This window comes from Panicum virgatum, chromosome 2K, assembly GCF_016808335.1.
Source record: "Panicum virgatum strain AP13 chromosome 2K, P.virgatum_v5, whole genome shotgun sequence".
Taxonomy (NCBI): Eukaryota; Viridiplantae; Streptophyta; class Magnoliopsida; order Poales; family Poaceae; genus Panicum; species Panicum virgatum.
The window spans coordinates 15,171,700-15,243,788 of NC_053137.1; the positions used below are offsets into that span (position 1 = coordinate 15,171,700).

The 72,089-nt window shown below is 48.2% G+C and overlaps 1 protein-coding gene and 2 long non-coding RNA genes across 6 annotated transcripts; 2 read left to right on the forward strand and 1 right to left on the reverse strand.

The window, feature by feature from the left end:
- The first annotated feature begins 15,420 nt into the window (after nt 1–15,420).
- Nucleotides 15,421–33,095, forward strand: LOC120668531. Of its 4 annotated transcripts, none has more exons than XR_005672478.1 (6): nt 15,421–15,711; nt 24,521–24,704; nt 25,600–25,684; nt 26,109–26,163; nt 31,687–31,799; nt 32,609–33,095. It is a non-coding gene; the product is annotated as an uncharacterized LOC120668531 (long non-coding RNA). The 4 variants fall into 4 exon arrangements; XR_005672475.1 differs by having other exon boundaries at nt 24,521–24,641; XR_005672476.1 differs by lacking the exon at nt 15,421–15,711 and having other exon boundaries at nt 24,395–24,704.
- A 1,038-nt stretch (nt 33,096–34,133) lies between these two features.
- Nucleotides 34,134–34,954, reverse strand: LOC120668546. Its single transcript, XR_005672479.1, has 2 exons — nt 34,523–34,954; nt 34,134–34,427 (listed from the first exon to the last, which is right to left on the reverse strand). It is a non-coding gene; the product is annotated as an uncharacterized LOC120668546 (long non-coding RNA).
- A 308-nt stretch (nt 34,955–35,262) lies between these two features.
- LOC120668551 (golgin subfamily A member 6-like protein 22) lies at nt 35,263–36,976 on the forward strand. Its single transcript, XM_039948296.1, has one exon. The coding sequence runs from the start codon at nt 35,349–35,351 to the stop codon at nt 36,741–36,743; it is 1,395 nt and encodes a 464-aa protein (XP_039804230.1). The 5' UTR covers nt 35,263–35,348; the 3' UTR covers nt 36,744–36,976.
- Nucleotides 36,977–72,089: the final 35,113 nt, after the last annotated feature.

Genomic DNA, 72,089 nt, shown 5'->3' on the forward strand with positions numbered 1-72,089 from the left:
TTATATTGAAATATGGCATGAGAGGCCATTTTCGCTACAGAGGCAGGCGGGAGGCTCCCTGCGGCGGCGCTGGAGGTCCTGTGCCGGGCAGCTCCCCGCCGGGAGGGGACGCAGAGGGGCGGTTGAAGCCGGGGCGGCTCCCTCCCTTGCGGCGGCTGGAGCCCGCGCGGGGAGAGGCGGCTGGAGCCCATGCGGTGAAGGGTCAGCGCCGTCATGCATGCCGCCGGCGACGAGGTCGACGCGCTGTGCCGGGGCCCCTGCTACCACCACGGCAGCACGGGGTAGGGCACAGACGCCGGAGTAGACTGCGGCTGCCACCACGGCAGCGCAGATCGGGGTCATCGACGACAGCTTTCATGGCGGCGGTGGCGAGGTATGTCACGATCTACTGCAGCTAGACGGGAGGACGGCGGTGGATTAACTCGATCCGCCGTGATGGAGGGTGCTTCCCCCGGCGGAGGTCATGGGAGACCTCCCCGGGGGCGCGCTAGGAGGCCGTCGAGAGGGCGCCCTGGATGGGAGCCGTGGGGGACGGCCAGCGGCGCGCAGGAGGTAGGAGGGGCGCCGGCCGCTAGGGTTAGGGCAGCGGAAGATAGCCTATGATCTCAAACCCTAATCTCATGATACCATGTAGAAGGGATAGAATTGGTGTAATTGATGGATTGTATTAGCTTGAGGCCTCGGCCGGTATATATAAGAGTACAAGACTTGGGGTGCAAGGCAACCCCAACGGATATGTATGGCAGTCCGGATACAATATCTAAACTACCAAATTTCTCTAACAATGATAAGATTTGTATAGAAACCATTGCCTTCCTGAAATTTATACTGAATGGATGGTTCTTGTTTCCCATGTGGAGAGTGTTTCTGCAAACTGATCATCAGCATAGTAGTTAGCTCCCACATACTAGAAGCAATCCCACAGTCATCTAACTCAGGATCACACTTCATGCCAACAGTACCAGGTAGTAATTGCAAACTGAATATTGCTGAAAACTTCTAAATGAACTGAATTAGGACTGAAATTTCACTTATTCTCAAGGATAATCCCATGATAAGATAACTCCAAATGCCAGAATCACATTGCCAAACAGAAATGCATCCCTAGTACTCCACATCCAGCAAGTAAGTATCCAAAAATAATTCAGACTTGAAAGCTTGATCACTGAGTTGTGTGTTAAAAATACCACGCAAAGTCCTTTTCAGCTCAGAGCTCCGTGGACTAAAACTAGTTCTTCTCCATGAAGGTATGTAGTAAAAAACTAAATGATCAATTTCCATATCATGGTTCAGTGTGCTGAAAGCATTTAGCCTCCATGATGGCGTTTCAGTTATCACATATTGAGCACTACCTTTTTCTTGCCGCTCCTCGAAGATTACCAGGTTTTGATGGTCACAATTCATCTCCTGGCCAACACATGCTTCATAAAGAACAAAGAATAAATTGTCCTTGTCATGCTGTTTAGGACATTGTGGAGAGAAGTGATCAGCAACACATCCTGATTCTGTAGATGGCAGCATCATACCAAAATCAGCTTCATGCAATCCAAGCTGCAAGTTCACATTGTATTTATCACCGTCAATCACCTTGAGCTCAAGCAGCTCATCAACTTCCCACACAACAATTGGCTTTGTATTCTCTTTAATCAGGTAATCACTATCGAGTGCTAATTGCTGCAACAACTCCTCATATGTGTCAAGGTAATCACTATCGAGCTCACTGTGTGAATTCAAAAGCATTGATGCATCAGCTATGATTTTTTGATCATTACTAGAATTGATGATTGGATGATTGCATCTAGTAATATCCAATCTGTGGCCAACAGTTTTGCCTGAGGAAGTTTCACTGGCCTCATATGGATATGAATGGGTACCAAATTGGTCATGAAGGAGATTGTCATCCAAATTGCCATAATCAGAAACTAGATCATTAGATTTATTCTCATCAAAGTAATCTCCACTTTGAGCTAATTGCTGCAGTAATCCATCATTTGAATCAAGGTCATGAAACAATTCCTCATCCCACACCACAACCTTGCTAGGACCATCACCAAACACTGGGTCTGCGATGTTGATACCTTGCTTGAGATGACCTGAGGTGCGGACTGGAGTAAGCACCACAATTTCATGTGTGCCAATGTCAGATGGCATCCCCTCATCCCAAACAACTTCATGCTGCATACTACTAAATAAATTATTTGCAGCCTCCATGTCAACCTCTTTGAGAAAGGTTTCATGGCCATGAGTGAGCAAGGTGAGCAGATCAACTGCAACAGTGCTGTCCACATTCAAGCACTCATCGAACAACACTTCTTGCTGCTCTAATTCCTCCTGGCAGTCAAGTCCATGCATTAACCCATCATCCCAGACCACATCCAAGGGAGATATTTCATCAGACATGTTGTGGGCAGCACGCCCCTGTAGCAACAAATCAATGCCACCTTTGCCCAACATCATCTCACTTGGTGACTATAACAGATCAGAACACCCCACCACCATCTCTTCAAGGCCGCAAATCCGCCGCAACCACCGCCGCCAACATCAGTTCGACAAAGGAGTTGCCGAGGAAGGTGAAGCCGTCGAAGGTCGCGTCGCCTTCGTCACCCATGCCGGATTGATGGAGCCGCTGCACCGGATCGTGGAGATCCGCCGACGCCGCACCAAGTCGTGCCGCCGATGGTCCGGATGTAGTAGAAACCCAAGCAAAAGCAGAGGACGGAACAGAGTCCGAAATCGACAATCCGCACAAGGAACAACACGATTCCCCTCCAACTAAAACCTAAGTGGCGCGAATCGAACAGTATGTGGGCGACGGCGCCGGAAATGGCTAACCGGCGCTTTGCAGTGGCCGCCGTCGACTGAACGCGGTGGGCGGGGCGAGGACGTCGCGATCGGAATGACCCACGACGGAGCAAGGTGAGGACACCGATGCAGCGAACCAGACCGGGGAGAGGGAATCAGATCGAAGAACAACACGCACAGATCGAGGAAAAGAGGAGGATCCGAACTCAAGAAGTAGATGAAATCACCGGACAGCAACACGCCGTGGCGGAACGCAGAGGCGCGCGACGAAGCTGTGCACCCAGTGCCAAGGATCACCGTCTCTGATACCAATTGTCACACCCTTTAGCCACCGGCGGTGAGTTCCGAGGCGTGAGGATCTCGACGAGCTCACCTGGCCGCTTCTCCCCAAGGACGATTTGGGGATTTCTCCGATTCAAGTTTTCTGTCTCTTCGTTCTGTTGGTGTCGAATCTTTTCTACAGCTACTGCTGCCATGACTTGGGCCTTGGGCTGGCTCTTGGAATGGCACATCGGCCCATAGCACAACCACAGCGAATATGGGCCAGAGCCTAGGTGTTACCATAGTCACAAAGTCCCTGGGTCGACCGGGTCGAGGAACGGGGTCGAGGGTCGAGGGTCGTCACTTTATAAAATTGTGGTACGAAGGGGGTATATATCTATGGAACGATAAATTATTATGTGGAACGCGACCCTGATTTCGGGGTCGATATCTTCGGATCGATGTGTCTTTGTAAAGACAAAAACTATATATGTGCTACTAATGAAGAAACTAATCTGCACGAGCATATAAGAAATGTATAAAAGAGTACATTTCGACCATGCTACACGTACTCAGCTCATTGTCTAACAAAAACCATACCAATCCACAGTCCTTAACCTCCTTAGCCCAATTAAATCTGCTAGCAATGAGGCTGCGACCTCTTTCAAACCGGGACACGATCCAACTTTGAATGGGACACTGACCCTCTTCGACCCCGACCCTCGAATCGGAACGGCGTTCCCAGGTCGAGGGACGAGGCATCGACCCCGAATCCTATGACTATGGGTGTTACATCCATACACATGTTGCCTCGATTCCCCTCTCGAGATAGTTCCTCCAGTTGGCCCTGACGCAACCTGCTCTCGGCTGTCCTCTTTTGCAGCTGGAGTGACGCCTTTCATCGTTGCAGGGGTCGAGTTCAGCAAAGGAATCGTATGCGCTGGGCCTGTTTTATCTTGATCACAAACTGAATTTCTGTCAGTCTATTGCTGATTATGTATAGATCATTTTAATTACCGTCCTTCATTTGAAGATTGTTTTTTTTTCTTTCCGGATCATTCAGTTCGCGCAAAAGAAATGTGAAGTCTGTGGAGGTTAGTTCGCGCAAAAGAAATGTGAGGTCTGTGGAGGTTCGGGCCTGGTAACGAAGAAAGACTATTACGTTCGGTGCCAGTGGTGTCGTGCGTACAATGCTTCAGTGTCACTTAAGATTCAGTGTCGAAGAAAATCTGACTAAGATGGTTGCGCTGTTTCTTCCGTGGGTGGTTGCGCTGTTTCATGATTGCACACTCGCCACATAAAGAAATGATTTTTACACCTGCTCTGTTTGGTCAACAAGGCATAAAATCCGAAAAGTTTACTACAAGTATAAATAGTTATCTCTTATACACAGTCGCCATATTCCTGTTCTATTACACCCTCTCTTTTGACAATAAGGCATAAAATCCTAAAATTTTACTACAACCATAAAAAAAATTCCAACCAAAGGCAAAAGCGCCCAGCTTTATATTGAAAGCGTAACAACGTCTTTTACAATGGCCGGCGCTACCGGGGAAACCGGTTTTACTAGGAATGGGAGAGCACTGACGCCCCCCTGGCACAAGGGCAAGCAAAAGACTAGCAAATTCTGAAAAAGAAAGAGAACTCTACCGAAACCCCTCTACTCTAGACTCTCTGCCCTTCACAGGAACAAGGCCAGCGAAACAAAAGAAACAAGTCCCACGGGGTCGCCACCACTGCGGTGGGAGAAGCTTAGACTGACAGAAAGTTTGCCGACATCTCGCCGATCATGAGCTCCATCTTTGCTCGTTCCTTCTTCTTCAGTAGAATCTTCCAGTGCTACAGCAGTGCAATGGTCTTGTGGACCACAACCACCAGTGTTGGCACGATCATAGCGTTGAAGACGAGGTCGTTCCTTGATTTCCAGAGCGTCCACATAGCACCTGCACACAGAAAAAGATAGAGATGTCTAACTCTGCCTTTCCTATTTAAAAGGAGGTTCTCCAAAAGCTCCCCAAAAGAGCGTGGGGCTCCAGCCCATCCAAAAGTTTGTTTTAGGAAAACCCAGAGGAACAGCGCAACGGGGCATTGAAAGAGAATATGGTCAGCTGTCTCTAGCTCGCCACACAGTTTACAGACAACAGGCCCAGCCCAATTTCTTTTTTTCAGTTGCACCGCTGCTTGAATTCTGTCGTGGTACACCATCCAGATAAAAATTTGGATCTTCAGAGGGATCCTAGCTTTCCAGATGTCCTTTAGAAAGCAGCTCTCAATGCCACCAAAGGTTAGAGCTTTGTATAATGATCTTGTAGAATAACTACCAGATTTCTCTAGCACCCAACTCATCTGATCCCTCCCTTTGCATAAAGATACATGAGCCAAGAACTCTACCAAACGAGCCCATTCTCGGGATTCCTGCTGATTCAGCGACCTTCTAAACTCCACATGTACAAACCCATCTCTCAACACTCGATCCACCGTAACTTGGATCTCGGCAGAATTTGTAAAGTTGTTCAAATTTGATTCTCAAAAAACAGTCACCCAGCCAAGTATCATGCCAAAAGCTAGTTTGAACCCCACCTTTAATCCTGACTACCATGCCCCGCTGAAACCAGTGTCTGATAGATAGCAGTCCTCTCCAGAATTGTGAACCAGTCACTCTGATGATTTGGAAGATGCTCATGTTTCCCAAATATTTCTTTCTCAACAACTCGACACATAAACTGTCCTCATCTGACTCTAGTCTCTCCAACCATTTAGCCAACAAACAAATGTTCATTGTTTTCACATCTAGAAACCCCAGACCCCCCCCCCCCCCCCCCCACTCTTTTGGTCTGGCAAGCGCCTCCCACTTTACCATATGGTATTTCCTCTTCTTATTCGACCCCTGCTGGAAAAACCTTGATCTGATCCTGTCTAAGGCCTGATAGTTTCCTTCATAGAGTTGATAAACCCCCATTGTGTACATTGGCAAGCTAGACAAGCAAGAGTTGATCAGCATTGCTTTGCCTCCTGATGACAGCGTATCACATTTCCAAGTTGCAAGCCTCCGATTGGCTATCTGACACATAACTAAGTTGAGTCTTTGTGATTTTAGTGTCACTTACTGGCAAACCCAAAAAGATCATTTGGCATTTGTCCCACTCTATAGCCAAAGGTTTTGGCCACCTCTTCTTGTAACTCTGGGGTCAGACCAATCCCAAAGATCTCACTCTTATTATAATTTATTTTCATGCCTGACATCGTTTCAAAGCAAAACAAGATGAATTTCATATTGGTCAAGACCTCTACATTATATTCCAAAAAGATAACAGTATCATCTGCATATTGCAGGTGTGTTAGACCTCCTTCTATTAAGTGTGGAACTAAGCCCCTGATCTCCCCTCTGGCACTAGCTGAGTGTAGCATGGCAGACAGGCCATCACCCACCAAGTTGAACAAAAGTGGTGAAAGTGGATCTCTCCCTGCCGCAGCCCTCTGTAGCTGCTAAAGAACTCTCCTCTTTCCCCCATTAATGTCAATCGCCACCTTGCACCGTTTTCATCACCCAACTGATCCATGTAGCAGAGAACCCTTTCCTTATCAGCACCTCTTCAAGGAAAGACCAATCCACCATGTTGTACGCTTTTTCAAAGTCTAGTTTGAGCACAATGCCTTGTTGTTTTTTCACTCTCAACTTATGCAAAACTTCCTGCAGAATGACCACCCCATCTAGAATGTTCCTCCCTGGAATGAAGGCTGTTTGGTTACTGCTAATGATTCTTCCGGCGATCTTGGTCAGTCTCAAAGTCTGGACTTTAGTAATGATTTTATAAATCACATTCAGTAGGCATATCGGTCTGAATTGCTTAATGTTATTGGGTAATTTCAGTTTTGGTAGTAAAATGATCACCCCGTAATTTAGTCTTCGCAGATCAAACGACCCCGATGCAAGTCATCAAGCATCTCTTTAATCAGCGGTCTGATTAAAGGCCAAAACTCTTTAAAGAACTCTATTGAGAAACCATCCGGGCCCGGAGTGGTATTATTTTTAGTTTCTTTCATGGCAAAATCAAGCTCTTCCTAGGTAAAAGGTTTAATGAGATCTTCATTTTCCTCAGCAGAAATCCTTTGATGCTCTTGCCACAGATCTTCTACTAGATGAATCTCTTCAGTTTGCTCCCTCCCAAACAACTTTTTGTAGTAGGCATCAATGTGGTGTCTTAGTTATACAGGATCAGATATTACTCTCCCCTCCTCTTCCAGAGATTTTATTAACGTCTTGCGCTTCCTACCATTAGCACATTTGTGAAAGAAAGCCATATTGGAATCTCCTTACAGAATCCACTTCTCTCCACCTCTTTTCTGCCAATAGATCTCTTCAGCCATGTAAATCTATTGTAGCTCTTGTTCTAAACCATATCTATGCGCCCAAGTTGTGGGAGGCAAAACTGTAGAGAACGCTTCTTTGTCAATTTCAGTAATCTCTAATAACAATTGTTGTTTGTGTTTCCTCATACTACTACCAAAATTTGCACCCCAGCCCTTCATAGCTCTTCGCAAAATTCCTGAGATAACATGCCAGTGATCCAAACTCTCCGGTTTGAGTCTGACTGACCACCTCTCTGTCACCCAGTTTTTAAAGCCCTCCTGAGTTAGCCAAGTCGGGTCAAATCTGAAATATGTTGGTGCTTTTGTATCCCTGCCTCACATATCCACAATGATAGGATTATGGTCAGAACCGACTCTAGTGCAAACCTGCACTTTAACCATAGGATATTTATCCTCCCAAGCATTGTTCACAAAAACTCTATCTAAAATGCTGAAAATAGGGACCACCTGCTTGTAGGACCAAGTATATCTTTCCCCACTTCTTTGTAACTCCATTAGACTTGCATCCATGATAAAAATCATTAAAAGCCTCCATCCATCTATTGTTTACCTGTCCTGTCGATTTGTCCTCTACTCTTCTAACCATGTTGAAATCTCCCCCCACCACACAGGGTAAGGTTACCGATTGAATCTTACAAAATAGTTCCTACAGAAACTCCCTCTTTCTGTCATCCTGCACAGGTCCGTAGACATTGATAAGCTCCCATTCAAAACTGTCCTACACATTCCTGAGGATCAAACTCTGAAAAAATTCTCCCTTGTCTTCTTGACAAATTATAGCGATAGATTGAGGGCCCCCCATCAGCAAACCCCCTGAGTGTCCTCTAGACGGTGTCCAAAACCAGTGATAAGGCTCACCTCTACTAAATATGTCCAACTCTCTAGTTGTGAAGGTATCTTTTATAGTCTCTTGTAGACAGAAAAAGGCTATACCATGTTTCTAACACAGCTCTACTAACTGCTTCCTCCTGCCAACCCCACCCAAGCCTCTAATATTCCAAAAAAGAATCTTCATGTATCGGTCTTGGGTTGATGCCCCCCTTACCCGATGAAGGGGTGGCCACTTTGTTCTCGCAACTCTTCGCATCATGAGGCAACTCTACTTTTTTAATCTGAACCGGCGATCCCTTGTTCTTTTCCTGACCCCCCTCTACAATGTTTACAATGTTGTTGTCTGATGTGTCTGCGGAGTCAGCTTTCTGTTTTAAAAGATCAGCCGCCTTACTAATGGCTGCCTAATGGCTGCCTGGGCCAACTCTTTGGCTTTCAATAATGAGATCTTCCTATCAGCATCACTATTATCCACACCCAATTTAATGCCACAATTCATAGCAGTAGAGTCTAGCAGTCTATTATCATGATCTTGGAAAGCAGTACGTTGGTATTGCTTGCGCGACTACCTTGATGAGAACTTCTTTCCCACCTGCTGACAAAGAGTGTTCCATCCAGCCCTGAACCCTCTTCCAAACTCTGTCTTTTAGGTATTTGAAAGCATCATTGACAGACCCGCCAACATCTGATGGCATTCCTAGGTATTTTTCGCTCACAGATTCATTCTGGACATTCAGCAATGTCTTGATCTCCTCCCTAGTATTGTTTGAAACCCCTTTGGCAAAATGGATCGAAGACTTATCCATATTAATCTGTTGGCCCGATGCTCGACAATAGGTTTCCATCACGTTGTTAATCTCCTGGGCATTCTCAGTATTTGCTCCAAAAAACAGTAGGCTATCATCAGCGAAGAGTAGATGGCTTACCACCAGAGCCGATGGAGCCACCTTGATACCTTTAAGCGTCGATGATCGAAGTCTTGAGTTTAAGAGGCACGACAGGCCCTTTGCTGCCAAAAGAAACAAATACGGAGAAATAGGATCGCCCTGACGGATCCCCCTTGTCGGCTTAAAAGAGCTGAAACATTCTCCATTGAATAGAACAGAGAAAGAAACAGTAGAAATCAACCGCATTACCATGTCGACCCATATACGATGAAAGCCAAGTTTGGTCATGATAGCACATAGATAACTCCACTCCACACGATCATATGCCTTCCTCATGTCCAGCTTCAACGCACAGCATCATGTGTCTCGCTGCCTCTTCTTTTTCATAAAGTGCAAGCACTCATAAGCTGTGATAACATTGTCCGTGATAAGTCGGCCAGGAACAAAGGCTGACTGTTCCTCGGAAATGATCTGGGGTAGCACGAGCTTCAGATGGTTTGAAGCCACTTTTGATGCGATTTTATAAATCACATTGCACAGACTGGTGGGACGGAACTGTGCAAGTCCTCCGGGCTTGCAACTTTTGGTATGAGCACAATCAGTGTATCATTAACACTTGACGGATCATCATCTCCCTTCAGGATACGCAGAACTATCTCAGTGACCTCCTCGCCACATATGCTCCAATTTCTTTGGAAAAAATGTGCCAGCAAGCCGTCTGGCCCCGGTGCCTTGGTAGGAAACATCTGGAAGAGAGCCACCTTTACTTCCTGCTCACTGAATGGCGCAAGGAGATGGTCATTCATCTCTGCCATTACCTTGACCGGCACTGTATTTAGCACTGCCTCCATATTTTCAGTGCCTTCAGACTTGTACAAATCCAGATAGAAGGATGAAGCTAAGCTGCCCATCTCCTGTACGTCCTCAGTTAAATGCCCATCTCCTGTACGCTTTGCTAGATCACGAAGCTCCTTTACTGTCACGGCATTGCCCAAGCCGCGGCAGTTCCAGCTTAGACAACTCATTTTGTCGGGCGGCACTCCTCAAGGGAGTCCGCCTGTCCTTTTGCCGGTGAAGTACCTGAGGGAGTCGTCCTCTTCATCTTCTTCAGTTCCCTAGGCGAGACATATTTTGGTGGAGGTTGCAGTGTCCCCTCTTTGCTGCCACCAGAGGTGGGTGACATTATCAGTTGCTTCTGCGCCCTTGGCACCTTAACACCCTGCATGCCATTTCCTTCCTTGTCGACTGCCGGCTTGATGGGGCTGGCGGCCGTGTCGCCTAGCTCCTCTCCAGCAATGTCAGTTAGCCCAGCAGCTCCAGACATTCTCTTCCTTGATCCGGTGTTGTGTGTGGTGGTCGCTCCCTTCTGCCGCCACACACCTTCATGGTTGCCTCCACGGGCTCCGCCTCGACCAAAACGTGGGCTTCTACGTGCATGGCCACCTCGTTCTGCAGGGCCCGAGCTAGAGCCATCCCGAACAGAGCTAAACGGCCGAACGCGTGGGGTACCTGGGTGCCACTGCTCACTAGGCGCCACCATCCAATCCCCGTACTGCAAGTCCTCCTCCAAGTGTTCCCCGGAGCCACACTCGAGATGAACATGGCCCATCCTGCCACAGAAAGCACAGAACCTTGGGATCTTCTCGTATTTGACTTGAATCAGGATACTAGCCTGGACTTCCGGCGAGAGAGTCACAAAACGGGCTGAAGGCTTGGACGCCACCAACTTGACCCTGACACGATGGAAATCTCCATTGCTTGTTGACATCACCTTCATCTCTACTGCAACCAGTCCTCCAACCTTCCCTGCTAGCTGCGTCAAAATTGCATGAGTACGGTACAAGGGTGGGATCCTATGGATCTGCACCCAAGCTAGCACCCTGTCTAGCACAGTTGCCGGAATGGCAGTGGATCCATCAAACTCCTCGAGCATCAGGGCACACCCACGGAAAATCCATGGTCCCTCCTCCATGATGCGCTTCCAGTCCCCCAGGCAATGCGCCTGTATGACGAACAGATTCTTCTCCAGTGGCCGGAACGAAACCTCTCATGCCGTATTCCATGCAGCCCTCATCGTAGAGATCAGCGACTGCTCGCTAAACTGCTTCACCGTCAAAAGCTTTGCCGCCGCCATCCACTTCACCTCTGGTAGCTTTGCCCGATCCACCTCCGCTAGCACAACTCCCTCCTGTTCCACATCGCTCAAGCGTAGTTTCTTCAGCAGGTCCTGCACATCCACAGCGCCTTGCATCTTCTTCGCTTCCATCGACGTCCAGATGAGAAACTAGATCGCCCCTCCGCCCCCCCAAAACCCTAGACTGTGCTCCGCCAAGGCCGGGCAACTGAGCAAGGTCAGCGGTCAGCCCCTTGGTCGAACCGAACAGAGAAAACCAGCCAGGGAAGATGGAGGACGATCGCAACACCTCCGCCAGCGTCAGTCGCCATCGGAGTCGCCAAACCCTAGAAAACCTAGGTCGCGTGAATCGATCAGTTGCGATTAGCGAATCTATAATAGCGGCGGCTATATACACATATAGTTGGGTATGTTTCTTCGTTTCTTGTGTTAAATGTAGCCCAGCAATCGCCAGCCGCCCAGCCCAATGGCACAACTGACCCATGAAAGGGTGGCACACCCCACCAGCCCAGTAGCCCCCCACGACATCTCTCTCTCTCTCTGGGAACGCACGCACGGAGGCGGTGGAGCAGAGCGCTTTGCGCTCGACCTCTCTCCTTCTCCGCTTGCTTTCCCCAAAATCCATAGATCCTCTCTCCTTCTCCCTGCTTTGCTTTCCCCAAAATCCATAGATCGCAAAATTGAAATCCTCCAAAATCAAGAACTAAGAGCTAGCAGTCGGACAGATTCACCCCACCAGCAAGCCGCGCGCGGCGCCCAAGCCCAGCAGCTGCCGGCCCAGCTCTGCGCCCGCGCCCCGCGGGGAGGCCGGCCGCCGCCGGCTGGCAGTCGCCAGGAGGGCCTGACCGCTTGAGGGCGAGGTGACGAGGCCGCGAGGGACGAGCGGCCTGCGACCAACTGCTGACCGGCGAAGAGCCAATGCCCGCGTGAGCAAGGAGCAAGCTGACCACCTGGCACATCATTACATCAATCCTATATGCGTATGCCTTTTTCTGTGCATTTTCTTGCTTCAAACAATGATAGAATCGGTGTATGCCCTTAGAAGTCATGAAGCAACAGAAAGTTAGAGCTACTTTGTAATTTTATTTATGCATTTTGTAAGTTCTTTTCATTTTATGGATATCTTAGAATTGATTAATTGAAGAAATTGTACCTTTGTTTTTTTATTATCAGTTTTGACATATAGAAAAAAATACGGGGAAGACTAATTAACAGTCGACCGTACGGAAGGGGTCCGATAGCTACGTTTCTTTTCCATTTTTAGTAATTTTTTTGTCGTTTTTTGGAAAAAAATTCAAGAAAAATTTTTAGAGAGCGAAAAAATAAAAAAGTTGAAGAAAAATTTCTGGAGAGCGAAAAAAATTTCAAGGGAAAATGGAGAGCAGCAGAAAATTTTTTAAAGAAAAAATTGGCGACCAGAAAGATTTTTCAAAGAAAAAATTAGAGGAGAGGGAAACTTTCAAAGAAAAAATTTGGAAGGTTGTACGGAAACAAATTAAAAAATCTCATTAGAAAAACTTTTACATCAAAAAAAATATCAGGTAAAAAAATTGAAAAAAAAAAGAAAAAAAACATGCAGGTGCGCAGGAGGCGGCGCTGCCCGTCGTCGCCGCCTCCCCGCCGCCGCCACCTCGCCGTGGAGCCCGTTGCCGCCACTGCCGCTCGAGGAGCTCAACCCCAGGGGAGCCCGCTGCCGCCGTCACCGCTCGCGAAGGTCTACCCCGGGGAGGCCCGCCGCCGCACAACTGATTCGCCACCATGCAGCCTGGCCCCATGGAGCTTCAGCAGCTACAACGTCGCCGTGCCGTGCCTACCCGCCGCCGGTGCGGCACGCCGCGCCTCCCTGCTGCCGGTCTGCCACGCCGCTCGCGAAGGAGGGCGGAGCTCCCACGACCGGATCCGGATCTGAGAGAAAAAGAAAGAGAGAGAAGATAGAGAAGGGAACGGGATTTGGGAAAGGGAAAGAGAGTGCTGGGCTGGGAGGGGTATTCACGTGGGTGGGGGCTCCACCACGTGGGTCAGCGCGTCGACCGCGAGTTCTCGTGTGGACGGTCGATCGGAAAACCAGCATTGCGAAAAAATACTGCTCACTGAACCATTTTTTTAGATTAGAAGATGGGAATACTAAGCTCTAGAATCCTGACGTCCGCTCAGCGGATACAATCGGCACCGCACATCTCAGCGCGTCACTGTCACATCGCCCGCCTGTCCGTTTATTAGTTGTTTCGTTACAATACGTGTATTATCTCATACATACGATGCCTATACGTGTGTGCTGACCCACCTGCTCTGCCAGTGCCAGCTATTTTATTCTCTCTGCCATCTCCTCTCTCCTCTTCAATCTCCGCTTTCCTCTCTGCGCCGCTCGCCATAGGCGGTGACGCCGCCGTTCATCGCGGGAAATTTAAATATTTGCCACTGTTGCACGAGCCCATGGTTCAGATATCCCTCTAGGATTTGCAATCCAATATTTGTCATTGGAGGGGAAAGAGAGGTCTAATTTTTGACACTTTGAGCCATTTGGATGTCCATGTCACCCTCCCAGCGTAGAGGGGGACACGAAATGACCGTCATGCCCCTCTGAAGAATCCCCTTCACCACCCACTCGGCCGGACCCGCCGGTCAGTTCTTTCCCTCCCCTCCCGTCGCTCTCATCTCCCCCACGCGCGCGCCAGACCGCCCGCCGCCCTCCCGCTGCCGACGCCGACGCCGACCGCTCGCCATGTCACGAAGATGGCCGTGTCGCTGCCGGCCAGCCTCTCCACCTCCGTCCAGCGTCGCTCTGCCACGTCCAACTTGTACACCTCGAAGCTGGCCACGCCGACGAACTCTGTGTGGGCGCAGAACGGCGCCGCGGTGGCTTCCCTGATGGCGAGCAGCTTTCGGACGAATAGGACCTCCCCGTCGGACTCCAGCAGGTGGCCCTCCCCGGCGAGAGTCTTGCACCGCGGGGACAGGTGCCCGGCCAGGCTGGCCACCGGGGTCGACCTTCGACACGCGCCCGTCCTCGTGCAACAGGTAGAAGCGAGCCATTGCAGTTCACTGCCGACAGGATGTCGCCGGCCTGCTCGACGGTCGCCGCAACCGTGCTCCGGGACCACCCTTACCGTCGTCGGCCAGGCGCCAGAGGGCGAGCGGGCTGAGCACGGCGCCAAGGGAGACGAACACGTCGCATCCGTCGCCGCCGGTGGCGAGCACAGCTTTCTGGCAGTAGCCCACGGTGTCGAAGCCCTGCAGCGCTTCAGTGACCGGCTTCACGAGGAAGACGCCCCTCGAGCCCGCGAAAGCCAGGCGGCCATGCGGCATGGCCTCGATGAATGACAGGCACCGGCGGTAGAGATCCGCCATGGGGCCGCGCCGACAGATCGCTGCCGACGGGGGCCGCGCCGCGCTGGCGCGCGGACCCGTCCAACGGGACGGCAAGGATGGCCCCGCGGCGGTTGAAGGCGCAGGCGGACTTGTTGGTCGGTTTGTGAGATGGCGGCATGTAGAAGACCTCGGTGATGAGCAGGTGCGGGAAGGGCGGCTTATCGGTGAGGAGGAGGGGGAGCTCGGTGTCGTAGCCGCCGCCGGCGCCCGCCCTGTCCCCGCGAGCTCTGCTCTTCTTTATTTGGCGGCGTCCGGCGGCGAGTGGCGGCGAGAACTTGCACTTCATTCAGAACACGGGCGGCACCCGTAGGAGCGGGTGGAGGCGGCGTCGGCGTCGCGGCGTCGGCGGCGGCGGGGCGGGTGGCCTGGCGCGCACATGGGACGAAGATAGTGACGGGAGGGGGGAAAGAACTGACCAGCGGGCCCGGCCGAGGGGTGGTGAAGGGGATTCCTGGGAGGGGCAGGACAGTCATTTCGCGTCCCCCTCCATGCTGGCAGGGTGACATGGACGTCCAAATGACTCAAAGTGGCCAAAATTAGACCTCTTTTCCCCTCCGATGGCAAATATTAGATTACAAATGTAAGAGGGGTATCCAACAGTGGCAAATATTTATAATTCCCCGTTCATCGCACGGCCCCTCTGTCCCCTCTCCTCTGTTCTCTCTCATCTTTCCTCTCCGCGCCGCTCGCCATAGCCGCCGCTGCTGCATCTCTCCCCCCCCCCTCTCCTCTCTCCACTCTGCACTACTCGCCATAGGTGCCGCTCTCCTCTCTCCTGTCTCCAATCTCTCCTCTCTCCATCTCTCCTCTCTCCTCTTTCCTCTCGTCTCCGGCGTCTCACTGCTGCCAGATCCGCTGCCTCCCTTTTCAGATCCCCAGTACACCGAGCTTCACCACCCACATAATCCAAAACCTATGTTCTTCCCCCAACTTCTTCCCGTAGGATTCCAACGGGGGACATCAAGGAGAGCTGTTGCCGGTATGCCACCTCTGATTCCGCTATTAAACCTGCGGCAACAACAATGCAGTGCTGCTATAGGCCATCTTCTGATCATGGTCTGTTTCTCTCTACTCTACTCTTTTTTTAGCACAAAATTTATCAGAGTTTACAGCTTATCCTGGAAACGAAGGCTCCAAACTTCACAGGCAATCGACTGGGGGTTGCGTACACCTAGAACTCAGCATCATCTTCAAAAAACTTCACAGCAACTTTTCCTTCTGAGCAGCAGTAAGCAAGGGTGAGTACACTTATGGTTGGTACTCAGCAAGGCCACAAGAAATAACCAGACAATAATTTAAATCCATCTTTAAGTTTATTAATCATGTGAGGGTCCAAGCCGCTCTTGACCGTGAGCACGGCTAAACGGTTAGTTTTAACTCTGCAGAGGTTGTACACTTTCACCACAATTCGCGTAAAAGTTCCGAAGAACTTTGAACCCAACCACGCAATGTGCTAGCTAGGCACAATACCACACTTCCGAGGTGTGATTGCATAGGGACGCTACGAGGCCTTTTCAAAGAATCACTATATGTACGCATTGGTCCCTTTTTCTGCGGTGCCTCAGAAGACGAAGCTTTCTTCACCCGCTCCTCAAAAGCACGATAACCCGAAAAATCCACCAATCACCGCCCCAGCATGACATATAGATCATCTAGTTACTTAGCCAAGACCAGAGCCATATAGTATTGTGGTTGTACGGTTTTCTTGGGTGGTTCTCCATGTTCCAATTAAATCATAGTACTCTTTTAAATAAAGCATAGATAGAAGTATGGTTAGGGTCACTTGCCTTTCTTCAACGAAAATCTACGCTTACTGCTCTTTAGCTCTTGCTCGCATGGAAAACTTGATCTTCAATCTTCGAACATCGATACTTCTACTCGGAGTAATCAACGAGCAACCATACAAAGCAAACAACAAGTACAACTAAGAACAATACACCAATACAAAAGAAAGGCTTTAAAAAGAGCGTACTAAAGGATAAGGCTCGCTGTTACGATTACGAGAGCGCAAGAAACGCGGAAAACGGAATTAACGTCGAAAAGATACAGTAACCGAAAGATTTATATTATAACAGAAAAAAAAACTGTAAGTTGGATTTATTTTAATTAAGAAAACACATGTAAAGGATATTTGAAAGAAATATCCAAATTATAAATAATTCATGTGAATTTATATCAGAAAGATGAAGTTGCACTTAATCAAATTTTATTTATAAAGTTTATGTATAACTTATACCAATTAATTATTTAACTAGCAAATAAAAGATAAGTGAGAGCATCTAAGTGTAAAATTTTATGATACATGGTCTTGAACTAAACAAGTTATATAAAAGATGCATTTAAGTTGATATTTAATCGAATTAATATTAATTAATGGAAACCGGTATAGAGCTCTAATTTACTTTTAATTAGAAAGGCTAGTTTCAAATAGTTATTTATCAAATTAATTCTATATTTATTTTAAAACAAGATCTACGATATAAAAGCACTACTAAACGATAACTTACGTTTAAACAAAACTAACGCAACAAGAACGAATGAAAACGGATCTAAAACGGTGAGATCGAGGGGAAACCGTTTTACCGCTTACCCATGGCAGAGATGAATCGTGGTGATGGGAATCGAAACCGGAAGGAACAGCAGATCGGTGATCAGCCTGGAACTCTTCTGGTGTGTTGTCTTGTGCTCGAAGCAAAGATCCTCAATTTGAGGGAAACAAAAAAACTCACGGAGGCAGCACAGGGGCAGAGCACAGGGGGGCAACGTAGCATGCAGCACAGCGCGGCAGATGGCGCTGGAGGCCGCAGCACGGGGGGGGCGCTGCATGCAGAGGCAGAGGACAGGTGGGGGCCGGCGCGGGGGGGGGGACAGTGCCCTGGAGGCAGACCTGCGCAGTACAGGGCGCAGCGCCCTGGAGGAGAAAAAGGAGGGGCCAGGGCCGGCGGCGGCTGTAGATGCAAAAGAAAAGGGGCGCAGGAGATAGGGGGCTGGGGTGTTTATACAGCGGTGGAGAGGGGATCCTTGGCTTGTGCGTCAAGAAAAACGGCGGGACTCGGCCTACGCGGATCGGGCTGCGGAGAAAAAAAAAGAAAAAAGAGAAACGGGCCGGACCGCTAGTTTGGGCCGAAAAGATTTTTTTCTATTTTCTTTTTTTTTTGCAAAAAGATTCAGCAAATTCGATTTGAATTTTAAACCCCACAAACTCAAATTCAAATTAAACCACAAGCAATAAAATAATGCAAAGCTGCATGAATGCAAACAAACAACCTCATTTAGATTTAGAAAAACAACCAATTTTTATTTATTCTTACTAAATTCCCTGCGAAGAAACATAAATGTTGCGAAAATTTTAAAATTATGAGAAAATTATTGTTTTATTTTTAATTTCAATCACATCTTGAAATCCAAAAAATTCAGGGTGTGACAGAACTACCCCCCTAAAAAAGAATCTCGTCCCGAGATTCACAAGGCTAGCAAGAGACAAATGTTTTGGTATGCAGCATCCGACACAAATTAACTTTCTTTCCAGTTATTCCTTCTTACAATATATTCTTCTTAATTCCTGGTGACTCACACAAAACATTTTGCGGATACCCTGTCTATTTCCTCCTTTAACTTCCATTCTTTCCATAGCTTAGTTGGCACATCTTTCGAAGAACATTCTTTGTACCTTGATAAAGTGATTTGAATAGAGCTTAGTTGTTTCTTTCTGGCTTGGAGTCTTGTATCACCTCTCAAGTCTTCAGGTACTTCTGTCATTAATTATCATTTTCTTTTTCTTTCACACTAACTGGCAAGGTGTCCATCTTCTCCACACTTGAGGCAATACAACCCAAGATCATGGGACCTGGTCTTCTTATGCTTTGTTGGACAACTATGGGCATAGTGCCCTCCTTTACCACAATTGTAGCATGACCACTGAGTATTGTCTACATCTCGCTTTGCTGGGCATCTTCTAGTGTGATGACCTAACTTGCTATAGTTGCAACACTGTTGTGAAATATTCCCCTATTCACATGAAATAGCAAGACATCTATCTAGGCTATTTTTCTGCTCCACCATAACTCTTTGCACAACATGATTCTTCTTGATAAAGTTGTCATGCGGAGGTTGAACAGCTTTAGGCTGTGGTTGGTTGAAACTGGATTGAGTACGGCTATCTGCCAATGGTTGTGGCGACTCCATCTTCTCTTGGCTTGCTTCACCAATTTGTTTGTTAGACTGCTTGCTTCTTTTAAGCTGAAACTCTTTGAAAGAGATACTCTAATCCTTGAGGTTTATAGTCTGAGTATAGTCTTCATCTTGGGCAACTCTTTCTAGAACTGAATCTTGGGTAGATAGCTTCCTATTGATATCTGAATGGTAACGTTGTCTTGCTTCTGCTATCATTAAGCTATCTTCTTGGAGACACAGACGACCATAATGCTCGCATCATTGACATGTTTCTGGGCTCTTACTATCTTTATATTGTCTCTCCATCTCTAGCTCTGGTGTTTCACGACTTCTCTTATTGCTTTGGCGATTTCATGCTTCGGCGACTTGCCTCTTCACTGGTCCGGTAGGGATCTCTACTTTGGTTAACACCATTCGATGATGTGATACCATATTGGACTATATCCTTCTTTGTAAGACTTGAGCTTGCATAGTTATTAACTTCTCTTCATCCATCGGTGGCAGAGTTGTTGAGATCTGATGGTTGTCACTAGTGATATGGTTGCGGTTCTCCGAGAATAAGGCTTGCTCTGTAACATGTTCTTGGGTATCGACCATAGTTGGAACCATTCCTTGCAGTCCTTGAGTTTGTGCTAGGATGTTGAGGTCTCCTTTATTGGCCCTATCTTCTCGATTTCTGTTGGGACTCACCGTCTTCAGCTTCTTGTATTTGTTGATCATTGTAGATGCTTGGAGGTTTCTACTATTGTTTTTAGTGTTGCCTTGAACTTTCTTCTTGACATCTTCTAAAAGATTGGGTAGAAGGACGGAGGATAACAAGGAGCTGGGAGGTACAAAAGAACCCAGCTAGATAACTGATGTCATTGTAGATAGAAGACCCACAATACACCAACAATCATTACAAAAAAAACGAATCAGACAAGGTCATAAAGACAAACATCATCATGCAAACACAGAATTCCACCAGACAACACATAGTCAAGGAGCGATGCTACACGTTGTTAATAGAGTTACAAGGGATCATCCAAAGCATGGTTATATCTTCCATCTTCGTTGTTGATGACACGTGACTCCTTCAACTTGTCCAGCGTTGACTCCACCGTCGTGATTACAGTAGTAATGAGAGTGTCACAATCGTGCTCATGCTTGATTCTTTGGTAGTGCTTTGAATTTTCCATCCAACATGAGCAGGAATGTGAGGAGGTGGTATAATTTCCAACTGCTTCAATTTGACTCCTCATGATGAACTACCAGCTCCATTCATTAGATGACTTGGACATGCATTAGGATACGTGGCACGGATCATCTAAGTATTTTTGAATCAGAAGAGGTACTTTGGAATCAGAAATTTAAGGGATGAATCCAAAGCAGCATTTATTTGGAAAGAAAGGAGAGGCACTAAGCACATTGTGAATAAATCAAAGGAGAGATAAGTCCAAAAAGATAAGTTAAAAAGAAATTCAAGGATCAATTTCACCAGCATATCAAAAAGAGGTGAGCTGAATGAAATTGGAAAATCATACATCAAGGAGAATCAAAATCAACAAGTGATCCTGGAGAGGGAAATAAGTAGACCAGAATTGAGGGTCTAACATTTGTGAAACAATAAAGTGCAAATGAGAAGGGATCAAGTAGGGGGAAAAATAAGTCATCAAGGACTTAGTAAAGAAGGTGGTTGAGTAGGGAGAATATTCAATGGAGGGGGTCAAGGAATAATCAGGACATATTTTTATATCAAAAGAAACCTTAGAAACGACCATTGCTATATAGGCTTACGTCCTACAGTCGATACAGCTCTGATACCACTTGCCGATCGGGCGGAGCGGCGGCGCTGGGATGCCGGCGACGGGGTCAGGCGGCGGCGAGTTCGCCGGCATGGGCCGGATGCGGCCGTCCGGGCTTGGCTGAGGCTCGGGTTTGGTGCGGGAGAGAGCGTGCGACACGGCGAACGCATTTGCGGGCTCGGCAAGGCGAGCCAGGGTTCAGAGCGGAGCATGCGCCGGCGAGAGGCAGAGCAAAAGCTCTGGCGTGCTATTCCCGCACGGAAAAGAGGGAGAAAGAGAGGGGAAGGGTTCTACGAGATTGCTCACGTCGATACGAAGCTCCGGAGGCGGTCTTCGGCGTCGATTGCGTGGCGGAACGGCGAGACGGCGGCGGCTCCGAGCTCCGCGGGGGCTCCAATGGCAGTGGCGGCAGCTTGTGCTAGGGTTTGCGCGAGAGGCGACTGCGGCTTCGGGTTGAATGGGTTCAAGGGGTGCGGGCAGCGCCTTTTATAGGTCGGAGGGGACCGCCTTGGCGTGCGGGCCACGCCGAGGCTGTGGCGGTGCGGTCGGGTCGGGCTGAGACTCAACCAGAGTCCTGGCTGCAATAATTAAAAGATTATCAGAGTTTACAGCTTATCCTGGAAACGAAGGCTCCAAACTTCACAGGCAATCGACTGGGGGTTGCGTACGCCTAGAACTCAGCATCATCTTCAAAAAACTTCACAGCAACTTTTCCTTCTGAGCAGCAGTAAGTAAGGGTGAGTACACTTATGGTTGGTACTCAGCAAGGCCACAAGAAATAACCAGAAAATGATTTAAATCTATATTTAAGTTTATTAATCATGTGAGGGTCCAAGCCACTCTTGACCGTGAGCACGGCTAACCGGTTAGTTTTAACTCTGCAGAGGTTGTACACTTTCACCACAATTCGCGTAAAAGTTCCGAAGAACTTTGAACCCAACCACGCAATGTGCTAGCTAGGCACAATACCACACTTCCGAGGTGTGATTGCATAGGGACGCTACGAGGCCTTTCCAAAGAATCACTATATGTACGCATTGGTCCCTTTTTCTGCGGTGCCTCAGAAGACGAAGCTTCCTTCACCCACTCCTCAAAGCACGATAACTCGAAAAATCCACCAATCACCGCCCCAGCATGACATATAGATCATCTAGTTACTTAGCCAAGACCAGAGCCATATAGTATTGTGGTTGTACGGTTTTCTTGGGTGGTTCTCCATGTTCCAATTAAATCATAGTACTCTTTTAAATAAAGCATAGATAGAAGTATGGTTAGGGTCACTTGCCTTTCTCCAACGAAAATCTACTCTTACTGCTCTTTAGCTCTTGCTCGCATGGAAAACTTGATCTTCAATCTTCGAACATCGATACTTCTACTCGGAGCAATCAACGAGCAACCATACAAAGCAAACAACAAGTACAACTAAGAACAATACACCAATACAAAAGAAAGGCTTTAAAAAGAGCGTACTAAAGGATAAGGCTCGCTGTTACGATTACGAGAGCGCAAGAAACGCGGAAAACGGAACTAACGTCGAAAAGATACAGTAACCGAAAGATTTATATTATAACAGAAAAAAAACTATAAGTTGGATTTATTTTAATTAAGAAAAACACATGTAAAGGATATTTGAAAGAAATATCCAAATTATAAATAATTCATGTGAATTTATATCAGAAAGATGAAGTTGCACTTAATCAAATTTTATTTATAAAGTTTATGTATAACTTATACCAATTAATTATTTAACTAGCAAATAAAAGATAAGTGAGAGCATCTAAGTGTAAAATTTTATGATACATGGTCTTGAACTAAACAAGTTATATAAAAGATGCATTTAAGTTGATATTTAATCGAATTAACATTAATTAATGGAAACCGGTATAGAGCTCTAATTTACTTTTAATTAGAAAGGCTAGTTTCAAATAGTTATTTATCAAATTAATACTATATTTATTTTAAAACAAGATCTACGATATAAAAGCACTACTAAACGATAGCTTACATTTAAACAAAACTAACGCAACAAGAACGAATGAAAACGGATCTAAAGGAACAACCCCAACACAACATATAGTTCATCTAATTACTCAGCCAAGACCAGAGCCCATTAGTATTGTGGTTGTACGGTTTTCTTGGGTGGTTCTCCATGTTCCAATTAAATAATATCATCTTGTAAATAAAGTATAGGTAGAAGTATGGTTAGGGTCACTTGCCTTTCTCTAACGAAAAGCTACTCTTACTGCTCTTCAGCTTTTGCTCACTTGCAATTCTTGATGTTCAATCTTCGAACAACGATCCTTCTACTCAGAACAATCTTCGGGCAAACATACAAAGCAAACAAGAAGATACATCTAAGAACTACACCAAAACAAAAGAAAGACTTTAAAAGGGCGCACTAAAGGATAGGCCCGCTGCTACGGTTACGAGAGCGCAAGAATGCGAAAAACGTAGCTACGATTGAAAAGAAACAGCTATCGGAAGTTTTTGTGTTATCCAAGAGACAACAGAACTATAAGCTTTATTTATTTTAGTTATAAACGACATGTAAAAGTTATTTAGAAGAAAATATTCAAAATTATAATTAGCTCATATTGTATTTACATTTATGAAATCGAAGTAAAACTTAGTCAAATTATATATATAATTGTCTATGTAGAAATTACACAATTAAACAATTAATTAGAGAACAGATATGTCAGAGCATCTAAACGTATATATCTATAGGATTTATGTGAACTAACAAATTAAATTAGAAACACTTTTGAGTTCATAAAAATCAAGTTAACATTAATTATGAAATCTGGAGTGGAACTCTAATTAGCTTTTAATTAGGAAAACTGGATGATAAAACATTTAGTCAAATTAAATCTATATTTAATTTAAAACAGGAACTACGATACAAAAGCGCTACTAAACGATAGATTACGCTAATATAAAACTAACGCAACAAGAACGAATGAAAACGGATCTAAAACGGTGAAATCGAGGGAAAACCGTCTTACGGCTTACCCAAGGTAGAGATCAATCGTAGCGGTGGGAATCGAAACCGGAAGAAGGAGCCGGTGGTCTGTTCCCGCGAGACCATGGTGGCAGCGATCTATTTGATTGGTGAGCTTTTGGAACCAGCGCTGAACACCAAGGGGCGTATGCATGCATGGCTGGGCGCTGGCCCTCTTCAGCACCTGCGACAGGGAGGTGCAGCGCAGGGAGGGCAGCAGGCGACAGGGAACAGAGGTGCTGGCGCAGGGAGCAACGCAGGCAGCAGCGCAGGCAGCAACGCCGGGGCAGGGCCGGCGACAGGTGCAGGGCGGCGCAGGAGGAAAAAGGGAGGGGCCTAGGGCCGGCGGCGGCTTGAGCTCTGCGCAGAGAAAAAAAATAAGCAGGGGCGGTGTTTATATAGGTGTTTATATAGGGATGGAGAGGGGATTTTTGGCTTGCGCGCCAAGAAAAGAAACGGGCCGGACCGCTGGTTTGGGCCGAAAAGATTTTTTTTCTATTTTCTTTTTTTTGCAAAAAGATTCAACAAATTCGATTTGAATTTTAAACCCCACAAACTCAAATTCAAATCAAACCACAAGCAATAAAATAATGCAAAGCTGCATGAATGCAAACAAACAACCTCATTTAGATTTAGAAAAACAACAAATTTTTATTTATTCTTACTAAATTCCCTGCGAAGAAACATAAATGTTGCGAAAATTTTAAAATTATGAGAAAATTATTGTTTTATTTTTAATTTCAATCACATCTTGAAATCCAAAAAATTCAGGGTGTGACAATTTATCCCTATCACCACAATTTGCTAGTGTCATGTTTTTTCAACATGTCATTTTTTTGACAATTTTAACCACTTTCCAAATTTATTTATTAGCTCAATGCACTAACAGTTTATCTTCTCTTTTCAGCTTCAAGAATTTTCAAGATGTCCCAGTCCAAGTTAATCATCTAGAAGTTTGTCCGTAGTGGGGAGCAAAGTGCCCTTATTATTCTAATGCAGAGAAGAATACACACTTAAAATTTTTATAGGTGACGTAGAGAAAAATATACACTTCAACTATACTGGCATCTCTTGGTGCAGCTGACTGTAGAGTATGCTCTGCCCTTACCAGTAACACAATATGTGAGATTTACGTCAACATAATTGTTATTTCTGTTAGGGTTCATCTAGGACAAAATCTTGTTCCAATTGCTCCAACCTCATATTGATGAACTCATGTATGTTTCTTGAATTTTGCCAACACTGATACTGTTGTTCAGTTCCTTGAGATGCTAACGAAGTGTCAATTTCCAAATTTCGGACTAGAGAAGTACTAACAATTCCATTTCAACTATGCACATGACTTAATGTTGTGGTGTACATAGTGAAGCAATCTTCCTAATGTAGAGAAGAATATGCATTTCAAGTATACACATAAACATATTACTTAGTCTGCTTTAACAAGACCACTATGTGAATTATCATCACTAGTTCCTCCAAAAGTCCTGGCACAACATAAGAAACTGAGGTTATTCTTATGTTCCCCTTTGTCTTGCAAACTCTCCTATTGCCCTTCATGGTTACTAGCCTCTTTATGTGAATCGCCGATCGTGACATGGCTTTGCTTAAATGTTTGCTTAAAAGAGGACTGCATCCACGAAGTGTCCTATTGCTCATGGTATTCTGGTAGAGTACGGACTATATGACATGGTTTGATAGACATGTAATGCTTTGCTTATTCTACTTTGAAATGCTTAACAAATTGGAGATTTAAGACTATATTTAATATGCACATCGTGATGCACTATGCGTCGGTCAATTGCCCCGCTCCTCCAAAATCTAGTACTATATGTTTTGAAAAAAATCAAACATAATTCTATCTTGTATATTATATTGTAATACATTCTTGTCCTCATTTATAATAGCTATAGTGAGAGCACTCTTGCACTTATTTTCGTTCATAGAATGTCCTTCGACATGGCTGATTAATTCTTTTTCTTCATCCAGTTTGTTCCACCAAAGTTGTGGCCTCCAAGTCCTTCTCCCTGGATTTTCTCTATGCCTGTAGGTGTGTCTGTACCTGCTCAAGAAGGTAGAAATCTTACAAAAGAACATAATAACCATGCACTTCTGTTTTTCGAACATTTCTTCACATGCTCTTACTTGAACTTTACATGGAGCACGCAAATACTTAGTACTTTAAATAATCAAAAGTTACCATTCTGATTCTGCTAAAAAGTTTCCTATACTGAACTGAACTGTAGGTCACAAAATATTTTTATTCATCCGCATAAACAATGTAACAATGAAACCGACATAAAACACCAGGATGTTAGTATTATCTGAAGAATTCCATCAATATTGTCTGCTTAAAAAGATACATTGTCTCTTTACTCTTATGAAGCCATACCTGTGTGTCTGCATCTCTTCAGAATGAAGCATCATTCCGTTAATTTCTGTTCCAAACTCATCAAGTTTTGTCTTTTTTATTCTCATGCTTCTCAGTTCTGTATTAGGCATCTCGAGAAACCACTAAAGCCACCAAGAAGCATCTGGTCATCTGCGGATTCAGTAAGTATAGATCTTTGTATAATATCAACATTGGTGCCCTTCTTTGTAGAAAAAATATGGTAAAACTGCTTATTAGCATGGGTCATGCTTTATTATCCATAAAAGCAAAACAGAAGTGTCATGAAACATGATTGTCTATAACATGTTCGGAATTTAACATGTCATTCCACATATTACACTCCTATTGATTGCTCGCTTAATTTCAAAAATTGTACACCATTATAGCTACTGCAGCTACTTTCGGAACTACATTACCATTTACAATACTGCGTCTGCATCCAGAACTGCCTGACAGTAAGCTTCTGATGGATGCTCCCTGTGATGATGAACCACTGGTAAAACGCGACAATCATCCAGTGCTGTCAGACGATGGCGTGCGAGCTGCTTCTTCTTTTCCACTTGCGTACTGGTGTTGGTGTATGTGTGAGTGGCTCTTATGGCCCAAGTGTTAAGGCCCGTCTAGAGGCCCATGTACAGTTACTATATACCCACCCTTCTAGGGTTTGGAGGAATACATTGAATCATTTCCTTCCTACATGGTATCAATAGCCTAGCCTCTCCTCCCAACCTCCAGCCGCCGCCGCCGCCGGCACCGCCGCCGCCCCTCTCCTCCTTCTCTCCCCTCTCCTCTGTGGCCGGCAGCTCCTCCTCCTTCCCCTCCTCCCCTGCTCCCGCTCGGACTCTCGATCTGGGCGCCTGGACAGGGGCTCGGCCACCGCCGCCTGCGTCCACCGCTGTCGCCTTCGCCGCTGCAGCGGGGGGCGCCGGGGCCCCTCCTCCTCCACATCCTTTGCCCGCCGCCGTTGCGGCCCTGGGCGCTAGCACGGCCCAAGCCGCCGCCCCCGCCGCTGCCGCCCAGGGTGCGGGGGCCGCGGGCGCGGGGGTGCCAGCTGCCATCCAGGGCGCGGGGGGCGCGGGCGCGGGCGCGGGCGCCGCCGCCGCAGCCCAGGCCGGCCCTGGCGCGGGCGCGGGAGCCCCTGCCGCCCAGGCCGCCTAGGGCGCGGGGGCTGCGACCGCCGCCGCCGCCGCCCAGGGAGCGGGCGCGGGCGCACCCACTACCGCTACCCCCTCTCCTCCATGGCCTGGGCTCGGTATGCCCCCCGCGGACGCGCCGTTCGCCGCCGCTGCCTTCCGCGGGCAGCAGCTCGCTGCCGGAGCTGCTACGGCAGACACCGCTCTCGCCGCGGCCCTCCTCGCTGCCAAGTCCGAGGCTGCGGCGGCTCAAGAGCGGGTCCGCACGGCTACCCTCACTTGGGAGCGCGAGGGCTCCGCGGCCGACGCTCTCACTCGTCGGGTCACCGAGGCGGAGCACTACTTCCTTGTCCAGCCTGCCGTCCCCTTCACCGAGCACGGCGCTTCGTCCTCTCACTATGCTCCGCCCTCTGGATCTAGACCCCGGATCGACCCGACCGACCCCCTCCTTGGTGCTCCTCTCACCGGCCAGACCGGAGGTGGGAGAGGCCGCGGGCATCGTCGGTGGGGCGGACATGGTGGTGGTTGTGCTGGCGGCACTGCTCCTAGTGGTACTGGTGAAGGCCGTTGGGGCACTCCGACCCCGGCTCCCACTCCTGCTCCTGGCCCTGGAGGTACGCCCTGGCCATCCTTCAGCACCCCATGGTCAAGGCGCCTCTTGATGTGGCCGTTTCAGGGTCAGGGGGGTCCCTCGTCCTCAGCCCAGTCGGCGCCCATGTTCACCGGTGCTGCTCCCCTGTTCGTGCCGTTCTGGACCCCGCCCGCTTAGCCCAGCCAGCAGCCGGCCTGGCCTGGGGGGTGGGACCAAGCCGCACTGGCACAATCCTTCAGCACTGTGGGGCTGACGCCGCCTGTCAGCACCGAGTGGATCGCTGACTCGGGTGCCTCCTTCCACACCACCCCAGATGCTGGTATACTTTCTTCCGTCCGACTCCCACACCTTTCTTATCCTTCTTCCATCATGGTTGGTGATGGGTCTTGCCCTCCTGTCACCGCCGTGGGTTCTGCTCCTGGTTCTTTTCGTCTTCCCAATGTCCTTGTTACTCCTCAGATGGTTCATAACCTTGTTCCATCGAATTTGACTCTTCTGGTCTTATTGTAAAGATTCAGCCTCCCGGTGTCTGCTCCTCCGGTATGATAGCATGGGGTCCCTTTACACCCTTCGCCTTCCATCTTCCGCTACACCACTTTTGACTTCTTCTTCGTCTGCCGTTTTTGTCACGACGCCGTCTTCCACAACCTGACACCGCCGTCTTGGTCACCCTGGCCGCGACGTGTTGGTTCAGCTCAGTTGTAGTGCCGATGTTCCTTGTACTAGGGTTCCTGCTGAGCATCTCTGTCATGCGTGCCAGTTAGGTCGTCATGTTAGACTTTTTTTCTTCTTCTTCGCATGCGATGCATGCCTTTGATCTTGTTCATTGTGACCTGTGGACCTCTCCTGTACTCAGCATTTCTGCTATAAATACTATCTGGTGGTGGTTGATGATTTCTCTCATTACTCTTGGACTTTTCCTTTGCGCGCCAAGTTTGAGACCTTTCCCACCCTCCTCCACTTCTTTGCCTGGGTGTCCACTCAGTTCGGCCTCACCATTAAGGCCGTCCAGTGTGACAACGGGCGTGAGTTCGACAACTCCACCTCCCGTTCTTTCTTCCTCTCTCGGAGTGTTCACCTACGTATGTCTTGTCCGTATACCTCTCCACAGAATGGCAAGGCTGAGCGGATGATTCGCACGACGAACGATGTCATGTGCACACTTCTGATCCAGGCCTCTCTGCCTCCCCGCTTTTGGGCTGAGAGTCTCCACACCACCACCTACTTTCTCAACCGCCTTCCGTCCACGGCTTCCTCTGCTCCCACTCCACACCATGCTCTTTTCGGTACCCCTCCTCGCTACGACCACCTTCGTGTCCTTGGGTGTGCATGTTATCCTAACATCTCCGCCACTGCTCCTCACAAGCTGGCGCCCGGCTCGACTCGTTGTGTGTTTCTTGGTTACTCCCCTGACCATAAGGGTTACCGATGCTTTGACCTCACCTCTCGCTGGGTCCTCATCTCCCGACACGTTGTGTTTGACGAGTCGGATTTCCCCTACTCCACCTCCACACCTTCCCCTGACCCCGAGTTGAAGTCCCTGTTTTCACCTGACCTGGTGGTTTAGCCACCTTTGTCTGTCTGTCCTTTCCCTGCAGGTTTTCCCGGTACATCGGCACCGCCTCTGGTGATCTCTTCTGCGCCTCGCGCGGCCCCGGTGCCTTCTGTCGCACCTCGCGCGGCCCCGATGCCTTCTGTCGCGCCACGCACAGCCCCGGTGCCTTTTGTCGCGCCACGCGCGGCCCCGGTGTCTCCTGCTGCGCCACGCGTGGCCTCGGTGCCTCCTCCTGCACCTGCGCGGTACGCTCAGCCAGTGCAGGTGTACCGGTGTCGTTCGGTGCCGGCACCGGCGTCGGCGCCGCCTCCGTCTCCGGAGGCTCCAGCGGCGCCTACACCGGAGCCGTCGCCGCCGCCGCCGCCGCCTCCACCGACTCGCTCTCGTGTCGAGCCGGCGGTGTACCACCCGCCTATCATCCATTGGGACCCTGGTCGTGTCCATACCATGGTGATTCGGTGGATGGCTTCTCAGGCCGCGACTCTCTCCGCCACCGAGGGAGAGCCGCGGATCTCTTTGGTACCCTCCTCTGTCTGCGACGCCCTGGCGGATCCTCACTAGCATCGCGTGATGGAAGATGAGTACGCGGCTCTTCTTGCCAACCAGACGTGGGACCTCGTGCCACGTCCGTCTGGTTCCAATGTGGTCACTGGCAAGTAGATCTGGACACGTAAGCGTCGGGCTGATGGCACACTGGAGTGCTACAAGGCTCGCTGGGTTCACCGAGGTTTCACACAGCGGCCTGGTGTGGACTATGATGAGACCTTCAGTCCAGTGGTGAAGCCTGCTACTGTGCACACGGTCCTCTCGCTCGCTCTCTCTCGCTCTTGGCCTGTGCACCAGCTGGATGTGAAGAATGCGTTTCTCCATGACACTTTGTCAGAGACAGTCTATTGCTCTCAGCTAGTGGGATTTGTGGACTTTAGTCGTCCGGACATGGTCTGCCGGCTCAATAAGTCTCTCTATGGTCTGAAGCAGGCCTCGGGCTTGGTATTCTCGGTTCGCCACGTTCTTGCTGACATTGGGGTTCACTGAGGACAAGTCTGACACTTCTCTATTCATCTACCGCCGTGGAGATGAGACCGCCTACCTGCTGCTCTATGTTGGTGACATTGTGCTCACAGCCTCTAGTCAGCAGTTGCTTCAGCGCGTCATCTCCTCTCTGCAGCAGAAGTTTGCTATGAAGAATCTTGGTCAGCTCCACCACTTCTTGGGTGTTACTATTGAGCCTCACCCTTTTGGTCTTCTCCTTCACCAGCGGCAGTATGCACTTGATATCCTGGAGCAGTATGGGATGACTGATTGCAAGCCCTGCTCCACTCCTGTCGACACTCAGGCGAAGCTATCTGTTGATATGGGTGATCCCGTGGCTGATCCTACTGCCTACCGGAGTCTTACTGGAGCCTTGCAGTACCTTACTTTCACCAGGACGGACCTCACATATGCTGTTCAGCAGGTCTGCCTTCATATGCATGATCCCCGGGAGTCACATCTTGCTATGCTGAAGTGTCTCCTCCGCTACGTCCGTGGCACTGTCGACTTTGGCCTGGTTCTTCACCGCTCTCCCTCTGCTGAGCTGGTTGTCTACACCGACGCTGACTGGGCTGGCTGTCTGGACACTCGCCGCTCCACTTCCGGCTATGCCGTCTTCCTGGGCGGCAACCTAGTCTCCTGGTTGTCCAAGCGGCAGCCAGTTGTCTCCCGCTCCAGTGCCGAGGCGGAGTACCGTGCTGTCGCTAACGGCGTGGCGGAGGCGTCCTGGCTCCGCCAGCTCTTGGCGGACCTCCATAGCCCGCTCGCCAAGAGCACGCTCGTCTACTGCGACAATGTCAGCGCCATGTATCTCCACCAACCCCGTTTAGATCAGCGGACGAAGCATGTGGAGATCGACTTGCACTTCGTTCGCGACAGGGTCGCTATCGGCGATGTTCGGGTCCTCCATGTCCCGACCACCTTCCAGTTTGCTGACATCTTCACCAAGGGTCTCCCCTCCTCGACCTTCTTGGAGTTTCACTCCAGGCTCAACGTAGCAGGTGGCTAGTTGTGGCTGCTGGGGGGTGTTTGCCCTGTGTGTGCTTTCTTTGTTATTCAGTCATGAACTCCGCTGCGCCGGTAGTTCAGACTGCGGGGGTGTTGGTGTATGTGTGAGTGGCCCTTATAGCCCAAGTGTTAAGGCCCATCTAGAGGTCCATGTACAGTTACTATATACCCACCATTCTAGGGTTTTGAGAAATACATTGAATCATTTCCTTCCTACAACTGGCAACCAGGTTCAGCTTATCCACTAGATGTTGCTCTTAGGTTGGTGTTTTGACTGTTGAAATCCTACTAGCCACTTATGTTACAGCAATTTCCTTTCTTGCTACACAAAAATGGTATTGAAGCTTAGAAAATTGCGTTGCAGTGTCCAGCACTAGAGGGAATCTATGGTGCAGCTTCTCACTGGTGCGTCTGATCCAAATGGTTTTATGTCTAATTTCATTGGGTCAACTATGGGAACGGATGCTGCTGGTCAAGGTAGGCATTGCTTGTACATCAAATTGATAAATATCAGGTCTTGGGTCAACTATGGGAATGGATCCACTGTTTTTTTGCTTCAAACAATCTATACTGCTCCACATTGATAAATATCAGGTCTTGTGTATGCACTTAACAAAATAAATAAGTTCACTATTTTACTGCTGCACTACATAGGGAGTTAAACACACATAATAACCAGTGAGTACTTGAATACTTAAATCTTTTGTCCTGCTGCTTACATTCATTTACTATTTGGGCTCTTCGATCATATTTTCCTAGGATTTTTCGATCAATGAGTTTTTTATATAAGTTTTTCTTGTCATTATCAAAACAAGTGCCAAATTGTTTTATGCTCCACTCCATGCTCTAGTTATTGATGAAAAGCAAATATTTTCGTTGTTCTTGCAATGCCTGACATGCTGGATCCATGTGGACAAACTAGATAGAACAGATAGTGTGGAATAATCATGGACTAACATACTGAGAGATTTCAAAGTATAGGTACTTCTGTAATGGTATTTTTAAAAAGGAACTCTAGTAGCTGAGTACTTTTCAATGTTTCATGCCTAGTCAATAAAATCAAATATTGTTATTTGCTGTTGATTTTCTCCACCAGTAATTGACCGATATGGACTTCGTTGCTAAGTGAGTGCTTGCGTGAGAAATATTCTTTAACAAGTAATTGAATGCTTGCTTAATTTCAAAATGGTATGTGCGTGACTGTTGTTATATAAACAAGCGTGCATGATCTTTTGTTAATTTATTTGTTATCAAGTGATTTGTAACATTGAAATGCACTATGCAAGGTACAAGTCATCTGCAGCACGCCATCCTATCCGTCAACAATGGCCTGAGCTATGAGCAAGCCACCTCTTCAGTAATACCCTAATGAGTAATGAGCAGCATGGTGCCGCCGGCCGCCCTTGCATCCTAATTTACATCAACATCGGCTTTCTTCTTTCCCTAAGGACCATATTACCCTTCAGGTCATATTTGTGTTGATTTTGTTATTCCATCAGGTCATATTAGTGAGAGAGGCAAATACCAATCCATCAGGTGTTGTTCCATGTATACATCATTTACTTATAAATCCGATTTGTTTGTGTGGGTTGCGTTATGAGAGATCCTCATAAGCAAAGAGACAGTAGTGATGTGACCACAAGTTCTGATTGTAAAGCACTTGACTGCAAGTTTGTACAGGCAAATTTTGGTGTAAATTTGTGGCGACAATCATTCATGGCACCTTGTAGGAGCCGAAGTCACAATGATGACATTTGACCAATGGCATGATCATATATATACCAACGACACCTTACAACAGCTGAAGGGACCATGTCGAGCTTAAATCATCTGAAACATTTTAATTTGCACTGCAAACATTACAGAGCACATTTCATACTATCAAACTGCCACTTATTCACCATATCATACTTCTTAGTATCTGGAAGTCAGCATTACAATTTACAAGAGTCAAGTTCATCTGTCCAGACTCTGACCCTCTCCCAAACCTGAACAAGGTGTCAAGGTCATCAGTCCAGACTTCTGACCCTCTCCCAAACCTTTTGTACAAAGCTACAATTGAGAACAAGATGCACCGCTGTTTCCTGCTCATGATTGCAAAGGGCATAGATCGGATTGCAGGGCTATTTTCTTTGCCATCAACTTGTCAGCTGTTAAAATCTTGCATTGCAGCAGCAGCCAAACTAAGAACTTGTGCTTGCCTTCGGCTTCAGCTTTCCATATTGAGTCCCCATTGAAATTATTATATTCACCAGCAAACTAAATGTTATAAGCTGACTTTGCATCATAGTCGCTTGATGCTGTCCATTTCCATCGAATCGTATATGGCCCATTTATGAGCTGCACCTCCTGGACCATATCCCAGAGCTTGATAAAACTCATCATTTCAGATTATAAGGAATATTTGAACACTAACCAGACACATATATGCAACAAAGAATACTTCATACACTACTTGCGAGTTTCAATAGTATACAACAACAATACATGGTGTTCATCCAAACAACTTAAGCAGTCCATTTATAATAAAGCTAATGCTAATTATAAGGATACTGGTATGTCTTTAGGGCACTCAACTAGTCATCGCAGTAGCGAAGAAATAGGGCTAAGGTGTTACCAAGCTCATATAAAGTAGGAGTCTACAAACTTAGGGCTAATCTATCATAACTAATCTAGTCAGGTTCCTAGTTTACACTCTATGTACTACAAAGTACAAAGACTTGTCCATTAGAGCAATAAGATCATTTTGCTACCTGCAAGTACTGCAATAGGGGGGGCTTCAAGATGAATATTGACTTCTTGAAGCAGAAATAAAAAAAAAAACTCCCTTGTAATTAGAATAACAACAGCAGTTCTCCAAGTACCCATTCAAGAATGTCTACTGCATGCCTATAATTTAAGTGACTAGCATATCACCAACTACTCCTAGATGCACTGCATCAGTTACTGTACTGGCTGAACAGACAATCACATCATGAATCACTGAGATAATGAGAATTAGGCTACACAATCTTTGGATTGGCTGCGTGCTGTCCTTGCCTTCCTGGTATATGGTTTGTTGCCATTTGCGTGCAGCGGGGAAGGGGATGAAATCAAACAAGAGCACTAGAACATGAAGGGGAAGGAATCCAAATCAGAAATTGCCAAATGGGATAGGGGACAGAAAAGAAAATGGACCAAGGGAGAGGAAAACAACTCACATCACCACTGAGTAGCGGCTGGCTCGCTCGTCGATGTCGTCACAGTCGCGAGTGTGCGGCGGCACCGCTGGAAGCTTTGACGGTAAACTCGTTCGTAACACCATGGCGACCCGAAGGAGACGGAAAACAGTAGATCCGAGCTGATGAAAAGATCCAGAAGGGGCCGGGAGGGCACACGAGAACTTCGTAGAAGGGCAAGAGATTGAAGAGGGAAGAGAAATACTCTGGATGCCGGAGCTTCAAAAAAATCGCCGACGGTCGGCGGTTAGTGGTCGCCGGCGGTCGCACGTTGGATGCCGGAGCTAGAAGAAAGAGAATGGATGCCGATGCATGCTAGAGGGAGCGCAGACTAGCCTCACATGGGATGGGTGATGTGGGTCCGCGTGCGGCGGCTATACATAATACATCGAACGGAAAATAGAAATACACGGAGAATACGAGAAAGAGGACAATGTTTCACGGTCGCGAGGCACAATTATTTAACGGTGACGATAGTAGCCGCTGGGCGCACGTTCGCGGCAAGGCATTTTCGTTTGCCAAACCAAAGAATGTAGAATCGAGAAGGCGGGTCTCACTTTGGCGGCAAAGGTAGGTACATTTCCGATCTGTCGCAAACACTCCATCCCTTGTCTCCTCTGCTCCTTCACTCTTCCTCATCACCGCCGGCACTCCATCCTCTCCCTCCCTCCCTCCCTCTTAACTTCACCCAGAGGCAGCGACCGCAGGGCCAGGACGACGGCTGTGTCCTCTGGCCGTGGCACAGCGACGAGGACAGCTAGCGAGCCGTCTTCCACCTCTGGTGATCGAGTGCGTGATAACTGACAATATGGGGCAGGGACAATCCAAGTCCGAGGTCTTGAGGGAGAAGACTCGGCTGGAGAGTCAATTGGCGGACGCGAGAAGAGAGGCTCGGGAGTTCTCGAGCCAGGTCTCCTCGCTGGAGTCCAGGGTGCGTGACATGGCGCGCAGGAACGCCGAGCTGTCAGCTGACAAGAGCAAGCTGGAGAAGAAGCTGGAGGAGAGGACCAAGGCCGCTCAGGTGTTCACAAACCAGGCCTCCACGATGGAGTTCAGGGTGCAGGAGCTTCAGCGCAAGATCACCGAGCTGTCCGGTGAGAAGGGTAGACTGGAGAAGAAGCTGGAGGAGAATGCGAAGACCGGCCATGCCCTCTCAAGCCATGTCGCCGCAATGGAGCACCGGGTGAGGGAGCTGGAGCGCAAGATCGACGAGCTGTCCGGCGAGAAGGGTAAGCTCGAGAAGAAGCTGGAGGAGAAGATGAAGGCCGCTCAGGTGCTATCAAGCCAGGTGTCCACAATGGAGGATAGGGTGAGGGAGCTGGGGCTCAGAAACACCAAACTGGCCGGCGACAAGGGTAGAGTGGAGAAGAAGCTGGACGAGAAGACGAAGACCGCCCGTGCGCTCTCAAGCCAGGTCGCCACCATGGAGCACAGGATGCAGGAGCTGGAGCGCGAACACGCCGAGCAATCCGGTGAGCTAGTGAAGCAACTGGAGGACGTGAGGAAGGCTGGTCTGGTGTTCATGGACGCTGCGGATTCATACCAAGAAGTAGCGGAGAAGCGACTTAAGGCGAAGGAGGATGAGTTGGACTATACGAGGAAGGCAGGTCTGGCGTTCATGAGCGCTGCGGATTCATACGAAGAAGTAGCAGAGAAGAAGATCAAGGTGAGGGAGATGAAATTGGAGGACACGAGGAAGGCAGCTATGATGATCATGGATGCTGCTGATTCATACCAAGAACAAGCAGAGAAGCAGATTAAAGCTAAGGAGGAGGAATTGGAGGGCACGAGGAAGGCAGGTCTTCTGTTTATGAATGCTGCTGATACGTACCAAGAAGAAGCAGAGAAGCAGATTAAAGCAAAGGTGGAGGAATTGAAGAGCACAAGGAAAGCAGGTCTATTGTTCATGGATGCTGCTGATGCATACCAAGAAGCAGCGGAGAAGCAAATTAAGGCAAAGGTGGAGGAATTGAGTGTGCTAGGAGCCCAGAAGGCAGAGATGGATGAGAGGGTAGGATCTTTGGAGTTGGAGCTCAAGGTTGCTCTAGCTAAGAATCAGGAATTGGAGGCTGATATCATGGCGAAGAAGAGGGAATATGATTTGGTAAAGATTGAAAATGTTAAGCTTCTATCGGAGGTTCTGACCATCGAGGAAAAACATGTCTTGTCTAAACCAGAGGTTGAGAGGCTCAAGATGTGTTGACCGCTAAAATTGGCAAATACCGAGTCCGACCAATCTGACCGGTCGGGCCGACCAGTCTAACTAATCGGGCCTATGTAATCCGAGTGGGTTTAGATCTGTAATTAAGATTCTTTATTATAACCGACTCGTGAAGGGGTAAGACTTCTCCGGCCTATATATATGAAGGCTAAGCCCAATTGAGGGTTAAAAACAATCGAACCAACACATTTATCATTTACTTTTTATTTCTCAAACCCTAGCTTTTCCAACTCTAATTCTGTTCTTCCTGCGACTCTACTTGGTCGAAGTTAATTCAGCCGATGGTGACCATCACACGGAGGTCCACACCGACAACACTATCAAATTCACCAAGGAGCAACTCAGTGACGAGCAGAGACAGCAGCTAGCTGAGGCTGTCAAGGGCTTCGAAGATGAATGTCTCCTGACGTTCGGTATGGTCGGCAGAGAGGGTAAAGTGATCAAGAAGACTGACTTCCCTACACCGCGCCGTATCACCGTCACTGAAGATTCTGCCAAGTTCCAGGAGATGTTTGATCAGGCCATGCATCATGCTCTGATCAATCAGTCCAAGGTCATGATGAACTCAGTCCAGAACGCTATCTACGAGATGATGAAGAGCATATGGACTCCTGGATACACAGGGCCGTGTTACTCCCAATCGGAGTCATCGGCTGCCGCAGCCGACAGGGAAGCAGCATCTGCTGCAGCAGGCATCGGCTCTCAGCCGATGGCACCCAGTACAGCTCCAGCAGGCACAGGGCCCATTCCTATGCTGCAGCCATTCTTCCAGCCAACGACATTCCAACCAGTTGGGACTCCGATGCAATCGGCTCCGAGGTACACCACAGCATCGCCGATGGCCACATCGGCGTCAAGAAATTTGTTCAGCACGCCGTCTGGATATGTCCCAACTTCATCCTTTGGGATGCCTTCAGAGATGATGGCAGACGTATGGCCACAGAGTCATAGCACTGCAGGCTAGATGGGATTCAACCAAGGAGCTCCACCTTCGCCCCAAAGATCACTACCGTTGGTAACCGACCAACAACCACAGCAGCAGATAGGTGGCCCGCAAGCATCGCCATCGGCTACGCAGCCGATAGCTCCGTGCCCATAGTACCATCCGTCGACTGTCTGGGCAATGACAAATACCATGGCGCACATGATGAATGAACAAACTCGGGGGGGCAACCCAGCACCAGCAACATATCCTCGGGTACTAGCAGCAGGCGCTAGCACAACCACTGGAGCAACCTCAAGCACTAGTTCAACATTCTGCGTCTCCAGCTCCGCAGCCGATGAAGCACGTTCAAGCCCAAGTACAACAGCCATTTGCTCCTCAGCAAGTTGTTGCACCTCAAGCTGTTGACTGGTCAGCACAGATAGCCGATGTGATGAGAAATCAATTCGGCTTGAAGCCTAAAGAGTCGGCATTCATGTACCATAAGCCTTATCCTGAGGCTTATGATCAGATTGCTCTACCACCTCGCTACAGAGTGCCGGACTTTACCAAGTTTTCTGGACAGGACAGCATGACTACTGTTGAGCACATCAGCCAATTCCTGATCTAGTGTGGGGACACTTCTATAGTTGATGCTTTGAGGATTCGACTGTTCCCATTATCGCTCTCTGGATCAGCCTTTGCCTGGTTCTCATCCTTACTAGCAAACTCCATCATTACATGGGCCGATCTGGAGAAGCAATTCCACAAGTACTTCTTCGCAGGGGTACATGAGATGAAGATCACCGACCTAACCACGATCAAGCAAAGGAATGATGAACCTGACACCGACTACATCCAGAGGTTCAGTGACATTAGAAGCAGATTCTTCAGTTTGTCTCTTAGTCTGAGCCAATTAGCTGCATTGGCTTTTCAAGGATTGCTACCTCATATCAGAGAGTGGTTCTCATCTCATGAATTTGAGAGTTTGAGCCATCTCGCCCAGAGGCATGCATGCGTTGATGTCTGAGCCCCAGTCCAAGCAAGGACCACGTTCCAAAAAAGAGTAAACTTCATTATGTAAGAAAAGCCCTATAGTGACGGGCATCATCTCCCTAAGGTGACGGGCATCGCGTCCATCACTTCTTTAGCGTCACTGTTATGAACAGAAAGGTGACAGTTGTCCACCCGTCACCTATGTGACGTTATAGGTGATGGACTTCACTAGAGAACCATCACCTTTCTCGGTGACCAGGCCCCCCGTATGAAGTCTACGCCCGTCACCTTTGTCCAATATAGGTGACGGGTGTAACACAACGCCCGTCACCTATGATTCAAGCATAAGTGACGGCATATGACAACACACATCACTTGGAATTTTTAAAGGTGACGGTCTGCGCTTCCAGGCGGTGTCACCTGGTAATTATTAAAGGTGACGGGCTTTAATTGTTGCCCGTCACCTTGAAAATAGACCCCTGCAGTGTCTTTTTTGCTTCCGGCATCATCCTGGAGCACAGTTAGGATTTGGCAGCCATCTTGATCTAGCAAACACACAGAATAGAAATCATATACATCAGAAATCTCCATTCATATATATCACAAAGGTTACATCAGAAACAACCACTAAGTGTACATGACAAACTATACATTGTATCTTTCCACAACAAACTGTATAAAAATCACATGAATCCAACAGTCCATGAAAGAACTCAGTTCAACCGCGACAGTGGAAGTCAACTATATATTTAGCATTTCAAAAAAAGGCATCAGAACTGGGAGAGATATGTTTGGATTATAACAATCCATGAAGACCTCAGCATCGAAAGGCATAAGCTACTGTATATTTGCCATGAACATCTCAGCCTCGCTGTGTGACATGTGCTTCATGCCTTTTGAGGCAGAGGTGTTCATGTGCAAGTACACAATAGCTTATAAGAACAATCTGCTTTAATTTGTACTCTCGTATCGATCTCTCAATCTATCCTGGTGAACACTAAGGTGGAGGTTAAGATGGATATTATTTGGCAAAGGTGGCAATGAGTGCTTCACTCTCCCATATCATCATTTGTCAACAAATATCAGTAGAGAAATCAGCAAGTGCAAATTACTTGAGTGTGGCAGTTCAAATCAGCAAGACAATTCAAGAAGGGAGATCCTTCATTTTTGAGAAAATGGAACACAAAGAACGGTGAAGGATGCAAAAATCATGGAATAGGAGAAATAACCTGACCACGACTGAGGGTGATTGACACATAACACCACGGTGATCGTCAATCATAACACCACAGCTTGTAATGATCTTCATTGTAATCCCAAAGCATCGACTTGTAACAATCTTGAATGTAATAGCACTCATGAAAAATAAAAGGCAAAGGTATGATAAGTGCGAGATTTAGCAACTGAAAGGACGGCATCAGCACTCTGTAATGCATTGTTTGATCTTTGATAAGAACAAAAACCTTCCCTAAATGAATAAATATATCCCTAGTCTCTCTTTGAGGAGGAGGAGGGGCTCACCGGCGACGAGGAGGCAGAGGTCAGCAACGCCCGAGTAGGAGGAGGGGCTCACTGCTGACGAGGAGGCGGCGGTCAGCAATGCCCGAGGAGGAGGAGGGCGGCGGTCGGTCGGCGGCGTGGAGGACGAGGAGGCGCTAGTCCTGGCCCACGCGCGGCGGCATGGAGGAGGACGGTGGTCGGATGGTGATGTGGACCAGGGACGACAGCCGCCGGTCCCGCAGTGGTGTGGAGGAGGCAGCGGTCAGGGGCCCGAGGAGGAGGAGGGGCTCACCGGCGACGAGGAGGCGGCAGTCATCGACGCCCGAGGAGGAGGAGGGCGGTGATCGGTCGGCAGCGTGGAGAATGAGGAGGTGCTGGTCCCGGCCCACGCACGGTGGCGTGGAGGAGGCGAAGAGAGGTGGAAGTGGGCTAAGGTTTCGAAGAGGAAACGGCCAAGTGTCGTTCTATATATTCAAACGAAAGAGAAATGTGACACGCAATATATGTTGCCTTTCATCTATGTCACATGAAAGGTGACGCACGATATATGTTGCGCATCACCTATCTTTACATAAGTGACGCACAATATATGTAGCGCGTTACCTATGTCATGTGACGTGGCTAGCAACATTCAATTGTTGGGAATCGCAACCACTGGTGCCCTCTCGGCAACCGCGCGTCATTTCGCATTCATCTCTCAATCCCACGATCTCTGGCCGTCGCCATTATATACTGCCTCCCGGCCGCTCTCGGCTGCCATCTTCTTCACTGTAGCACGCACGCTCTGCTCTCGCGTGCCCTAGGTACAATGATGTTGGGTTCCGGCTCTCGCTCTAGCTACCGCCGCCGCCGCTACGTTCAAGTGGACTCGTCATCGTCGTCGTCGCTGTTGCCTTCTTCCTCCCCCCTCCCCTCACCGCCGTCGCCTTCTTCCTCCCCCCTGCTCTGGCCCCGGTGCCTGCGCCAGCCCTACTCCGGCGCCGGCTCCGGCCCCTACTCCGGCGCCTAATGATCTGGGGTTCAATCCGAACCACCCCTTTGGCTTCAGCGATGCCTGGGCAATCAACGTCAGGAAGGATTCATTCAACGAGTTGAACGACTACCTCGTCCGCCTTGGGAAACCGGCGGTGAACCCACCACTTGTGGAGGACGTCGCCGGATATGTTTACGCCATCTTCAGGGTGGCAGAAGTTATCAGGGAGCTGCCATGACTATGTATATCGTAGTTATCAATGAAAAAAATCGTGGGCTATTGAAAATAGTGTTTGGCCTTTTCTGGCCGCTATTGGTGCTATAGTGCCGCTATAGCGGCGCTATGGCTGCGCTATAGCGGCAGCTAAACGGAGTAGCGTAAGCTGATTGCTGCCGCTATAGCGCGCTATTTGTTTACAAGTGACAGAAAAAAAATAAAAATCTATGATATGTTGATAACATAATAACAGCCAACATAATCCATGAGTTTCCAACATAATAACAGCCAATATAATCGATGATAAGTTGATACTTGATAACATAATCCTTTTTTATGAAGTAACGGGCTGAGCAAGCTATTTTAGACCTGGTAGCAATAGCGTGAAAATAGCGGCGCTATGGCGCTATTATCGTTTAGCGGCGCAATAGCGCGAAATAGCGCCAATAGCGTGAAAATTAGCAATAGCGTCGCGGTACTTCCTCCTCTCACTATAGCGGCGCTATAGCGCCAAAATAGCGCGCTATTTTTTTCCATGGTATATATATATATATATATATATATATATATATATATATATATATATATATATATATATATATATATATATATATATAACTTTTGCCTTGTTATATATCTCGCAATAATCTCAGAATTGTTATCTCGCAATTTTCATCCTTTTGTTAGAACGTGTACGACTGCGGCGACGTTTGAATTGTCCGACAAAGAAACGGCTAAGTTGCAGGGCACATGTGCACTGGTAAGATAGGGCATACACATAGGTGACGAACTATACACGTAATGCGTCACCTTTCAAGGACCATAGGTTAAGCGCATCACAAAACACGGTGACACACTAAGTAAATGCCGTCACATTTGCTGCTTAGGTCCTCGCCCGTCACCTTTGTATGGACTATAGGTGACGTGCTAAGAATGTAGCGTCTCACCTGTAGTATAGGTGACGTGCAATGTTAAGCTCTGTCACCTTTGCTCTCTCAAAGGTGACGGGCCACGTTTCTAGCGAGGCCCCAAAATGATCCAAGGTGACAAGGCGGAGATTGGCTTGGCCAAGTGGACCAAGAAAAGAGAGCCGGTTTCGTGCCCATTTACAAAAAAAGGAAAAGGAGAAGTATTGGTTCGACATCACAAAGGCCGACTGGATCTCTGATCTGTTACTTCAGGAGGGACATATCAAATTGTCTGCAAATCATACGATTCCGCCGGCTGCTGAATTGAAGAATCACAAGTACTGCAAGTGGCACAATGCCATTTCGCATAGTACTAATGAGTGCAGAGTGTTCTGCAAGGAGATCCAATCAGCTATCGAAGCAGGAAAAATCAAGTTCGACGCGCCAGAGAAGCCGATGAAAATTGACAGCCATCCTTTCCCTACCAACATGGTGGAAGTGATGGACCACGATGCCAAGAAGGGACCCAAGCTACTGACTTTTGAACGAGCCAAGTGTTTGAGAGCCGTGGATCCCAAGGCGTGAGTACCGGCTAGCCAACTCGGGGGGCAGGGCTGATATGAGCAAAAGAAGGGTTCAGGAAGCCTCACCGACGCGTGACGTCCCTGATGCTAATCAACGAGTATCGGCGTCGGCAAGAGAAGGAAGAACGCCAGCAGCAAGGGCGTGCCTGGCGAGAAGAGAATCACTGGCGGTGCCCATTCTTCATGTACTGCTGGAACGCAGGTATGCGTGTGCCATCAGTTGATGACTGCCTGAATGCAACAAGGAACAGGGGAAGCAATTCCCGTACAAGATGCAGTATGATGATGGACGCAGCCAATAGCCGATTCATGTGAATAGATTAGTGAGAAGGCGCACTTCTGTCCATGATCAGCTAGGAAAAAAGATTGATCCTCGAGAGAAACTGGAAGCAGAAGCCAATGCCCGGATTTCCGTAGAACCTTTTGCACGAGATCCAGAGGTACAAAGGGTTCATAATTATGCTTCTGAAGATCCTAACCAGTGGTGTCCATGAGGGTTGACTCGGTCTCAAAAGAGAAGACTGCAGAGGTTACGGGACTGAGTGCGTCAACAAGAGGATCGTGCCCGTAGAGAAAGGCGCCCAAAGTCAACAGTTTGGCGCGTGAAAGAAAAAGCCGATGAGGTAGAAGCTGCATCGGTTAATATGGTCTTCGTTCTGCCAATGTAATTTAAGGCTTCATCTAATGAGGAAGTAGAACAGACCATGGCTCAACTGTCTCTATATCCTATGCAAGTGACGTTTGATAAGCTAGGAGACAAAGAGCGCAAGCATCTCAGGCCATTATTCATGAAGGGATATATTAATGGCAAATCGATGACTAAAATGCTTGTTGATGGAGGAGCTGCGGTGAACATCATGTTGTACATGACGTACCGAAAGCTTGGGCTAGGGGAGGATTGAAATGACACGGGTTTCTGAAAGGAGAACCCGAATCCCTGTATCATCGTGATAGTCCCTGAATCAGTAGCTATCATATACAGAACTCATTTTAATTAGATATCACAAACATATCTCAGGTTAAATCAATACATGGGTTTATTAATTACACAATCCAGAGGATTGTTATACGAAATTCTGGTACAAGCCCCTTGGGCTAAAAGGAAAACAACCAGAAAAGTGGAAGTGGTAGCTAGTTTTCTAGGCATTCTTCATCTTCTCAACTCTCCTCCACAGGCAGCTCGGAGTGTAGCTCGGGCCATCCTTAACCTCTTCCTTCGTCATCTGGGTTGTATATTCCACTCAGATCCTGCATCTATCAGGCTATCCCCAAGGACGAGATAGGTTCACGTCACCATCCGTATGCAAGCTTTAAGTGGATGCAACGGTATGAAAGTTTAACCAAAGGATAAGCTGGGGTTTCCTATGCAAGCAGCAAGCAAGTATACATATACATATATATATACATATACCTCATCCAAACACCTTGACGTGGGCCATTCTGGCATCTTAGACTCCCGGTCAACACACACCTTCCAGAACACCCGATTTCGGTGCGACAACTCCCGATCCTCGCACCTCAACTGCTATCCGAGTAGGAAAGTAGACTAGAGAGAGGTAGAAATATCAAGTACCACTACTCTAGAAAGTAAAGCCAAATTCAGAGTTGTACATGACCGAGTATGCGACTATACATATAGTTTTCACCCTACAGGGGTTGTACATCTGTACCCACTCGCCCCGACGCCAGCCAATCTGTCGACCGACTGATCACGAGGCACCGGTATACTGTCACGAAACTAATGGCTACGACCACCATCCTGCTTTCTCGGTCTGGGGTGCGTCCTCCCGCGAGAGGTCGCCTGGGACTGTGAAGCCTTCTACAGTCGGATCCAAACGAATCCTGCTAATCGAGGGCCATAGGGTCAAGCCCTCTCCCCCTAACACTGATACTCTATCCTCCTACAGGTATCGGGCCGCACATAGCTAGCTTGGACCGGGTCCATCCTCATAATGGATAAGCGGTGTTCACGTTTGACATAGTTCTGTCTCTAGGTCCACTAGCTCAAGTCCTTAAGTTGCCGAGGCGAGTAGCTTCGTCCAAGATGTGAATCCGTCAACACGGTCCGCGGTCGGCACCCATTACAGGTATTGCCTGCCAAAACACCGCTGTAGTTCCCGAAGGAACGGTGTCCCCGAAGTGAACTCGCACCCGCCACATGTGCTTCGTAGGACGTGCCCAACACACGATCCCCAGCCCCCAATCCGAAGATCGGGAAGGTTCACTCGCCCCCGCAAAAGTCCTAGACACCGACTCCTCATATGGTGGATCTCCACTCACACCAAGACTATCAATCACAAATCCCCACACAACACATGCAAAGCAAAGCATAGCAAGGTATCTCAACCATTCAACATGGTAGAAATAGGAGTACAAGGAATGCGGTAAATAAGTAGGCTATGCAGGTTCATCTCAACATAAAGCAAAGCAATAGCAAATTTAGCAAGCAATGCTTAATATGTATTCAAATCGTAGATGGGCGTGAACCTGGCGGTTCTTCGTAGTCTTCCAAGGTCTCTAAGGCTTCTGGTCGTCCGGCACATCCTTCTGAACCTTTTGGGCGTCTGGGAAGTCCTCCTAGGTCTTCGAGTTGTCCGGGACTTCCTCCGGGGTCTTCTGGGCATCCGAGAAGTCCTTTTGGGTCTTCTGGTCGTCCGGGACATCAATCAACTCCTCCTCATAGGGACCTAGTCATAAATACGTATAAACATAGGAACCTACTCTAATTGGTCAAATAAAATCCAATCTCACAACAAAACCTACTCTAACGGGTAGAGCATGATTTTAGAAGAATTATGAAACTGGTTTCATAATTTCCGGAGGTCTAGTTGATTTATTATAAATTTTCTAAAAATAAATCATTTTTTGGAATTAATAAATGATTATCAAAAGAAGAAAAAACATAGGGGTGACATGTGGCAGCACCAAAACGTGCCACATGGTATGCTGACGTCATCATGATGTCACCAGGTGGGTCAGGCCTGCTGACGTCAGCAGTGGGCCCTGCTGACGTCAGCAGTGGGCCCTGCTGACGTCAGCATTGACCGGGCAACGCGTCGATCGTTGACCGGTCAACGGGTCGGAGGGGTCTACGGGTCAGATGGGCCCACGGGTCAGTCACATATAGTGGCTGACAGACGGGTCCACACGTCAGGTTTAAACACAAAAAAGAAAAGAAGAAAGGCTACTGTGCACTAGGGGTCAACGGGCCGAAAGAAAGAAAGGGCTGGCCTGTGGCTTTGGTTCCTTGGGCCGAACTAGGCCCAAACGCTTGGGTCTCTCCCTCTCCCTCTCACGTTGGCTAATAGCTGGGCCTGGGGCGGCAGCGGTCCCGCTGCTACTGTCAAGCGGGACCCACACATCGGTCTACTCCGAATCTGGTGTGGCCGCCTGGATTCGGTGCGGCTCTGGTTGGTGTGGCAATGCGTGTGCGGTCCGGGAGTGAGTGGGGAAGTAACCTCAGGGTGTTCGGCGTATTGTCGGGACGGACTCGCCGTGTTTTGGCGGTGTCGACAGATCGGCAGTGAGGCAAGGGCACCAGGGTCCGGCGGCTGCGAGTTTGGCCGTCGGCGAGCGGCGGTGAGGGTACGATACTGAGACAACGGGTCAAGGCAAGCCGGGGCTCGGCCCTTCGGCCAGAGCATGGCGAGCACGGGTGAGACGAAAGCGGCGCGACAAGGCGGTGATGCTCGTGTCCTCACAACGAAGAATGGTAAGGCAAAGCCAGGGTCAAAGCACTGCCTTTGGGCGGCGCTGGGTGCGCGCGCGCGTTCGGCATGGCTGGGGCGCGGCACGGTTGCTCGGCTTGACGGGAGCTCGGTTAGGGCAGCGTGACGACGAGGGCTCATGGCGAGGTTGCACTCGGCCCGGTCCAGGGCTGCGACGAACAGCTAGGCGAGACAGGGTCGCAGCGCATGCGGGCTAAGCAAGGTAGGCGAGAGCCCCTAGAGCCCGGGAGCGCGGCGACACAACGGCGGGGCAAGGCGCTGCCTTTGGGCGGCGCTGAGTGCGCACGTGCTCGGCATGGCCGAGGCACGGCGTGGTGGCTCGACGGGTGTGAGTGTGGTGTGCAGGTCTGGGACGTGGACGCCTGCAGGGTGCTCGGTTAAAGGCTCAGCTGGCTTGGCCGCGACGTGCGCAACGTGTGCGGCGTCGTGTGCGTCCAGGCAGATTGCCGCGTAGCGAGGTCTAGGCTGCAGAACATTGGTGCATGAAACGGCCTAGAGGCGTGGCCAAGGCATGGCCTTGGTCGACGTCGAGGGCATTCGTGAATGCCAGGCTGCAATGTCGCGGCGACGAGCGCGGTCACCGTGGGGCAGCGTTCGCATGAGCGGGGTGAAGGCAACAACGGCGAGGCAGCGGCATGGCCAAGGCATGGCCTTGGTCGGCCTCTCGACGTTCGCGTGGCATGGCCAAAAGGCATGGCCTTTTGGCCAACGCGGTGGAGTTCGTGCAGGGGCACGTGCGCGGGAAGCCGCGGCAGCGAGGCCGGTGTGGCGGACGGAACGGCGAGGCGAGGCCAAGGGTTGTCGACGGCAGTTTGCGAGGCTGCGTGCAATGCCAAGGTCCATGCACAAGAAAGGTTGGACAGGGTTCTAGGGTGGCCCTACAGAAGGCTCATCGGCGGCACGCAGTCCGCCGGCAGCACGAGGGGGGTAGGAAGGGCGTCGCCGATGGTGGCCTACCGGACTGGGTTGAAGAGGACGAGGGCGACGCCGTGGTGTGGCGTGGCCGTGGCGAGCTGGAGCGGTGCTGTGCAGCGCGGGATCGCTGGAGGAGTCGTTCGTGGCGCCGGCGTGGTGAAGGCTCTCGGCGGCGGCGTGTTCCGGGCGTCGTCCCCCTTCCTCGGCTCCTTCTCGCGGCGTGGAGGCGGCTCCTCCCTGGCGGGCTCCTGCTTCTCCTCGCGCTCGGCTCTGGGTGCAGCGGCGGTGTGCTCCTTGGCGGGCTGGTCCTCGGCGCAGCGACGGCCCTCCTTCTTCCTCTTCTTCTCCCCCTCGCTCCTTCCTCTTTCCCTCTCCTCTGTTTCCTAACGAAGGTGGCGGCGGGATAGTGAAAACCCCCGAGGGTTGGCTTGGGTTCAAGGCGGCGGGCGTAGGGGTTTTATAGCGCTCCGTTAGGGTTTGCACGCAGCCGGGCGGCCGGGCACGGACGCCAAGGGCCCTGATGGGACGTGCGCGGCAGCGGGGACACGCGGCACGCATCGCGGCGCTTGACGGGGGCTAGGCTAGGGTTCCGGGGCGCGCTCGCGCGTGGAAAAGGGGGGTGGCGGTCGTGCTCGCATCAGCGGGCACAGGCGCGGCCGTTGGGGCGTTCTGTCATGAAGTGGAGGTGGGATGGCGAGGCGGCGGCGCGGAAGGGAGCGGCGAGTGGTGTCGGGGAAAGAAGAGAAACAGGGGGAGCGCTAGCAAGTAGGGTCCGCCTGTAATCTGCCCAAGGTGGGGAGCAGGCGAGGAGGGGTGCTGACGGGCTGGTTTTGGGCTGGTGGAGCGGATTGCTGGGCTGGAGGCGGTAGTGTGGGCCGGATCAGCCAGTTGGGCTGCGTGGGGTGCGCGCTGACGGGCCGGGGCTGGCATAGGCAGCGCGGCTTTTTTATTTATATATTTTTTAAAAATATTTTTTTACAGAAATATATTTTCGGTTTCACATTTTACAGTTTTATACCCCTACCGCCTGGCAGTGGGGCGTCAGGGGGCCTACCGCCCGACGGGGGGCGGCAAGGACCTACATGTAAATAAATATAATTTTTTTTTTGTGCGGAGGCCCTTGGCGGGAGCCTGTCGCCCCCCTGCCGCCCGGTGGAGTGGCGGCAGGCAGCCCGCCCCTCCGGCAGGGGGGCGGCAGGCTCTCCCCAATATAAAAGCTGAGCCCCTTCCTTCGCACCCTCATTTTCTGCCCACGAGATCCAGAGGGGGGAGAGGGAGAGAGGAGGGGTGAGGGAGGTAATTCCACCGACGAAGCCCTGTCGGATTTTGGATCCGAACCGAATGTAACCAATATTTCTCAACTTTCTCATTGAAATTTTTTTGTATGTTTAATTTTATGATTAGTTTTTTTATTATTGCAAGCACTTACAGTTCGGATTAGTGGTTATAATTGAAGCCATACCATGTTTCTAGATATTGGATTAATTAAAATAAAGTCTTTGGATGGCCAGATATGTCGAGCAAGGTGGCGTTTCAAGTTCATTACGGTGACTTCTATAGAATTACTCATGATTCCTATGGAGTAAATCTATCAGCATTGGAAAGAAGACAGTGCAGTCTAGATAAACCCCTAGAGATGAGTTTTGAGTCCATACGGAAATGTCTTCATAGGAAGTTCAATGTGAATCCAAAGACCCATTTGCTTACGGTTCATACCTTGACTTCCTGGGAAACTAATGGGGATTTCTGGGAGTTGACGCCTATAAGTAGTACGAAAAAATGGCAACATTGCATGCACGTAGCTCTTGAAAGTGGGTGGCCTCTCGCAATGGTAATTTAGATTCACCAGAAGGCCGGTGATTTAGGTGAAGGGTCAACACACACAACATCTGACTGGAATGAAGAGATGGAAGAGGATAAAGAAGAAGAGAATGTGCAAGCTCCAGAATCAGAACCACAAGGTTTTGCAGATGAAGGCGAGCGGATACCTAGAATTGTGGAGGACATGGAGAAAGAAGACCAGAATGCGCGAATAATGGAGCAATATGGGGACTCATCGGACGATGAGGACGATGAGCGCTTCCCAGTGCTAGGTGAATGGCGTGAAGAGGGTTTTGGGAATCCAATGGTACAAAATGTTAGGAGTTCGGAGTTTGAATACAGAGTGAATGAGGTTGTACAATGGGCAAAGTATCGTACCATTGAGGATGTGAAGGATGCTGCGAAGCTCTGGGCTGTATCTCTGAGGAAGGAATTCAGAGTATTGAAGTCTAGCAGCAAAGAATACGAGGTGAGGTGTGCAGATAGAGACTGTACATGGCGAGTGCATGCCTACAAGGGAAAGTTCAAGACACACTGGGAATATTCAATTGTTACACCACATACTTGTAGATTGACAGGTGTTGTGGGACATCATCGTAATATCACATCAACTTTCGTGGCTAAGAAGATGTATGGGGTGATTCTTGACAAAATGAATTACGAGCCTGCATTGATAATTAGGGACATTGAACATAATTTCCAGTATGTGATCAGCTATGCAAAGGCTTGGCGGGTTAAACAAAAAGTATTTGAGATGAGGTTTGGCACTTATGAAGCATCATATGACAACCTACCTCGTATGCTTGAAGCAATTGTGCACAGAAATCCTGGAAGTGCTTTTGATATATACAGTGTACCGAGCTTGTCAAGGGGGCCAAGCATTCTGCTGCGAGCTTTCTTCTGCATTGGAGCATGTGTGATGGCATTCATTTACTGCCTTCCTGTTCTGTGTATTGACGGCACTTTCCTGACAGGGAAATATAAGGGAACAACATTGACGGCAATCGGAATTGATTGCAACAATCAGATAGTTCCCATTGCCTTTGTCTTTGTTGAGAATGAGAATACAGAAAGCTGGTACTGGTTTCTTGAACGTCTGAAGAATCACGTTGTTGTTGGAAGGCCTAATGTTTGCCTTATCAGTGATATACATGCAGGTCTCCTTGCAGCTATAAGGCAGCTACAAGAAGATAGTCCATTTTCACCTCCTATATGGCTAGATGTTGTCAGTAGGTGGTGTGTGAGGCATATGGCTGTTAATTTTTATGAGCGGTTCAAGAACAAGGATCTGATGAATTTGTTCAAGTGATTGTGCGCTCAGAATCAGCAGAGGAAGTTCGATGCTTTGTGGGGTATAATTGATGATATGAGCGCCGAATTGCTTAAGAGCCAGGCCTCATCATCCAGCAGGAGACGTTCTACAGATTCAGTAGTTGGACATGCTAAGCCATTTTCACAGTGGATTCATGGTGCGCCTAAAGAGAAGTGGTCACTTCTGTAAGACACAGATGGTAGGCGTTACGGAATCGAGACGACCAACCATGCTGAGTGTTACAATATGGTAATGCGTCGTGTTTGTGGATTTCTTCTTGTTGGTATTGTTGAGTTCATCATCTATGGATGTATAAGGTATTTTAGGGAGCGGTACGCATCAGCCGCTTCCTTACTTCATGATCCAGGAGTGCGTTTTTGCAGAAGGGTCAATGAGTACATGGAGAAAAAAATTGAAAGGGCTCGATTTCACTCAGTCATATCGATTTCACTCAGACAAAGGGTAATTCAAGAAGTCTTGATAACCATTGACGGGAGGGTGTTTTGCTGATGCCAGAAGCCAAAGGTGCATGCTCCCATGTCATCGCGGCTTGTTCTGTATCTGGGTTAGATGCTGCGTCATATGTTTCTCAATATTTCACAAAAGAAGCCGCAGCACAGACTTGGTGTCATGAGATATACGGCATCGGTATTCTAGGCCCATTCACTCAAAAAAAATCTCCATCCAATGCTCATCCCTGATCTAGCTACGAAGAGGGGCATAGGTAGGCCTGCTAATGGGTTGGGTTGAAATGGGTTTTATGGGGTGGGTTTTGAAATGGAGTGTGCTTGGATGATTTAAAATGGGTTGTATTAGTTAATGGGGTGGATCGGGGCGGGTTCTATATAAATGCGGGTTGAGGCGGGTTGGGGTGGGTTGAAATGAATATTTTTTACAAAATAGTATAACTATATATAAATGTGGATCCCACGTGAGAGCTGGACTCTGAAATTAAAACCACGTGTTTATATCAGAAAATTTTATCGAAATTGACTGAATTTTGTTGGAGATGACTCAGTACGACTGGCAGCTATTTTGTGCAAAGCAGCGTGGCTAGAACTACCTGTGGGCCCCACATGAAGAGCCGGACCCTGGAATTAAAATCTCGCGTTCACACTATAAAATTTTATCGTAATTGACTGAAATTTGTTGGAGATGACTCAGTACGACTGGCAGCTACTCTGTGCAAAGCAGCGTGGTTAGAACTACACGTGGGCTCCACATCAAGAGCCGGACCCTAGAATTAAAACCTCGCGTTCACACTATAAAATTTTATCGAAATTGACTGAAATTTGTTGGAGATGACTCAGTACGACTGGCAGCTACTCTGTGCAAAGTAGCGTGGCTAGAACTACACGTGGGCTCCACATCAAGAGCCGGACCCTGGAATTAAAATCTCGCGTTCACACTATAAAATTTTATCGAAATTGACTGAAATTTGTTGGAGATGACTCAGTACGACTGGCAGCTACTCTGTGCAAAATAGCGTGGCTAGAAGTACACGTGGGCTCCACATCAAGACTCGGACCCTGGAATTAAAACCTCGCGTTCACACTATAAAATTTTATCGAAATTGACTGAAATTTTTAGAGATGAGTCAATATGACTGACAGATACTCTGTGCAAAGTAGTGTGACTAGACATATATGTGGTCCCCACATTAAGTGTAGAACCACTAAATTTTTCTGCATATTAGAACCCATGGGTTTTTATGGGTTACCCGCTTATAATGGGGCGGGTTGGTTAGAGTTGAGAAATTAACTAATTGGGTTGGGTGGGATTGGATATCTAAATATGTTAATTTTGGGTGGGGTTGGGTATGGTGCGGGTTCCAACCCATTAGCAGGGCTAGGCATAGGCCGACGGCAGACACGTCGTATCCGGAACGGAATGGACGAGTCCGAGGCTGGAATGGGCAACTTGTGTGGAGCGGATGATCACACTTACAAGAAGTGCCCACAGCTTTCAGTACCCACTGCTGCTGCCGAGGCTGGACCTTCCGGGAATCCAATGGATGGGTCAGCTCCACCTACAAGAATTCACCGCATGTAGTTGTGCACGACACACCTTCCAATGTATTTGTTTGTACGAAACTAAGTATATTGTGTATGTAGTATGCCTAAATATCTTGTTTAATTAGTTGGCAGTGCATATTTCTATAGAATTTGGTTGTAATGAATGAAACCTTCAATGTAATATCTTATGTGGTATCTTGTTTAACGTTCAATTTAAATTTCGTTCATTGTATCAAATTGGTCAGCCCCAAATGCTTGGACACATGGTTTGTGGCCACCTTTATATTGGGGGGAGCCTGCCGCCCCCCTGCCGGGCGGGCGGGCGGGCTGCCTGCCGCCCCTCCACCGGGCGGCAGGTGCCTGCCGCCCGGCAGGGGGCGGCAGGCTCCCTCCAGGGGCCTCCGCGTAAAAAAAATTATATTTATTTACATGTAAGTCCTTGCCGCCCCCGTGCCAGGCGGTAGGCCCCCTACCGCCCCCCTGCCGGGCGGTAGGGGTATAAAACTATAAAATGTGAAACCGAAAATATATTTCTGTAAAAAAACATTTTTAAAAAATATAAAAATAAAAAAGCCGCCTTAGGCAGCTGTGCGCGGTTGGGCTACAACGCAAGGAGCAGGCCGGGCTAGAAAACAGGCTGGTGTGCAGGCCGAATTGGCCTTTGGGCTATAGGTTTGGGTAGGTTTTGGTCGAGCCGGTTCAGGGTCGCGGGTTGGACTGGATCGCCGGTTTGGGTTACGGGTCGAGTTAGAGTTAGAACCAGGTTAGGACTAGGGCTCCGGTAGGGCTCGAGAGGATAGTTAGCGTTTGAATTTAAATTGAGGGGCACACTTCAATTTAAATTCCACTCCATTTCAACCAAATCAGATAAATCCGAATCAACTTCGAATAAGCAAGGTAGAGCCAAATAAATTCAATTAACTTTAAATATATTCACACTAACATTTAATTCTCCATAATTAAACTCAAAATTTTAATTTACTAGGAATTTAGAAAGATAGAATTCCTACTTAAATGAATTTACTACAGCACTGCCACATTTTTTTCTTAAAATTCACATTTCTCGACTTTATAACATTCCGAAAAAAATCCGGGATGTTACAAGGATGATCTTATCCAAACCGATATGATACTCAAGGACTTTGAGGGTGAGGTTTCTCCAGCCCAGGGGGCAATCTTTGTTGATCTGACAATTGGAAGCAAGACACTACCAACTACGTTCTTCGTCATCAACGGCAAGGGATCTTACACCACACTATTGGGCAGAGATTGGATTCATGCCAACTGTTGCATACCATCTACTATGCATCAGTGTATTATTCAATGGATTGAGGATTCCATGAAAGTCGTGCATGCTTACTCGGCTTTCAGCATTGCAACAGCCGATCTGAAAGTCTGGAGTGGTCTGGGCATGAAGTGCATATCTGGTGAAGCCTGGGAAGGTGAGATCCTGAAGATGGCTGATTTCAAATTGGATACGATCCAAGAAATCGGCTCAAAAGAGTCATCCTCAACATCTACTAGGATGCAAATCATAGCCAATATTGTGTATCGCCTTCAGCATAAAAATATGTACAAGAAAGGATTGCAAAGATAAGGATCTATTCTGTTGACCGATTGTTCAAAGCATCGGAAAGCTCCTGAGGATTTGATCAAGACCGATATGATGCTCAGAGATTTTGGTGAAATTCATTCGCAAGCCAGAGGAGTTCCGAACGTGGAGCTCACCATCGGCAAGGTTGTATCGGCCGATACTTCAATCCGCATTGTTACGGCCGATGCGCCTGCATGGGAGATTGAAGGCACGGAGTGCCTTTCTGGAAAAACCTAGGAAGGAGAGTTTCTACAAGTCTCCGACTAAAAGTTATAGCTGATCCGAGTAGTCGGCTCTGAGAGCTCGTGTCGATAGATCAAGACTTTGATGATTGTGATGGCCGATGGTTATTATTGAGCAGCAGGAACTGGCGATCACCGGACTATATTGCTGCCAATGCTGCTAATGCTGCTGATACCGGTATGACAAGAAAAACTTTATTTCTTACTGTAAAATACTTGGGAATTGCTGAAATAAAATAGTTTAGCTCCTCAGTGATATGATAAATTTCTACCAGAGCCAAATGTTGACACATATTTGAAAACCTTATACATATGCTACTTGTTTTTACATTGAACATTGTCAAATTGTTTGTGACCCTTGAGAGATTCATTTCATGCTTTTAAGATCAAGATCATGTACACTCCACATATCCTTCTATTGCTGGGTATTCTAGATATTAACTGCTGGGCGCATCGCTGTGGTTTTGTCTAGACTCATCTGCTCAGCCACTCATATGCTGACTTCTACACTAAAAGTTACGCATAAATTTGCCTTCCGTCCATGAAAAAAATGCTCCATCCCTTTGACATGACTCTTTATATTCATCATGCAGAAAGATATGGGCTATCCAAAAAGAAAGAAAAAAAAATATCCGTGCCTAGAAGCATGGGAAGAAAAAAAGGGGGAAGAAAAAGAGATAAAAGGAAAGATAGCCCATATCTAAAAAAAAAGATAAAAGGTAGAGTTGTGCAAAAAGGGGTGCGAGTTCCATCCAGAAAATTCCACACACACGCATGTCTTGATCTGATAGTATGACTTGTTTTCTCCATTGGGTCCGGTTTTTGACTTTGTGATATATGCGGAACAAGTATGCTTCTTTTTCATTCCCTACCCTGAAGTAATAAAGAGATGCGGCAAAGTACTCGATAACTTCGACAAGTCTTTGATGCTTCCAACACTCTTCTCGGCACAGAATCCTCCCAAGAATGCCTGGGTACGTGCTTTGGATACCATGTCAAGTACTTGTAGTCAACCATTTTTGATCTTCTGACTAAGTATTAGCTTCTTTCTGCAGAAGAATTATAAATCCTGGTATTGTATGCCTCCGACTTCTGCAAATGTTGATTCTGACGACAGCAAGAAAAGGAAGGTGGCTCCCGGATCAATGTTGCAGAGGAAAATTCCTCGTCTTGATGCCGGCCAGTAAGTATATAATATTTTGTTGATTGTATCCCGTTTGCCTCAGCTTTCTTATTCAGAATTTTGCTTGGCTAGGGTCCAACATCTATCAGCGCATGAAAAAGATCAAGTCCAAGACTTCTGCAACTGGGTGTCGAGTGTTTCGGAAGGAACTTGTCGATCAGCCCCCGATTCTCCTGTAATTGGGTTGATCGAGACCCCGGCTGCCAGTTTCCCGAGTGTAGACACAGCTGAGAGACCAAGCAAACCAAGCCCTGAAACATCTGATACTCCTGCAGCTGCTGAAGAAGCCTCCAAAACTGGTGGATCTGGGAGTAGTGGAGCAGAAGGGTCAAAAGGTCCTTCCGTTCGATTGGTACCATTCCAGTCTATGCCTCAGTCAACCCAGGAAGAGTTGGGAAAGGAACTATTTGATGATCCACTGTTGTCTCTAGACAATATGAAAAAACTTGCAGATTGTATGCAGTAGAGCTTTAAATTTACCAAGGTGAGTCTTCTGCCACTACTTGTCTTTGTCGAGTAGTTGTTGGTATCTGACCAGATTCACCTTGTATGTCTCAGGATGTAGCCAATCGATCTTTCTTGAAGTCTCATGCTTTATATAAAACTGTAGACAATCAGAAGATCTTAGAGGAGTAAAAGGACATGATTGCCAAACGACTAGATGAAGCCCTTGCTGCTCGGACCAAATTTTATGAAGCAAGTCAGCAGCATCATCAGGAAGTTTGTGACATGAAGCGCCATATTAAGAGCCTTGAAGAAGAAAAATCAAAGCTTCAAAAGGAAAATTCCAGGCTTCAGAACCAATTGCAGTATGTCCAAGCCTGTAACCACTCGATATTTTGTCTCGATTTTGCTTTGTCATATCAATTTCTGAGATATCTTCCCATCAGGTTCTCCGGAAGGCCATACTCGATTAATAGCAGCAGCTCAAGCTCTTGTGGATGTGGTTGATACTGAAGAAGAGTCGTCAAGTAGCAAATCCTTGGTGGAGCGTTTGGAAGAAGCTCCCCAGAAAATTTTTGATGTCATGACAGCTACTTCCAAGAATTATCTAACCCACATGATAGGAGTTGTCAAGTCATACTTGCCTCAGTTTAATTTAGCTCCGATGGCTAAAGGAATAGCTCCCAGTTGCTCTGTTGAGAAATTCCGAGAGTATTGTAAGGAATCAGAAGTGATTGCGGAGGAAATTCTGAAGAACATGGCAGAGTAGACTGCTTGTAACAACTCTTATAATCTTCAGTGAACTCTTGTCATTGTTCATAGCTTGTATCTTGTTGGTGTGTCTTCAGAAGCATAATCTGATACCGTAGGATAAGTATGAGCTAGTCGATCAATCGAGTAGAATACCCGCATGGAGTAATCCTTAAAGTTAATCAGTTAGGATGAGCCCCATCGGACCATCCATATAGAAAAAACTTGTAAAGATATCCAAAAACTACTCGAGCAAGTGAGTAGTATGTCTTAACTAAGGACTGGAGTAATCCGTAAGACAAAATTGTTAGGTATAAACCCCGTCGGGGTGCCCAAGATGTAAATGTCGAAGGGATATCCAAAAATTACTCGAGCAGGGCGAGTAAGGTGTCCTTTAACCATGGACTGGAGTAATCCTTAAGGCAAAACTATTAGATATGAACCCCGTCGGGCTATCCAAGACGTAAATGCCAGAAAGATATCCAAAACTTACTTGAGCGAGGCAAGTAAGGTGTCTAACTTGTAGATTGGAGTAACTAGTACGATTGACCTGTTAGGGCGAACCCCGTTGGGTTGCCCAAGATGGACAAAATGTAGTAGTATCCATAACATACTCGGGCGAGCGAGTAGTTTTGCATTTACAGCAATGCTGGAGTTCCTCATAGTTGACCTGTTAGGATGAACTCCATCAAGTTACCCAAGATGGAGAACTATTAAAGGTATCCATTCGCCTTCTCGAGCTAGGCGAGTAGGTTGTGCCCTTTAAGGGAAAGGATGCGGCTTGTGTAGTTATTCTGATGAAAAACTATGTAAGCTTATCCTGAATTGGTGATGCCGTAAAATTGCCCTTAATGTAGTCGATATGCTAATAAGGATCCTCACTTTATTAAAGAAATCAACTAACACCACTAAGCTGCTTGGATCAGGGATAAAACTTGCGCAGGTGCTCGATGTTCCAGAAATTCGGTACCTCATTGTCATCTGCATCAGTGATTCTGTATGAACCTGGTCTTGTAACCTTAGTTACGTTGAAGGGACCTTCCCATCTGGAGTTTAACTTGTGCAATCCTGTCTCATCCTAAATCCGGCGAAGTACTAGATCTCCAATGTTGAAGGATCTTTGCTGGACGTTGCAATCATGATAGCGTCTGACTCCTTAGATATCTAGCCGATTGAGTTAAGGCATTGACTCTGGCCTCTTCGACTAAATCTAACTCCAATTGTCGAGCTTCATCTGCTTCTCATTCTTGATAGGCTTCTACTCTTGGGGATCTCCACATGATATCAGCGGGTAGTATAGCCTCTGACCCATAGGTAAGGAAGAAAGGAGATTGTCCAGTTTCTTTGCTAGGCTGGGTTCGTAGCCCCCAGACTACATGAGGTAGGTTTTGAATCCACTTGCCGCCTTTTTTGGTGTTGGCGTCGTAGAGTCTTTTCTTCAAGCCGTCGAGTACTAAACCATTGATGCGCTCAACTTGTCCATTTGCCCGAGGATGAGCTACTGAAGCATATTTGACCTCAATGCAGGAGTTGTCACAGAAATCCTAAAAAGATTGTGACGTGAAGTTGGAGCCAAGATCTGTAATAATGGTGTGAGGAAAACCAAACCGATGGATAATGTCGGAGATGGAATCCACTGCTCTATCTGATGAAATCTTGACAATGGGCTTGTACTCGATCCACTTGGTGAACTTGTCGACTGCTACCAGCACATGATTGAATCCTCCTGGAGTGACGGTTAATGGTCCGATCATGTCCAAACTCCAACAGGCGAACGGCCATGATGGAGGGATTGTTATCAAGTTGTGTGCTGGGATGTGAGTCTTCTTGCCAAAGAATTGGCAACCAGGACACCGTCTGACCAGGTCTTCTGCGTCCGAGACAGCTATTGGCTAGAAGAATCCTGACCTATACGCCTTGCCGACTAGTGTCCTTGATGCAGCGTGGTTGCCGCAAACTCCTTCGTGTATTTCTCAGAGGATGTCTTTACCTTCTTCAAGGGTGACGCACTTCATGAGGATGCCTGAAGCAGAGCGCTTGTATAAGTTGTCGCCAACGAGGGCGAAACCCTTGCTGCGCCTAGTGATGCGGGCAGCTTCAGCGCTTTTAGGATCAACATGTGGTGGAAGCTTGAATTCCTTGATGAAATCAATAAACTGAGTGCGCCAATCTTCAGCAATCATCAGCACTTCTCTGACTGTGGCCGGGGCCTCCGTGTTAGTGGCTTGTTGGCTTTGCTCTTTGACTGATGGGTGGTGAAGTTCATGGACAAAAACTCCTGGTGGAACAGCTGCTCGAGTGGACCTAAGTTTGGAGAGGACATCATCTCCCACGTTGTTGTTGCGATCGACGTGGTGGATTTCCAATCCTGAGAACTTATTTTTGAGTTTTCTGATTTCTGCAACATATGCGTCCATTGTATCCTTGTTGACGTCCCATTCTTTATTGACTTGTTGAACAATGAGTAGAGAATCGCCGTAGACAAGTAGTCGCTTGATGCCGAGAGATACTGCTAGTCGGAGGCCGTGTAGCAATGCCTCGTATTCAGCTTCATTGTTGGAGACCTTGAACAAGATTTGGAACACATACTTCAATTGTTCTCCCTTGGGGGAGATGAACAAAACTCCTGTGCCGCCTCCATCGATCTTGAGTGAGCCATCGAAATACAACACCCAAAGCTCTGGAATGCTCTGGGTGCAGGAATTTGATTTTCCCGCCATTCAGCCAAGAAGTCGACTAGTGCCTGTGACTTGATTGTTGTTCTTGGCTTGAAGTTGATTTCCAAAGCTCCCAGTTCAACTGCCCACTTTGAGATTCGTCCAGTGGCATCCCGATTGTGGAGTATATCCCCCAATGGGAAGTCAGTTATGATTGAGATCTTGTATTCGTCGAAGTAATGCCGGAGCTTCCTGATGGTGATTAGAATTCCATACAGAAGTTTTTGAATTGATGGATATCTAACTTTTGATTCAGAGAGTACTTCGCTGATGAAGTAGACTGGTCTCTGGACACCATAAGAGTGGCCTTCCTCCGGGCGTTCGACTACTATCACTGTACTGACTAAATGGGTAGTCGCAGCGATGTAGAGGAGTAATTCCTCACCGGGTAGTGGGGCTGTTAGAATCGGCAGTGACTGGAGATGATGCTTGAGATTCTTGAGTGCTTCCGCGGCTTCTGTAGTCCACTCGAATTTATCTTGTCCCTTTAGGAGTTTGAAGAAGGGTAATCCCCGTTCGCCAAGCCTGGACAAGAATCGATTTAAGGCTGTCATGCAGCCTGTAAGCTTATGGACGTCCTTGATGGTAGCTTGGGCGTCGATGGCCATGATGGCATTGATCTTCTCTGGGTTAGCTTCAATTCCTCGGTTGCTGACGATGAATCCAAGTAGTTTTCCAGAGAGTACTCCAAAGACGCACTTGGTTGGGTTGAGCTTCCAGCGGAATTTTCGGAGGCTGTTGAAGGTCTCTTCCAAGTCAGTGATGAATTGATCCTGGGTCTTTGTTTTGACAACGACATCGTCAACATAGGCTTCAACATTGCGATGTAGCTGGTCGGAGAAGCACAGCTGTATCGCACACTGGTAAGTAGCGCCAGCGTTCTTCAACCCGAAGGACATGGTCTTGTAGGCGTATGCCCCGTAAGGGGTGATGAAGGCCGTCTTGATTTGGTCTTCTTCTTTTAGGGCGGTCTGATGATACCCTGAGTAGCAGTCGAGGAAGGATAACAGGACACATCCTGCTGTCGAGTCGATTACTTGATCAATACGTGTTAGCCCGAAAGGATCCTTCGGGCAATGCTTGTTTAGATCAGTGTAGTCGACGCACATCCTCCACTCGTTGTTGTTCTTCTTCTGGACGAGCACAGGGTTGGCCAACCAATCAGGGTGGTAGACTTCCTTGATGAACCCAGCTGCGAGTAGTTTTGCCAGTGCTTTCTTGATGGCTTCTCGCTTGTCCGGTAAGAACTGCCGTAACCCTTGCTTTTTTGGTGTTGCTTTAGGGTCGACCTTCAAGGCATGCTCGATCAACTCCTTGGGCACCCCTGGCATATCCACTGGTTTCCACACGAATACGTCTCGGTTGGCCCTAAGGAAGTTGATGAGCTCGAGTTCCTATTTGTCACCCAGTCATGCTCCGATGATGGCTGTTTTGGAGTCGTCTCCCTCTTGTAGCTGGATAGTCTTGGTGCCCAAACCATTGGTTGGTTTAACCAATGATTGGCTTGGCTTCTTGGAAGGCATCGACTCCTTGAGTGAGAGATTTTTAGCAGCAGCAAGTATTTCGCTAACAGAACTAAGAACCCGGATAGTAGAAGCATGATCTATTGCTTCCTTGTCGCACTCGAAGGACTTGAGGAGGTCTCCCTGTAGTGAAAGGACTCCTGTGTTGCCTGGCATCTTGAAGAGCAGGTAGACATAGTACGGCACTGCCATGAACTTGGTAAAAGGACTCAAAGTTGGCTACTTCGAATTTGATGTACTCTGTCCGGAAGTTATGTTCTGTACCAAATGTGACTAGGATGGTGACCGAGCCAATTGGTGTAGAAGAGTTTCCAGGAACGATGTCGTAGAACGGAGCCTTGCTTGGAGTAAGCAGACTCATATAGTTGAGGCCCATCTTTACCAATGTGCTTGCAAAGATCAGGTTGAGCCCACGTCCGCCGTCGATGAGTACTCCAGTAAGCTTGGAGCCCTGAACGACTAGATCGAGTACTAGCGGGAACTTTCCAGTTTCAGAGAAGCTGGTCCACTGATCCTCCCAGGAGAAGGTAATGGGGACCTCGCTATATTTGAGTGGCCTCTGAATTGCTGGTTCGACTGAGAGGATCTCTCTTAGTAGGAGCTTCTAAGCTTGCTTGGAGAAGCTAGATTCTCCTCCAAATATGATGTTGACGACGTTTTGCTGCTGTTGGAAACCATCACGGTCTTTCTTGTCGTCTTCATCGTCTTTGTCTTATTCTTTCTTTGGAGCAGTTGCAGATGCCGACTGGAAGGATTTGCGCAGGATCGTGCACTCCCACATCGAGTGGTTGCTCTTGGGGTGGATTGGACATCTTTTGTTGTGAAGGATCTTGTTGAACTGGTCCTGCGGCTTGTCGCCCTTCTTACCATGCGGTGTGCGATCCATAGTGCCGACAGTATCGTCAGGCTTACGCTTACGCGTGGGATCCCACTGGTTGTTGGGCCCTCCATGGTCATTGTGGCGCTTCTTGTTGTTGTCGTTGTTGCGGCGGGGAAAGCGACTGCATTCTTGCTCCTCTTCATCTGTCCAGCGCTGCATCATGTCACGTAGATCTACCACCGTTTTGGGCCGATTATGCCCAAAGTCGCGGTATAGTGACTGGACGGAGATGCCGCTCTGGAAGTAGTCGATGACATCGTCGTCGGCGACGTTGGGGATGGTAGCTCTTGTGTCAAAGAAGTGCTTGATGAAGGATCTGATAGACTCGCCTTGCTCCTGCTTGATCATGGATAGGGCGTGATGAGTAGCTACTCGATGTGGCGACCCTTGGAAGTTGTCGACGAACGCCTTCTTGAGGTCCTCCCATGAGTGGATTGACTTGTGCGCCAAGTTTTCGAGCCACGTGAAGGGTGCGGGCTCCAAGGCCATCGGGAGGTAGAGGACCTTGGTGTTGGTGTCTCCCCCTGCAACACTAATAGCGGTTGAGTATAAACGTAACCATTGAGCAGGGTCTTTCTTACCATCGTACTTTTGGATGTTCGTAGGCTTGAAATCCTTCGGTACTCGATGTTGTCGAAAGCCTTGCTCAGGATTTGGAAGCGGTCAGAGTTATCAGCAGGTTGCGCTCTACGTCTTGCGTTGATGATGTCCCGCGCGTCCACAATGGAATCGGCTACCTCTTCCCTGTTGTTCCCATGGTTGTTGTTGTGGTTTGGCTGAGGGCCAGGAGCCTGATTTGCTTGTGGTTGGCCACCTCTGGGGCGATGACTACTCGTAGCTTCCTGATCCTCTTGGTTTCTTCGGTTCTACTGTTCCTGCTGCTGTTGACGCTGATGGCCTCCGAGGGTACGGCTTGATTGAGGTATTGCTGTTGCGGTAGCCCTTGATCGCGTACCGTGAAGCGAGGACAGGGGGTTCTGTCTCTCGAGTTGTTCAACAGCATTTTTGGTGAGATTTATGACTCGTTCCAACTCGGGATTCTGGGGCATCATCATGAGTCACAGGATTGCTTCTGTCATTGCGGTGATTGGTGTTCTGAAGATGGGATCCGCGGCCCTGTTGAATTCATTGTTGAGGTTGCATGGCGGGAGATGAGCACGTTCGGCCGAACGAGTCCTGTGCACTTCTTTGCGTTGATTCCTTTCCCTGCGGGCTGTACGAGTGACTTCGTCTTCATCAGCTGGAGCGTCTTGGGTCAGGTTGTCTGCTGAGATCTGATCCAAGGCTTCGTTTGAATCATGGTGGCTTGGAGCACCTCTGGGCTGGATGATTACCGGAACCAAACGCTCGTGAGAGAAGCTTTCTAGGTCTGATTTGTAATCAGCTAGGACAGTTCCACTGGAGCCAGTTTCCCTCTCGGTTTCGAGGGGAGTGCCGTGTTGAAACGGGAGATCATCAATGCTGGCGACTTCTCGCAGGTTGTCGAGTAGTTCTGCGAGGGTATGACCTCGGTAAGATTTGAGTTGCATCTTAGCCAGTGCATTGGTGATGAAATCCAGGCTGTCTTGAGGTGACTCGACTGGATCTGGGTAAACGTCAAAAACGGGTGCCTCCCAGCTAGCGATGGCTGATTGGTTTTCGACGTGAAGTAGGCGATCCAAGCTATTTTCATAGGAGCATCTAATCATCTGTTTGTAAACAGACGATGAATTGCACAAACCAAAGATGGGTTGTGCGATCAGAGTCCCAATCCGAGTGGATTTTGGTTTGAGATCCATCTGAGTCCGAGTAGAACTCGAGTTGTTTTCGAGTTTCGGCTCGATCTCCTTGGCAAGGTCGGGAAGCAACATAACGCCGCGATCATGAGATCTGGCGAGCTTGTTGGAGTCTTCCGACGTGGAGCTCTTCGGCGTGGGAGAGTTGGTTAAGTGGCTATCGAAGCCGCCTGAACCATTGGCGACACAGACCCACGAACCGAAGATGAAGGTGGCGCCTCGGGAGGCGTCATGGTGCTGAAAGCGAAAGTGGCCATCGAACTCGCCGGTGAACTCGCCGAGTCCCCTACCTGGCGCGCCAGCTGTTGGTGTTTACCGCCAAGCTTGCTCGGGGATACCCTTAGCAGTAGGGTTTGTAGGTAGGGATCGACGGCTCTGGAACTCGATGGTGCAAGGAACACAAAGATTTAGACAAGTTCTAGCCGCGAGTTGCGTAATACCCTATGTCCTGTGTGGTGGTTTGTATTGCCTTAGGTGTAGATGTGTTTCGAGGGGGTCCCTGCCCGCCCTTATATATCCGGGGGGACAGGATTACATGGAAAGTCCTAGCTGAGTACAGTTGGAGTCTTTCTACTACACGATCGGGTAGTTTCCTTGTACTGCAGCTAGTACTATGCCTATTCAGGTAGTTACAAAAGAGGTAAGGTACATCCATGAGCTATCCCTTACTCCAGAACATTCTATGCCTGTGAGCAGTCCCGTTGTCCTGTGTCTAACATTCTCCGCCACGCGAAGGCCATGGTGGAGCTGCATCATGCAGGGGAGAGGGCGAGCCCACGGCCGGATCTGCTCCTCCTCGGCCTCCTTGCCGCACCAGCAGCCAAGCTCCGCCGCCCCCTCCTTCTCCCTCCTCCCTCCCCCTCCCATGGCGGCGGCGGCCATGGCGGGTCCATGGCACCGGCAGCCAAGCTCCGCCGCCCCCTCCTCCTCCCTCCTCATGGTGACGCTCCCATGGCTGCGGCTGCGGCCATGGTGGGTCCATAGCGCCAGCGGCCAAGCTCTGCCGCCCCCTCCTCCCTCCTCCCTCCTCCCTCCCCCTTCCATGGCGGCGGCACTGGTGGAGGCCTGCGCGGGGCCATCGCGGCGGCGCTGCTCTGCCGCGGTGGTGCGGGAGAGGAGCAGGGCCAACGGCGTTGCTCTGCTCAGACTAGCGGCGGTTGGGGATGGCCATGGGAAGGACGAAGGGTCCCACGCACGACAGGTTAGCGTGTTGCCCGTACCGCACTGGAAATCCAGTGCTGGAGGCTGTCCGGGACGGTAGTGGATGGATTTACCGTACCCGCTGCAAGCATTTTTCCTCTATCTTCATCCATCAGGATGGCGTAGCGGACCAATTACAGGTCCCCACGCGGTCAATCTTAAGCCGATAGGAGTCGAATATTCCTTGGCTGTTAAATCCGACTAGAGGTATATTTCATTCCGCCGGCCGCTAATCATCCTTAGGCAAGAGAATTGTTTTGCACTACTATAATAAACTTAACGGAGGCGGTTAGAAAATATTTCTCGAGGCGAACAAACCCAACTGCCTCGGACCTAAGGTCACGGTAAATGACCTATTTTCCGAGGTGGTTTGTTGCCCGTCTCGGTAAATCAAATAAAAAAAGAAAAAATCTATGGACAAGCCGGCGAGCCCATCCACACGCCCGCCAAGCCCATCGCCACAAGCCGGTGAGCCCATCCACAGGCCTGCCAAGCCCATCGCCACATCCCGCTGCCCGCCGCCACGCACAGCCGCTGGATCCGGCCTCCCCGGCTGCGCCACCGCTGGATCTGGCCTCCTGCCGCCCGCCCGCCACCACCGCTAGATCCCCTCCCCCCCGCTGCCGGATCTGCTCCCGCCTCGACAGCGCCGCGCGCCGCCGACTGCTCGGAGCAGGGGCGTGACGGAGGGAGGGGGCGCGGCCGGCGGCGGGGACCGGGGGCCGACGGGGGGCGGCGTCGGGGGCCGGAGGTGGGGGTCGGCGTCGGTTGCAACGGGAGGGGGCATCAGGGGCCGGCGGCCTGCATCGGGGGCCGGAGGCGGGCGCGCAACGGCGGTGGGCGTCGGGCGGCCAAGTGTGGAGAGAGAGAGAGGAGAGTGTGGCTCAGGAGGGGAGGGAGAGGTGCGGCTGGGAGAGGGAGGGGAGGGAGAGTTAGGGTTTTGCATCTTTATATACTCCTTCTCAGCAACTGGGCTCATATGGGCCTCGTCTGGGCTTGGTCTATTAACCGAGGCGGACCTTTATAAGAGGCCCGCCTCAAAAAATAGGACTATTAACTGATGCGGTCATTTTAATAGTGACTGCCTTGATTAATCGGTTTTGCGAGGCGGTTTTTTTAACCACCTCGGTTAATAAGAAATGACCACCTCAGTTAATAAGAAATGACCATCTCGGTTAATCGATACCATTAACTGAGGCAGTTGAAGTTCCTGCCCGCCTCGGAAGTATTTTAAAAAGATCGTGGTAAATCATTTTTTGTAGTAGTGTTGGAAACTTATGAGCTAACATCCTTTTCTTGCCCTTGCCATGATCATTAATAACAACCGGATTCTTGGAGATTGTATCGCTGGTAATCGTGTCATACCTTGCCCAGCTATCGTGACGGACTGATATACCACGGCTCTCAAGCTTGTCTTCCTCAGGCCAGTCTCAGTAGGGAGTGTTATCTCACGGTTACCAAGACTGTGAACTAGCACTACCCCAGATCAGCTTTTCTGTGATGGATACATCCGACAGGGAAAGTCCCCAATACCGTCACAGATAGTCATCCCTGACGGTAACCATCACAGATACACCGTCTAGGATAGAATGACGGGGAAGGTCACTTTTCCCCGACGGATAACCGTCAGGAACTTTTCCATGATGGTTACTACTGACAGGAACAGTTTTCCACGTCGGTGACGATGCAAAACGTCAGGAAAACTTCCCTGTCCGATACATTACCGTCAGGGAAAGTTCAAAACTTTCCGGTCGTTCGCTTACCGACAGGGATGCCTCAAACTTTCCGTGTCGGCTCTGACTGTCAGGGATGCGTCAAACTTTCCTTGTCGGACACAACTACCGACAGGGTTGGTGATCAGATGGATTCTACTGGAAATCTGGTTTTATTTTTTTAAAACAGGTAAGCTCATTTATCCATTCAATAACAACTCATCCAGTCATTCATCCATTACATAGAGGAGATAAAATTAACCATAACCATCACTAATGCTGTTCATACATCAAGTTGTTGCTGCAATCCCAGCACACAAGTTGCTAAACTGCTGTTGCAGTTACATACATATAGTCAGTCTTCTGCTACATTCTAGATGTCTTGCAAAATAAGCATCATCCTAGCCTAGTTGCAATGCACGTGCAGCTAATGTTAGAATACAAGGTCACCTAAAAGGTTCTTTAATGGCAATATGCTAACCAGTACAGAGGTTCAAGATGCAATATGTAGTACTGCCTAGCACACAAACCAGAATACTTCCGCCTCACAAAATGCTACACAACACATTTTTCTTCAAACTTTGCTAGTTTCTGGCAAAGTGTGAACAAAAAGATGCCAGCTCCACAAAATACTTACGGCCATCATCACAATAGAAGGCTACTCAGTGACCATCACTATTGTTGTCCAAGTAGGCTGAAGCATGGGAGGATCCATCTCCAGTGTCTCTCTACATCCAAAGCCAAAGAAGAAACAATTCATGAGGATAGATATTTCATGATATACAGTTAACAAAAAAGCTAGGTATAGCTTGGTTCTTTATCAAAAGTCAATGTTATAGCAATCTCATCCATCTCAACCATACCATGTCATTTTGTTCCTCCACAAGCATGTCAGGCGGTATAACTATGTTGGCTTTTTAAGCAATGAACTGCAACCAAAGAAGTAGCAACATGAGCATATTTTTAGACCTTCAGATGCAGATAGACAATCTAGCAAATTAGAATTTGACCTCGAGTAGACGATCAGTTCGCTTCACATGTCGAGTCAAGACTGCATTTTGTTGAGTTAAGCGACGGTTGTTCTGAACTTCCTCCTCATACCTTCTAAAGAGATTTTGGTAAGACCTTGAGGTTGATGGCCTGATCTCACTTGCCTTAGCAGAATCAATAATTGGACCCTTCTTGACAGCACCATCTCCTATTGCAAGACGACCATGGGACAAGCCACCACCAACGTCATATGCCATCTGCCCATCAAGAGGTTGCTCTTGCCAATTATCTGGATACTTCTCCTGGAGTGCTGCATTGTAGTCATCCTGGAAATAACAAAAGTTAGTAGTCGCAAACTAAAAACAGAGAAGGAAACACACTTAAGCTTGAAACTAAGTAGAAATTCAGCTGCTTACAACTAGTTGTTGTGCTTGTTCGCTAGGAATTGGACCAGCATTCCCACTGCTATCACAATTTTTAACGCCAGATTTCATGCAGCAATAAGTGTTTATAATAGTCGCCTTCTCAGGTCCAAACTTTGCTTCCTTTGTGACATAAAAAAAAGTGGTCAATGGTAATTCCTAAGCAGAAAATGTTTATTATTCAGAAATGCAGCGTGAGCAAGAAGCTTACAAGATATTGCTGAGTCTAAACTAAAGGCCTGGAACCACCCCTGTTTTGAGCGCCATTAGGATTTTTTTTCCGAGAACCTTGCTCAATCCTTCTTTTCTTCAAGAATTCATCAGAGCACCAAAAGGTACAAATGGACTCCCGGGCTGGTTTAGTGAACCAATCAGGCATGCAAAGCATGTACTGTTGAAAGGTAAGTAATTTGGCACATGCAAACGCATCAGATTTGGGGCTCTTAATGATGTTCCGATAGTAGTACTTGACAGCAGCAGGACGTGCTTGATATAACATATTCTTGCATTGGGTGTGTGCATAGTTCTCAAATACACGATCTGCTTCATCTTCAAGCTCTTCAGTCACTGAATATATGCTCTGAAAAAGAAAAAATTAGCAAGCATCACTGTGGATAATGCTAAACAGGACTGCAATTGATTGATGAAAGAAATGCAGTAGGTGGAATTAATAGTCACCCAAAACTCTGCTTTCACACAGTCTGCTGGGGTTTGTCCATCATCCCTAACAGTGTGAGAGTAGTGGCTCCACTTCCTTGCATGATATTGGAATGGCTGACCAGCTCTGTCGGTCCCTTATTTTAAAATCACCCCAAGGATGGGAGGATATTCCATTTTTAAAATCACCCCAAGGATGGGTCCTTTCTTCATCGTGTCATCAATTGAGTACTTAGCATAGCGGAATTGGCTGCCTCAATGAGATAGAGGGAAAGAAAAAAATGAATTAAGAAAGAAACTTAAAGTGCTCATAACACATAATGAACTAGAGCAGCAATATGATAGAAATATGTTTATGCAAATTTCAGTGTGCACGTACTTGTCACCCTCAGGTATAATGGTAATTTGACCATTGCGAGGCCTATGCAGTTTATTGCGGCCCCCTTATTTTCCTTTCTTCCGGCACCTGATTCTCCACATCATTGGAGGCCTCACTTGCTCGTGCTCGTTTGTCTGTCCGATGATTAAAGGACTGCATCTCCTGCTACAAAAGGTGTCACAACAAAATATTAGTAGCAGAACTTTTTTGAAGCTATAAAGAGTTGAAAAAAATGTAACAGTACAAGCACGAGTAATAGAACAGTAGCACAAATTATACAAGATTAGGATACATAAGAGTCGAAACAAGAATGCATAGCACAAACAATAAAGTATAGTGCTGGAATACAGCAGTTCAAAGAGTACATGACTAGGATACGTAGCAGTCCAAACTAGGATACACTGGCACAAATAGAAATGCAATAAGCATTTTTTAGAAATCTTCATCTTCATAGCTATCTTCATCATAGGATCAGCATCATCTTCATCGCCTTCTTCATCACTTTCTAATGTCTCTTCCTGCTATGGACCAACACTCCGCTTCTCCAATTCCTCCAATTCCTTTGGATTAGTTATTTCATCCGAGGCTGTAGGGGCAATTATTTCAAAATCACCTCGTAGGTTGATCACAAATGTTCCTTCCAACCCATCCTCTTGAAAATATGAGATGTCATCTGTTGGTCCTTCAGTTTGAGTTGAATCATTGTTGAAAGCGATCGGGTGCTCTAGCCTAAGAGGGGGAGGGGGGTGAATTAGGCACTCTTAAAACCTTAACCTATGGCTCCAACTAGATTGCACAAAACTTAAACTAAATCAAGCTATCTAGATGTGCAACTACGGTTCACCTTAGTGTGAAACCCTCATCCCAAAAGAGTTTTGCAACCTATAGCCAATCCTAGCAAGATACTACACTAAAAAAGTAAAGGCACACAAGTTGCAATATGAAATGCGGAAGCTTAAGGAGAGGTATAAGAGGAAGCGAACTCTCGACACGAGGATTTATCACGTGGTTTGGATTGCCACAAAGGCGCCCCTACGTCCACGTTGTTGAAGCACTCACGAAGAGTATCGCTTTCCGGCAATCAAGTATCTTCCGTGAACACAATCATGGTCACCTTGATCCCGATCTTCACTAAGGGAGATTGCCCACGAAGGAGGGGTCTCCGTCCCCTGCACAAAGTTGTCGACGCCGCTCCACACCAAGCCGGAGGGTCGTTGACGTGTCGGCGAGCCACCAATGCTCCAAGGAGACCGGCGCACCGAGATACAAGTTTGGTTCACTCTAGAACCACAGCACAAGGATCTAAACCTTGCTTGATCACTCACTCAAGAGCTAACCTAGCACTAACACTCACAAAGCTTGTGCTAAGGACTAAGGATTTGATCTTTATGCTCTTGGATGGCTTGGATGTGTTTTTGGATGTGTGTGTGATGTCTTGGGACTCCAGCAATCTTCAAATGGCTGGGGGAGCACATATATATAGGCCTCCAAGTCGAATTAGCCATTTGTAACCATTAGCAGCTTTTCTGCGTAGGCATCGGAACTTCCGGTGCAAGAGCATCGATTCTTCCGGTCACTCACAGTAACTGAAGTAGCCGTTGACTTCCTGACATAGCTACAGCGACTCCAGGGACCATCGGTTAAACCGATGCATAGGGCATCGGTTAAACTGGTCACACACAGCGCCAGGACTAGCCGTTGGACCTCCCACTTTTGCTGATGTCATTGCACCGACGCTATACTCCGATGCACCATCGGTTCAACCGGTGCTGAAGACTTGGCTTCTGTGCGCTTGACATCGTCTCTGGAACATAGTACGTTGAATGCAATGATGCCTATCTTTAAGCCATCGGTTCAACCGGTGCTTCACTTGATCTTCCCTTGATCTCCATTTGGCGCTCGGACTTGTACCAAAGCGAGGGCGTCGGATCTTCCGACAACCATCGGATGCAACGATGCTTAGGCTTCTAGCCAATCCTAGCAAGACACTACACTAAGAAAGTAAAGGCACACAAGTTGCAATATGAAATGCGGAAGCTTAAGGAGAGGGATGAGAGGAAGCGAACTCTCGATACGAGGATTTATCCCGTGGTTCGGATTGCCACAAAGGCGCCCCTACGTCCACGTTGTTGAAGCACTCACGAAGAGTATCGCTTTCCAGCAATCAAGTCTCTTCCGTGAACACAATCATGGTCACCTTGATCCCGATCTTCACTAAGGGAGATTGCCCACGAAGGAGGGGTCTCCGTCCCCCGCACAAAGTTGTCGACGCCGCTACACACCAAGCCGGAGGGTCGTTGACGTGCCGGCGAGCCACCAATGCTCCAAGGTGGCCGGCGCACCGAGATACAAGTGTGGTTCACTCTAGAACCATAGCACAAGGATCTAAACCTTGCTTGATCACTCACTCAAGAGCTAACCTAGCACTAACACTCACTAAGCTTGTGCTAAGGACTAAGGATTTGATCTTTATGCTCTTGGATGGCTTGGAGGTGTTCTTGGATGTGTGTGTGATGTCTTGGAACTCCAGCAATCTTCAAATGGCCCGGGGAGCACATATATATATGCCTCTAGTCGAACTAGCCGTTTGTAGCTATTAGCAGCTTTTCTGCGTAGGCATCGGAACTTCCGGTGTAGGTGCATCGGTTCTTCCGGTCACTCACAGTAATTGAAGTAGCCGTCGGCTTCCTGACACAGCTGCAGCGACTCCAGGGACCATAGGTTAAACCGATGCATAGGGCGTCGGTTAAACTGGTCACACACAGTGCCAGGACTAGCCATTGGATCTCCCACTTCTGCTGACGTCATTGCACCGACGCTATGCTCCGATGCACCATCGATTCAACCGATGCTGAAGACTTAGCTTCTGCGCGCTTGACATCGTCTCTGGAACATAGTACGTTGAATGTATCGATGCCTATCTTGAAGCTGTCGGTTCAACCAGTGCTTCACTTGATCTTCCCTTGATCT

Bases quoted from the DNA above. Each gene is read 5' to 3' on its own strand.
- LOC120668551 (XM_039948296.1), top strand. From the start codon at position 35,349: ATGGGGCAGGGACAATCCAAGTCCGAGGTCTTGAGGGAGAAGACTCGG.